We start from the raw sequence: 71,838 nt of genomic DNA on the forward strand, positions 1-71,838 counted from the left end.
ACCTAGAAGTTTTGACAACCAAACTAATAATCCCCTTAATATATCTCGAACCTATACAGTTATCGCGTAAACCTGTATTCTAGTCGGATCTATATTATAAAAGAGAAGTTGTCGGTCTGTACGTCTGTACGTAACAATCGCAAAGTGTCATCCACATCTGGGTGTCTTGCGCCGGAACGGCGCCATGTAGGGGCGTGAAATTTGGCAGTCGACAAGCGTGGTCAAATCGAACGATCGTATTAAAATCTGGGCGCGATCCGACCAGGGGTGCGTCTCTGGCAGGGTCGCGAGCACGAGGCACGCTCGCCATTGGTTTAACACGGGGCGCGAAAAACGGCGCCGTCGGCCGAAATCGGTCCGACGCGTGCTCCTTTCCGGGCCTATATCTTGACGACCAGTTGTCACAGCGACACGCGGTTGCCACCGATCGATAGAGGAAAGATGGACCTAGCGTATTGATATGGTTTCATAGCGTAGCACGCGTCACGTGCAAATCAGGACTAATTGTTGTGAAAAAATGACCGATTTCGTGCCTCGTGAAGGAAAAATCGGTGCCGTTTGAAAACGGTTTGGCCGAATGAAATCGGTGTGGTAACATATTTTAGGTAATTGCACGTGTGATGCAATGAATGAAAAGAAAAAGTGATTACTGCTACCACTTTCTTAATAATGCAAAATTTATTTGAAAATTTGATGCGCGCAGAGTGCGCTGTCCTTTACAACACGATAACGTATCGAAAACGTTGAAAATTGTCCATGAAACACACATATTCGGATAGTGCATTCTTTTGTGACCAACATCCACCCAAAATATTATCAAAAAGTCAATAAACTTCCGTGAAAATGACTCAGGCATACCTTCGTGTTTTGTTAACGTTAGACATATTTTCCGATGAAATCCGATCGATGGCTTATAGCCGGCATGTCATTAAACATTTGACCATCAATCAGCACGGCATGGCTGCAAGGCACCGCCCGCTTAGGGATATCGCCAAACCCTTGAATATTGTACGTGCATATAACTCAGCCGTTTCTGGGCCAATTGCACTGAAACTTGGACTGTCGGCAGGCAGGGCACTCACCAAGCGATGTAGGGTCATGTGTCACAGGTGGGGTGGACTCATGCACGTGCGCACGTGAGGGGGTCTGCTTCTACATCTGATGAATCCCTGGGTCGATTTCACTCAAATTTTGTACACTTTTGGGGACAATTTAGATAGGTGGCTCACATAACTCATCTGGAGTCTCAGTAAGCGCGTGCGCACGTGCAGGGGTCCATTTATATACCTCAAGAACAGGTAGGACGATAGCACTCAAATTTGGTTACACTCCTCGGTCAAGTATGAGTAGGGCATGAGTATGCCGGGTATAGGTAGGGTACGGTATGGGAAGGGTAGGGTATGGGTAGGGTAGGCTTTGGGTAGGGTAGGGTAGGGTAGGGTAGGATAGGATAGGGTACAGTGGGTCTATTTAAGATCTCCAGAGCCACCACGTGGCGCTACGGTCGGGGTAGGGCGAGTCCAAAACCCGAGGGAAGTGAGGTCACCGGTCATTGTGGGGGAAGGAGGGATGGGGAGTGAGGCGGTATCACGGCGCATGGGGCGTGCGTAGCGCCGGGAGTGGGCCGCCCAGGGCCGCCCGCCACTGCGCCGAGGCTGAGGGGAGGGGATGATGGTTGCGGTCGCGTTCACTCTGGTAGGTATTGTGGTATCCCGTTCATGTGGAACCGGCAAGAACGCGACTGAAGGGAATCATTATCTCAAACAAACGGGCAAGCCAGAGGCAGAGTCAGTTCCAGCCAAAATGTTGAACAATGATAATTGAAATCTAGGACGTATTCATAGCATGCAACTTTTCAGTCGATAGTTGCATGATGCTTTTCATGATGCATGATAAGGCTTTTCTAAACTGTTATTTGAGTTAGATATTTTTCATTTGGCACGTTCGTGTTTTGGTGGGTTTTATCGGGTCGAAAAGAATCAGAAAAGAAAAAAGAGTTGAAATGGCTCCAGACAAATGACAAAAAATATTTTCTTGAAAAAATGAAACTTAGCTAAACGTTTTAAGCGATAATTTTGACTTTTGGCGAGGATATTGGGGAAAGATATTGGGGAAAGATGTCATCGTGCTTAGCTGTGTTGCAGTAGAAGGAAAGATTTTGGTTGTGTCTAGATAAAACCAGAGCCGGGAGTGGGGCTCGAACTCACGACATCGCGTTCAGCTCACAGGTTACCCAACCTCAACGCATACGAGCACCTATCGCCCTGCGCAGCTTGCTCAGTGTTTCGGCTAAAGTTCGGCCAAAGTGTCTGACGTCTGTCAATGTCACGAGGCGAAACCCCAAGGTAAATGTCCGTCCCGGTAGCTCGGTCGGTAGAGCGTTGGACTCCATGTGCCATGTGGTGAAGGCGCACGTCCCGGTTGCAAAAGTCTGGGTTCGAAACACGACGTGTGCTTGACGTTTTTTAGCCTCCTGACGGGTATGGTTGTGGTTGGTGGCAGGCCGCTGCAAGGCGAAGTCGAATATGTGCGCACGTTAAAATTTGGACTCTAAACCATAGACCATTTTGACATAGACTTAACCTCAAAACCATAGTCTGCAATAGACCAGGAATTGCTTGATCGGAGGGTAGATGACAGGGTCAACACTTAACAAGCTAAGCTTAGCGGGGACTCTGTCCTTGTGATTCCTTCCATCCAAAAGGTTCCGGCCAAATTTATATTAAAAAAAGGGGGAGCCGAACCAGGTTGGGCCGAGTTGAACCAGGCCGAACCGGGGTCATACATGCAATCATGGTCAGACACAACAGAAGTTAATTTCGGTTCAAATATTTTTATTAACTGATCTTATTGTTTTTTAGCTTACACGTATAATAACTTTTAGCTTTTTTTAACTCGAGACTTCATGCACAGAAATGTGGCGTTCGTCCACTTTTCCTCATCGTCTCTTAGCGACTTGATTTCATGTGGCGGCTGAACGGGGGGGGGGGGCATCGGGCACCGTGCCCCCGTTTGATTTTGGCATTTTAACATTAGCCCTATGGGCTTTGCATGAAAAGAATGGGACCAAAAGTCGGCAGTGCCCCCACTTCATTAAAGGTGTTCCGCCGCCACTGCTTGATTTGACCCTAAAGGCGTCTTACCAGCAAAAAAAAAAAAAATCACCTGCGTTATACCTAAATATTTGCCCAAGGGCGCTCTACGCAAGAAACGCCAGCCGGTCAAAAAACTGGCGAACGAATACGATCTTTCTAGTGCTTGAATTATATTCAATGAAAATTTCAGGAGACATAAATAATCTTAATCCTTATAGCTAGGCGCTCGGAGCATTCGCTAGCATTCCATTGCCAGCTGCATTATCAACGCCACATTTGCATTACTTTGGGTGCATCATAAGTAACAATAGGTGAACCGGCCACAGCAAAACCATGCCTCATTATCCTTTCCTTCCAAGCTGCCAAGCTAACCGGCCGCCCGGCCCACCACCGCGATATGGAACAACGCTGGAGTGCGCCATTTGCCTACGGCAGTGCCCCACCGCGCCGAGGCTGTTTGACAGGTCACCCGCACCGTGACCTCGCCACCCGCCCCCCCCCCCTCCCCGCCCACCTCCCAATCGGGCCCAGCTCGGTAGTGACCTCTCCTTGAATTTGACATGGACTCGACTAAGGCTCAACGCCATCTAGTTACGTCTGGAGATCCTAATAAGATCCACTGTACGTATGGGTAGGGTAGGGTAGGTTATTGTATGGGTAGTGTATAGGATAGATGTAGTTTTGGGTATGGGTAGGGTTAAGTCGTATGGTAAGGTATAGGGTAGGGGTAGGTTTGCCGTTTGGGTAGGGAAGGGTAAAGTTGGGTATGCTAGGTTAAAGTTGGGTATGGTAGGGTATAAGGTAAACGTAGGGTAGGGTATGGGTAGGGTATGGGTAGGACTAGGGTATGGGTAGGGTATGTATATTGGTAGGGTAGGGTAGGGCCTTTTGCGGCTTTTTCGATTGGCGGCGGTTAGGCGTGCGATGCGGGCGGTTTCCTTTGTTGCGGCGTTTGCGGCGTTTTGCGGTTGGCGGCGGGCAGGCGTGCGATGCGGGCGTTTTTTGCGGCGGTGTTTGCGTTTTTGCGGTGTTTGCGTTTGTCGGCGGGCGGCCGTTTTTTTGCGGCGTTTTGCGGTTGGCGGCGGGCAGGCGTGCGATGCGGGTGGTTTTTTGCGGCGGTGTTTGTGTTTGGCGGCGGGCGGGCGGGCGATGCGGGCGGTTTTGATTTGTTTGCGGCGTTTTTGCGTTTTTTTTGCGGTTTGCGACGGGGGGCGATTTTTTATTTGTTTTAATTTATTGCGACGTTTGCGTTGGCGTTTCGGGCGTGCGTTTTGTGTTTTGGGTCGGGCGGGCGCTATTTTGTTTCTTTTTACGGTGTTTGCGTTTGAGGCGAGCGGGCGCTTTTTTGCGGTGTTTGTGTTTGGTGGCGGGCGGGCGATTTTTAGGCGTTTTCGGTTGGCCGTTAGCGTGCGTGCGATGCGGACGGTTTTTAGGCGTTTTTGCGGTTTTTTTTGCGTTGGGCGGGCGATTGTTTATTTTTTGCGACGTTTGCGTCGGCATTTCGGGCGTGCCTTTGGCGCATTTTGCGGTTTTAGTGTTTGGCGGCGAGCGGCCGTTTTTTTCGAGACGTTTGCGGTTGGCGGCGGGCGGGCGTGCGATGCGAGCGGTTTTCATTTTTGCGGCGTTTGCGGTTGGCGGCGGGCGGCGCGCGATGCGGGCGGTTTTTATTTTTTTGCGGCGTTTGCGGTTGGAGGTGGTCGTTTTTTATTTTTGCGGACTTCGCGGTTGGCGGCGGGCGGGCGTGTTCTTTTTTAAATAATTCAAAGTCCAAACTTTTGGATCCGTAGTGCTCCTCGAAAAGCCATGCCTACCTACTATACATTTAAATAAAGTAACTATCAAACTCAACCCTACTTATATAAACATACAAACCAAACTAATGGCCCCATCAACAATATCTATCCAAACGTACAGTTATCGCGTAAACCTGTATTCTAGTATAATATAATATAAAAGTACACAGTGGCCGTTTTCACGACGGAATAGCAGGCATCTATTTGATACCAATATAATCCTTTGGTTCCTCAGGAATTTTAGTAGTTCTTTTTAGTAGGTTTACCAGCTTTCGAATGAATGGCGCGTTAGTTTGCTATTTTTCTATTAAATATCACATCGATTTACTTTATCTAAGGATTTATCACTAACATCAACATAAAGCGTAAGCACAATTACAAAATTATGAAATTAGTAAATACTAGTACAATAGTTAACCCTCGCACGACCAGGCCATTTCTCATAACACGAACGACCAGGGGGGGGGGGGTTGTTACGACCCCCCCCTGGCGTTTCAAAACGGAAGGTCGTAGAGCTTAGCGGAAAAAACCAACGGATTGCTCTCAACGAGATCTCGCGATTGGTGGTATATTTTTTGGTCCTAGGTCAACATTTGACCTACTTATGACCGGTCAAAGGTCAAATTTTCCGAAAAAATCAAACTTTTTCAACTTTCCGCGGTGATTGCGGCAAAACGGTGGGAGATATCGACTTGAAACCTTCTTTATCGTGTTCCTTGATCAATTCTCTATCGTTTGGTATGTATTTCGTTTCCCTAGCTCTAAAAATGGCGCGTTGGGAGCGCCGGAAGTCGGCAAGGTCACAGTCGGCGGCAGAAATTCGAAAAATCAAAATTTAAATTTTTGAAATCTGATTGTATTTTTGGATTTGGGAGGTCCATTTGCTCCCTATAGAAGCTAATATTGCTGCATATTCCCATTGAGGTGACAAGAATTAGCAAAATACGGGTTCGGCCGCTTTTCAAAAATAGTACCGGACGCTGTTCCTCTTGTGACGTCATAGCTCCGTGACCTGACCTGACCCGGTCAATTTTCTTGCACCACACGATAGCCAATGCTTGCCCCAACATGCATGGGAAGTTTCATCATGATCCATCAAACAATGTGGGTATCACCGTCAGAAAACCTAGGGATTCGGCGCACACGTTTGGTAACTGTCGGCCGGAGGCTGTACCTCTTATGACGTCATAACTCCGTGACCTGACATGACCCGATCAATTTTTTTTCGGCAAAAGATGCGCAAAGGTTGCCCCAGAGGGTATTGAAAATTTCAGCCCGCTACGACAAGCCGTTTAGCGTGCACTTCGAAAAAACCTCAGGGGGGGGGGGTTGATACAACCCCCCCCCTAGGCGTTCTAGGGTTAAAAAAAGATACTGAGTTGCCACACTACAAAAGATATATTCATTTATGGCGCACGACAGACATTTAGAAATCAGCGCCCTGTTTTATTGCACGCTGCTAGCCGCTTCCATTGGGTTTTGCAGGCCGACGTTATTGGTTGTTACACGTATGATGTCACGCGACTTGTGGCCTATCACGGCTCTTTAATGATCTCCACTAAATGAATGTAACAATGGCCTTTTAAGTTGATATCTGTGGCCATCTGTCTATGGAGCGACCAATATGAAAGTTAGATGAATTTACCGGGGTTACATGACTATGAGCAAGCAAATGTGTATCAGGAATGGATTCAGGTGGAGAATTGCGCTGGACCATGAGTGCTCGAGCGCTCCCAATTCCACGCCGGTTTGGCTTTGGAGCCGAGACAGACGATGCGGGTCAAGGTCACCGCTGGGGTAACGCTGGATTGGCTGCGCCCGAGCACCCGTAACGCGGCACAATTCTCCATCTATGGATTTTCCTATTCGCTCAGCATTGTGATAGGCGTTCGTAATAGCATTTACTCTGCTCATGTACCTATCCCAGGTTATTTAAAAGAAGTTTTTGTGGGGGAATATCACGGCTTTAGGTACTCGGTGGCCCTATTCACGACTTTCAAAGAATGCTCCGATAACTAAACACCGTACAGACCTACTGCATTAGTGAATCTGACAGAAGGTCTTTGGAATTACATCCCCCCTCACCACACCCCTAAAAACTCATCCAGTGTCCAAAACCACTTTTATCGACTCGCCAAAAAACAAAAAACAACAAAAAAACACACACATACACACACAAAGCATGGGGCATGTCAGCTCTCAGTTCATTTATCATTGTCTTTACCATGGTTCAATTGCATTGCGCGATTTAAAGCACGTGAGTGCCTATATAGTATATATGTAGAAAATAATATCTACAGCAAAACATCCAAAATTACAAAGGCTACAATGCTTAAAAAATAGGTTCATCAAGGAAGCCCATTTTTACTTGCGTTGTGTTGCCAACCATGCGATTCCAACGCGGGCTATTCGCAACGTCTGTTAAGGCACGTTAACAACTGACAAGCCGCCACCGCTGCCACTTATTCATAGATGGTTGATATCGCAGCTTGGGCGTCAGCAGCGCGGCCCACAACGCGTCGGCGCCAGCGCACGCAGCTGTTGGCACTCGGCAGCCGGTGTTGCGACTTAACGGCCGGCCGGCTCCATGAAGGAGAAGCTCTTGGTGAAGCTTTGTGATCGCCTCATAGCCGCCTTGGATGTCATCTTTCTTGGCAGATCCATCCGTTCAGATGGTACGGTGCAGTCTGGATAAAGGACGAAGTCCAACGCCGCTAACCCCGCGACCGCCACCCCACAACGTGGCCGCAGACCGAACGGGCGTGAGGGCCGTAAGGGCCACCCGCCATCCGGTAGGTGGCTGAGCAGCCGGGCGCAGCGGCGCCTGGGCGGCGGCCGCGCTGAGATGAAGTCCCAAACCGCCATGTCGCCATCACCGCCATCACCATTGCTGCAGCTGTTCCCAACCGCCTCAATCGCCGCCGTTTTGCCAGCAGTCGCGCCGCGGAATGGCAGAAGCTCCAGAGTAGCCTCCAGCGCCCCTCTCCGCACGTGTGCAGGTGCACTGCGGCCGCCGGGTCCGACGTCCAGGCAGAACATGATATTTCCATGCTGCTCCGACGGTGGGCTGGTCTTGTTTGGGCGTTCCTCCACTGTGACGTCGGTCACGCCTGCCCCGGCCAGGGCGCAGAGGCCGACGTGTCACCATCCGGTTGCGGTCCTCAGTCGGGTCGCAACGTGTACCTCTTCCGCAGCGTGGAGCGCGCTCCCGCTGGGCAGCGATACAGCCAAAAGTAGCATGCGGGCGGCCAGCGCTGCGCCGGACAGCGGACCCATGCCGGGGGTATGCCGGTCTTGGCCATTAGCGGGGTCGTCGGGGCCGAGGCTGTACATACAGCTGGTGACCGCGTGAGCCGCCAATCGAAGCTCACGGCTTATAAGCTCGACGCGGGCATCACACGCCGTCCCGATGGGAGCTCCACGACGCCGCCGCGAACTCCAGCGCGGCTCGCAGCGCGAAGACCAGTACGGACGGCCGGGGCAAACGGCGTGCGGGAGTCGCAGGCGACGTTCTGCGGACAGAAAGGGTTGGGCATAAACTGGTCGGCAGGACACTCTTGAGCCGAGCCTTTGATGTAATTACAGATGATCCAGAAGCATGCACAAAAATTCATGACACACTATTCTCATTTATGTATTTGCTACATATGATATGATATACCAGCTCATGATCAGTGACGCATTCTGGGCAATATGTTCTAAAGTGAAGTAACTGAAGTTACAGCTTAAAAGCTTAAAAAAACAGCTTAAAAAAACACACACACATTCGATAGCTTATGAGAATAACATGCCTTGTGTGCTTAATGCAGGAAAATATTTTTCACTTTTTTAGAAACAGCAAAAGAGTTGTCAACAAGCCATGTCAACTATCTAAACAATTTTTATGGAAACTGCTCTAGCTAGCTTAAAGTTCCACAACGTTTCCGGAGCACCGTACCCAAACTCAGTTCATGTTACAAGAAAAACAGTAATAATGCCTCCTAATTTTGAATGAAATATAGGTATGAGCAATTTGATTTGGAAAGCAACAAATTTCCGCACATCATTTTAGCAAAATTAATATTTTCTTCAGCCATCAGGTTACACAAAACTATAGTAAACTTTATGATCTAGTTTACACAAAACCAAAGCCCCGATTTTAACAAATGTAGATTAAATTTAAACAATTTTAAAAAATGTATCGAGGAGAAAATGAAAAGTGTAGATTTGTAAAGCCGGGATATTTCACGGATTAGGCACTTAAAGAAATATCTTCACCTTTCTTTGAACCACCAGCCTTCACCCAAGTTTTACACGAATGTAGTGAAGCAGACAATGTGGCAACTCAAAATTGTGATGGTTTGAGATAATTATGACGGTAAAAGAAAAAGCAACACAAGGTTCCTTACCCTCGTTTTTTCACATGGGTTCAGATGAGGCTTCAACTGTTGCCGACCTGAGGAGCTATAGGGACTTGAGCTTTCCAAAACTCAATTTCTAAGGGCACTGAGCAGTGTTTGGCTTTCACACGAATGCGATAGTAAGTTATATGAAGTTGACAAAGCAAGCAAAGCAAAGCATGATGCCCCGCGCGTCCGCCCGCGACCACGCCCCGCGTCCGACTCCCGACCGCCGCGTGACCCGAGGCGCCCGGCGGTCACGTGACCTACCGGCCGGGACTGCAAACGGCCTTCACCACCATTCTTGTATGACGTCATATCCTACTGAGGTGCTGATTGGTCGGAATTAGATACCTGAAGGTAATTATCTGCCGTAGTTATTTTTGTTTCATTGTTTTGCGTGTTTTCTTATATGAAATGTAATTAAAAAATTTGCCATATTTTAATCACCATTAAAACATAACTGAATAGGTATGAAAGAGAACTCGATATATACTTTCCTTGTTTTTAAGAATTCCGGAATTAGATACCCGAGGGAGCAAAGAGGGAGCAAGTTGCCACGCTGATTTGATACCTCATAGTCGAAAGGTGGGCTACTAAAACCGAAAATTGTTGTGTTTGTAAATAAATAAGTGATTTGAGGGCAAAGAATGCCCGGATTTAAACTTCTAAAATTATTTTGAACATAAAATATTTCAGTTTGAGGGATGTTAAGGCCTCAAAGAGTAGGTACTTTTTAGGTATCAAATAAGTTCCTCTGCGAAAGTTCCGTCGTGAAAACGGCTAGTAAAAATAAAATTAAATTAAAAGAAAAAACAATAAGAATAGAAAAAGTACAAATAAACTTTAAAATATCTAAGACAAGGATCTAAAAGGTATGTTCCTGCAGTGGACCACGACGAATGATTTAAAAGAGATAAAGGTATCCGACATGAAATCCACCTGAGGATTCCTGGCGATAAAATCATTTGCCTGGGCCGCCAGCCTTGTAAAAGTTCCTGTCTTTACCGTCGAGACTCGTTCTACGTTCTACGTTCTTCTTCTACGCGTCTGGGGCCTCCTCATAACTGAAATTTGTGGTCTTTTGTCAGCAAACAGTATACCTCGTCATTGCTTTACACATGAAGGGATGCGGTCTGTGGGGTATCTGCATCCAGACTCCAGCAGAGCCTTTCGATGGGAGGGGCGCAGAGGGTCGGATGGGTCCCCTTTGCAGACAGACTCTTTTGCAAACTGGTCTCTCGGCTGGTTGTCTCTGTAACGGCCTTAGAACTTTTTTTTACAAATTTAGTATGAATGTTTGAATGGGCGGATTTGGAAATCAGAGCCCGCAAATTTAAGCATAGCTTGTTACGCTGACCCTGACTCTACTACCCGAAATGATAAAAGTGTAAAACTGGTGATTACAGATATGATGTTTTAGCCTAATGAGTGATCACAAATGCAATGCATAGTATTTTATGAGTTAGCGAAGCAGGCCAGGAGTTTCATTTGTTGCACAACGGATTGCATTAACCCTCGCCGGACCTATTGGTTTTCTACATACGCGCCGGCCGAGGGGGGGGGGCGGGTACGACCCCCCCCCCCTCGCCGTTTCGCCCCTGGTGGAGCTAGCGCGTCGCGGAAAAAAACGAGCGTGTGCGCCGTTACGAGACGCAGAGACTGGTACCCGATTTTAAGGTCCTAGGTCAACCGGTGACCTCTGAGGTCAGGTCAAGTGCCCCAGGGTACGGTTCAGTTTTTGGTGAATAACTTCGTAAAAAACGGCCGCAGAGCCGCGATTTTGGCAGCATCGTGTTCGCCTCGCTCAGGCGCGTCGAATGATATACTTTTTGTTTGGGTCAGGTCAACTTGGGGTGTTGACCTCAGGTCAAGGTCAGGTCAGCACCCCCAGGTCACGAAGTTGGGCGAAAGAGGTCATGTCGCATATCATTCGATTCGGCAGGTCTTCCTGAGTCCATTGGTGGCTTTCTCGACTCGCTAGCTCAATTTGATCGGGAGTTATTGACGAAAAACTAATATGACCTTGATGACGTCATAAATGACGTCACGGAAGGTCAACATTGCAAAAGTGACGCATCTAACCTTGCAAGGAGTGCATCAAATCACGATTCTGTGTGCTTGAGATAGTTGGAGATCGTTCCCGGCGCCAGAATAGCAGTTTTCATTTTCCCCCATTGACTTATAATGGTGAGGTCACGAAAATGACCTGACCTCATATGACCTTTAGGAAAAATCCTAGATATACAAGTTGTGAGACTCATAATGGATACTAGATCCTGCAAGTTTCATTTCCCTGTGACATCTACTCTGGCAGTGAGGGCGTTGCGAAGTTGCGACATCTGAAGACCGTGCAGAGGTTCACTTATGACGTCATGGGTCAGTGACCTGACCTGACCCAAAAATGCGGTTGGTGTCAAAAGATGCGGCTTGGATCAAAGGTCAGGTATGCCAAGTTTCAGCTCTCTATCGCCAGCGTGTTCGGAGCTATCGCGAAAAAACCCTATGGGGGGGCGGCACCCGCCCCCCCCCCCCCTCGGCCGGCGAGGGTTAATCCTCGCCCTGGCAAGGGGGGGGGTCGATGCGACCCCCTAAGGTTTTTCAAAGATAGCGTAAAAACGGCAGCGCGCAGCGTCGCTAAATTTGGCACTGTCTATGGGGCAGCCTTTTTACATATAATCTAAAAATTTCAGGTCCGGGTTACCTAGGGTAAGGTCAACAGTTCAGAAAAACTGGTACAAGGTCATGGTCAAATTTCATCTTTCTTTATGTACCTGTCCAACTCACAGTTTTGGACTGATTTCCTTCAAACTTTCAGAGTGTGCTAAGTTCACTAAGTTGAATAACATATAGTTCAGTTTTTTTATGTCACTGACCTGAGGTCAGTTAGTGGTCATTACGTCGTAAATGTAATGTTAGCCGATGGGAAAATATTCAATTCGGAAAATAATGGACATATCCGCTTCGTTCTATCACTTTTGTGCTTTGAAACCTCAGTACTTAACATTATGTCACTTGATGCTTCTTTGTTTGGTGTGCCTATCCATGGATCAGGTCAAATGAGGTTAATTGAGGTCAAATGACGTTTGCGCCAATAATTTGTCACATGATAAAGATACAGCTTTCAAAATGGTATAACTCTGTTCCTCTTGAAGAGCCGAGTCGAATGATATGCAGCATTAAGCATTTCGACCATTCTTAAGATTTAACCCGCGCACCGACGGGGGTCTGCGCCAACTTCGCACCGACGGGGAGGGGGCGGATGACCGCCCCTCCCCTGAGATCTCGAGAACAAAGCAAGATAGCGACAAGCGGTAAACGGCATCGGATACGCACGGACAAGGTCTACAATTTTTACAAAGGTCATTTTCAGGTCAGGTCAGAGATGACGTCACAGGGGTCGAAAAGTCAAAATGGCGGCGCTAGATATGGAGAGAGTTTTTCTCGAATAACTTTCGAAGTAGTCAAGATAGGAACAAACTAAGGGCATCATCGTGATCCTCTCGTCAATCCGCATCGAATGATATATATGTTGACCTCAAAAGGTCAAGGTCAAAGGTTGACCTCAGGTCACGTGACCTCGAGGTAATCATGTATATCATTCGATGCGTCTTGACGATCTGAACACAATGAGACCATCCGCGCGGCTGTATCTTGTTCCTGTACGGAGTTATTGGCAAAAAACCTTTGGTGACCTTTGATGACGTCACATGACCTTACAGCTGCCGAACAGCAAAACAGACCTCAAGGTAGTGAAGGTTGATCGTATATGAAGTCATGTATGGTATATGGGGCCATTCCGACCCGTTTTAGTGGTAAAAACAGGGAGTTGATTTTTCCCCCATTGACTTATAATGGGGAGGTCGCGAAATTGACCTGACCTTAGGTCACCGGCATCAAAATTCCGAGATAAACAAATTGTAGCTACTAATGATCTAATAACATCCTGCGACTTTCAAAGACCTCCGACATCTACTGTAGCTCTGGCTCGGTGACAAATTTGCAAAAAAGTAACTTGAGGTTGGGTCATTCAAAGTGACTTGGTGACCTGACCTTAAAAGTTAGGAGGTTCAAACTTGCACACCATGTGTAAAACTGATAAGAGAATAGTCGTACTAAATTTCGCGGCGCTACGCGCCGCGGTTTTCCCGCTATCCGCGAAAAACCTCAGGGGGGGCGGATATCCGCTCCCCCCCCCGTCGGTGCGCGTGTTAAGTTGTACGTAAGATGTGATTAACTTTTAAGTACACTTAAGCAAGCAAAAAGAATATCATTCGACGCGCCTTGACGTGCTGAGTTCAGTGGTGCTTTTCTTTTTGCGCTATCTTAATTAGATCAAAAGTTATAAGCGAAAAACTTTTGACCTGTTTTTAGCGAAATTTTTCTATTCATACCCAAAAAAGCCCTAAATATTGACCTAGAGCAACCCAATTCGCACAGGGGTGAGAACTCCAGGGGATTCACCTACCTACCAAATTTGGTGTTTCAAGGTGCCATAGGATCCAATCGCGAGGGGGGCTCGCATTGACCCCCCCCCTTCCCCCTCCCCCCGCCAGGCCGTGTTATGGAAAGTGCCCTGCCAGGGCGAGGGTTAACCCTCGCCCCGCTGGGGGCCAATTTGGCCCCCCTGTGGTTTTTCCTAAATAGCAAGAAAACGGCTGTGCGCAGCCCCGCCAAATTTTCAGTACCTTACCGGGCATCAATTGGGCACCTCCACACAAAATTCTAAGTCTTAGGTCACCTTAGGTCAGGAGGTATTGAGGTCAAACTGAGGTCATGTTCAAGCAAAAATGAGCAAAAAACATGAAATCTTGAAACGCTCACCAAAGCTACAGTTACTAAGCAATTTCAAAGTTCCTTATATGGTCATATAGAGAAAAGAAGTCGCTACAAAACTGTTATCTCGGATTTTCAAAACTTTTGGATTTTGACCCCTCAAAAATTCAAAAATTGATTTTTTTTTAAAGAAAAAAAAAACAAAAATCTCAAAAGTTTTTTGAATAAAAAAAAACGGAATATGTGTGATAGTCCCTGCGCTCTTTTATCGACATACCATTTTTAGATCGAGATGCCTATTTTTGGCCAAGTTATAGCGAAAAAAAACTGTTCAAAATCGATGTCAAATTTTTGAACTCATTTTTTTGCAATTCTAGAGCACTTAGCGCAAAACAAGGACCACCATTGAACTCCCCGTGACGAGCTGCATCGAATTGATACCCATTTTATGCAAAAATATTAACTTTGAAATTTGACCTAATTTGACCTGACCTTGACCTGAACTTGACCTGACCTTCACCGAATAAAATCTAAACTGACCCCAAAGGCTGCCTGACCCACATAATTGCATTTGACATTTGAAATGGACCATAAAACATTTATCACATGATATTTTCATATTGTGACCCTCAGTGACCTGACCTCTGTGACCTGACCTGGTATCAGTGACCTCAAATAGGAAAATATGTGTTTGAACAACAATACTCCATCGATGATTTTCAATGAAATGCATTTTACTCGATTTTACAACGCATTTCTTGAAATGCCTGTAAACGGTGAAAATTCGATATTTGACCTGACCTGTGACGTCATCGGTTTGACCTAGGTCTATGAATTCGGGTCACAAGGTATTTCCCTGTTAGAGCTATTCAACGCCGTTTGCTGCTTGTCGCTATGTTGCGTGGTTCTTGAGATCTTAGGGGGGGGGCGAATTGCCCCCTCCCCCCCCCCCAGCAGGGCGCGTTGCTCGGTAGACCCCAACGGGGCGCGGGTTAACACTACTGACCCGCAAGTCTTGTTTGTTGATTTTTAGAAAATCACACTGTGTATGCCATAATACCGAGCAAAAGCAAATACACATTGCGTAAAAAATGTTTGTTTAAACGCAGATAGATTAGTAATAAAGGTGCACTTTATATTGGTCGCAGGCTTCATTGCACAATAAACGCTACACATTAGAACATAAACATCGAGCACAATGTACATAGATTACAACACGGTACACTTAAATAACATTTAAACCATCTGGATGGTAAGGTTTCTGTGTGATAAGTATCGCGACAAAGAAAAAGCGACATGATCAATGTTGATCAGGTTATCAGTCGTCGTGCATGACAGGGATGTTTAATGTCTGGGGGGTGAGACGGATCATCAGGTACTAGCTAGATAGACCCCATCCCCGTCTAGAAGTAGCTGCCACCACTGTGGAACCGGTTGAAGGAACCGCCAAAGCCAGAGCCGTGCAGACGACCTCCGCCGTAGCCGGAGTTGAAGCCAGACTTGAAGCCAGAGTTGAACTTGTTGAAGCCGCTGTTGAACCGCTGTCCGCCGCCGATGAACCTGTTGCCGCCCTTGCCGTAGGCGCTGCCGAAACCGCTGTTGATGCGTCCGAAGTTGTTGAAGCGTCCGCCCTTGTTGAACTGTCCGCCACTGAACTGGCTGCCCCTGAAGCCGCCGTCAGCCGAGGCGATGGCCACGAGGGCGGCGACGAGGACAACCTGAAGCAGAGGGTCACATGGTGAGACTGGTGGGAGTGGTGAGTATTTTCAGATGAATTTTCACACAAATCTGTTTCAAAAAATACCTGTAGCCGCAATGGAACATTGTAGCCAAGTATCAGTGACATTTATTTGATTTTTTATGACCATAGCAAAATTTTTTTTTTGCTTCGTTATGAATATGGCACTTACCACGAAGCTGAAGTTCATGTTGACTTGCTAGTTGCTCCTTCAGACGGGTATGACTGCTGACTGGATGCTGACTGTAAATCACTCCGTGTCTTTATACGCAACAGCACAGTAGGACTGAGGGGAAGTTTGAAGCTATACTAGCGATGTTGAAACTTGTAACTGACCCTGAGCTACATTGTGCTTTGATGGCTGTATGCAAGTGTAGTCCACACTGACCTACGGTGGCGGACAATGGCAATATCATACGGCCCTTTCCGGTGTATGCACATTGGTTATACAACAGTTCACGTAGATCTCTGATACAATACAACTTAACCTTCCAGGCGGTGGAGCCATTTTTGCCCCCCCCCCCCCCCATTTAGTTTTTTATATCTCCAGAACCGCGGGGCCGATCGTCACCAAACCTTCAGTGGGGTAGTGTGGGGTAATTTGAGCATATTTTTACGTCTTCTCCGTTGTACCAAATTCCAGTTCAACCCTGGATGAAGAAAAACTGCTTCAGTAGCGCAAGTGTCACTTGCTTTCACCATGCAAGCCTCATTTTTGGACGAGCCGAGCATACCTTGAATAGCATAGCCTCACTTCTCCACCAAGTCACGGTGTGTTCAAATTGCCCCACCGTGGGGTAATTTGAACATACTGCCTTTAACCGGTCATAAAAACGATAGTCTCGCCAGTACCGATGTTGTTTGACCCATAAACAAATAGGCAGAACAATTCTAAACATACCTTCACTTGAAAAATCAACACAACAGCAAAAATAACAGTTGCAGAGTATCAATATCTGCACGCTGCACACCGGTCAGTTGACATAATTCGCCCCTCTTCAATTAACAGAACGTCTATCATTTTTGTTCGATAAAAACTCTCCCAACCGTACTACATCTGTTAAAGTGGTGCCAATCGAAACCTGGACATTTGGAGTTCTGATTTTGTCCAATGTCCAATTCGGAATTGGTTGGACAAAGGTAGAAGACTGGACAACATTGGACGATGGCTTGCTACACTTCAGCGCTTTTTATAAAGTAATCGTGCATAGCATTGATTGGCGAATGGAAAGTTTGTTAAGCTCTCAATATAATGAACTCTTTTCGGCTGGAAAAATTACATGATAAGCAATATAAATGACGGTTTTGAGTGTTGATAGCTGCATAATTTTCGGACATATTTGGACAAATAGTTGACTTTAACATTTTTGGACGGAAAATCATCAACAATGCCGGACATAAGACTGATATTAGACGTAAATTTTCTAAAACTGGCATCACTTATCTGCTACTGCCTTGGGTCGAAAATATTGGCAAAAAAAAACTGGGAGCGTTGTTTTTTTCGAAGCTATCCCTGTCTTCATTCAAATTCTCACACTATGTTCAAATTACCCCACGCTAAAAGTTATTTTGCCATTTTAAAAAACAGGGTTCAAAGCAAATTTCTTGGATTGAAGGCACTGATTAGGTCATTATACAACAAAAGCCGTTGCGTATTAGGCGCTAGCAATGCAAGATTTTGCGCTGCAATGAAGTTGCAATGACGTGTTGTTAGGCGTTTTTCCTTGCGAAATTGATTTTTTACACTGTGCGTCAACATCTTCAATCCCTGAAACTTTAAAACCCGTTCATATGATAGCCCTTTTAGTTACGATAATTTCTCTCATTGGTCTTATTGTCATGCCACTTATGGATTTTCCGTAATTTTCTGTTATTCACACTATGTTCAAATTGCCCCACATGTTCAAATTACCCAACCCTACCCTACTCTCCCGGGCATCGAGTTTACATTTTGTTACCAAACATTTTTCCAAAGGCTAGGATAGGTTGGCCGCAAATAACGCCAGAGTGGCCTCATGTTCTGCTATTTTCGAGCTAAAAAAGTTTCGAGGGAAGAGCTGTCAGGCCTATAGCTTTGATGATACTAAGCAATATTCAAGATATAAAAGGTGTAGAATTATCAGGGCTACGAAACTGCGATCTCAACATTTTGACATTTTTTGAATTTGACTACTAAAATAAAAATATATATATATATATATATATATATATATATATATATATATATATATATATATATATATATATATATATATATATATTTATATATATATATATATATATACATATATATATAATAGAAAAAAAAATCCCACCTTTTTTCGATTTTCGAAAAAAACGGAATATATGTATTAGCTCCTATCGACTTTTATTCATATACCAAATATTAGATCGATACCTCTTTTTGCCAGGCTGTAGCAAAAAAAAAACTGTTCAAAATTGATAAGGTACGTCAAATTTTCAAACACATGTTTTAGCCATCCTAAACAACGTAACGCAAAACAAAGACCACAATTAGACTCGCCGTGACGAGTCGCATCGAATACCCATTTAGGTACCCATTTAATGCAAAAATACCAACTTTGAAATTTGACCTTTTTTGACCTCATAATGACCTGACCTCCACAAAGAAGTGACCAAAACCGTACCTGATTGTCTTATAACCAACACCAATGAGTTGAAAATGAAAATTGGCCATAAAACATGCAGCGCGCTGCGCTAATAAAGCTGGGTTCATGCATGCTGACCCTTGGTGACCTGATCTGTAACCTGACCTGGCATTATCAGTAACCTCTGATAACAACATATGTAACAGCTAACTGACGCCCTATCGCTGATTTTCTATAAAGTACGTTTTATCGATATTATAGCGCATTCCCTAGAAGACCCGTCAATGTTGAAACATTTTTGCTTTCACCTGACCTGTGACGTCACTGGTAACCCGAGCACATTGCTCCAACAGACGGTAAATAACTTTTGAATATACTTATCTCCAATTTTAGTGTTTTCTGAACCAAAATTTTGCGAGGAATCCGATGGTGTGGTCCCTGAAATCTGAAAAATTTCCATTTTGGAGATAGCACCTATTTTTTGAAAAGTAAATATTCGTCATGCACAAAAGTCAAATAAATTGAAAATATAATGAGTGAATATTTATACTAACACTAGAATGCATCGAACATAAATTAGTGATATATTTTAGCTGAGATGATACTATATCAGCTCATACATGTACATGAATTAGTACATTAACCCTCGTCGGCCGAAAAGGGGTGGGGCGGATGCCGCCTCATAGGGGTTTTTCGCGATAGCTCAAAACACGCTAAGGGAAAACAGCTGAAACTTGGCATACCTAATATTTTATTCAAGCTGGATCTTTTGACACCAACTGCGTTTTCAGGTCAGGTCAGGTCACTGACCTATGACGTCATAAATGAACCTCTGCACGGTCCTCAGAAGTTGCAACTTTGCAACGCCCTCAGTGCCAGAGGAACTTTCACAGAAAGATGAAACTTACAGGACGTAGTATCCTTTAGAGGTCTCACAAATTGTATATCTCAGATTTTTCCCAAATGTCACATGAGGTCAGTTCGGTCACGTGACCTCACCATAATAAGTCAATGGAGGGAAATATGAAAACTGTTATTTTGACGCCGGAAATTGTCTAAAAACTGTCCCAAGCACATAAAATCGTGGTTTCATGCACTCTTTGTAAGGTCCGATCATGAAACCACGATTTCATGTGCTTGGGATAGTTTTAGATCATTTCCGGCGCCAAAATAACAGTTTCAATATTTCCCCCATTGACTTATAATGGTGAGGTCACGTGACCGACCTGACCTCATGTGACATTTAGGTTAAATCCGAGATAAACAAGTTGTGAGACCTCAGAAGGATACTACGTCCTGTAACTTTCATCTTCCTGTGAAAGTTCCTCTGGCACTGAGGGCGTTGCAAAGTTGCAACATCTGAGGACTTCGCAGAGGTTTATTTATGACGTCATAGGTCAGTGACCTGACCTGACCTGAAAACGCAGTTGAGGTCAAAAGATCCAGTTTGAATAAAAGATTAGGTATACCAAGTTTCAGCTGTCTACCCTAAGCGAGTTTTAAGCTATCGCGAAATGCCCTATGAGGCGGCACCCGCCCCACCCCTTCTCGGCCGACGAGGGTTAATGTACTAGTTCATGTACATGTATGCGCAGATATAGTATCATCCCAGCTGAAATATATCTCTAATTCATGTTCGACACATTCTAGTGTTGTTACAAAAATTAACTCATTATATTTTCAATTTATTTGACTATTATGCCTGACGAATATTTATTTTTCAAAAAATAGGTGCTATCTCCAAAATGGAAATTTTTCGGATCTCGGGGACCACACCATCGGATTCCTTGCAAAATTTTGGTCCAGAAAACACTAAAATTGGAGATAGGTATTTTCAAAAGTTATTTACCGTCTTTTGGGGCAATGTGCGAGGTGAATGAAATTGGAGTTTGCACAGCGAATTTGACAGGGCTATCCAACACCGTTTGAATTTTACGGATCCGTCCAGTAGTTTCGTCCAGTAGTTGCACATATTTTATTCAATAGTTCGCCTTTGATGCCCTGACCTGGCCTTGACCTTGACCTCTTCATGGTAATGTATGCATCGCATCTTGTCTTGGAAGACTAGAATACGCCTTGGGTGCTCAATCTCAGTCCATTTTTTTCCAGTAGGGCTCCACAGTCAGTATATATTGTAGAAATCTGCACTCAAAAGGCCTGTTTTGCTTGCTGGGATACTTCAATTCAACTGTTTTCCCCGTCTTTCTACGACCATCCGTTCAAAAGTTAGACCGTGGGGGGCAGAATCTGCCCCCAGCATATGGCAGACAGCCCAGCGGGGAGCGGTTTCAATATTTACACACATATGGATATTAGATATTACCAAGATCATGCTGGTTTTGCATTTTCCAGCCATGAGGCTGTTATTCATTGTCAAAAACAAGCCCTAGGTTTCATGAACTTTGGACGCTGCGAGAGGGGCAACCCCAAATGTCCCTCCCCTCCCCTCCGTCGGATCCGCCAGTGGACCCGGGGCAATAACGCCTCACCCCTCTTATTTCCTCTCCGTCTCGACTTCGAGATGTATCGCAAATTGTGAATATCATCCAGACACCTGGATTTTCAGCGGATTCCATTAGGGAAAAAATGCAGTAAAATGCAAAATATTCAAGCGTTTGAAGGCATCTTTTTGACCTCTGGTGGTAGATCACTGCAGACACCAGAAAAGGCCAAATGATATTTCCATTGTCCATTACCAGCCGTCAGTATGATCTACACTTCCATTTTCCACGCACTTGTATGAGTCGGGGTCAGTTACGACACTGTGAATTGGCCTGCAAACCTACCTATTGCAGCTAGGCCTTGGAGTATAAAGGCACACATCGGGTGACAGTAGTCAGTCAGTCGACATTCCAGCTTGGTTGAAGGAGCAACTACATCAACTCAACATGAACGTTAAGCTTGTGGTAAGTGCTGCTATAAAGAAACAGTTAAAGATATATAAACTTATCTATAGACATTTAGATAAAGACATATCATAAACTGGTTACAATTGGCCATAAAAATAATTATACCGATGGGGATGCTCGTTAAAATTCATTGGGAAGTATTCACCCTTCCCACCTGTCTCACCATGTAACTTTCTGCTTCAGGTTGTCCTCGTCGCCGCCATCGTGGCCATCGCCTCGGCTGACGGCGGGTTCAGGGGCAGCCAATTCAGTGGCCGACAGTTCAACAAGGGCGGACGCTTCAACAACTTCGGACGCTTCAACAGCGGCTTCGGCAGCGGCTACGGCAAGGGCGGCAGCAGGTTCATCGGCGGTGGACAGCGGTTCAACAGCGGCTTCAATAGGTTCAACTCTGGCTTCAAGTCTGGCTTCAACTCTGGCAGCTACGGCGGAGGTCGTCTGCACGGCTCCGCCATTGGCGGCGGCTCCTTCAACCGGTTCCGCAGTGGCGGCAGCTACTTCTAGACGGGGACGAGGTTTAGCACTTGGTGACGATATCTGAGACGAGTACATGCTTCATACGTCTCGCCGTGTCACGCACGAGCTAGATGACCTGATGTCGCCGTTACCATAATATCTTTGTCGCGAGACTTATCACACAGAGACCTTAACATCCTGACGTTTGTAGTGGTTTTAAAGTGTGCTGTGTTGTATTCTGTATGCATTGTGCTCGATGTAAATGTTCCAATGCACAATGTGCAACGAAGCTGATCATCAATAAACAGTAATATTACTGATCTGTCTGCCTTCACTGGTGGATCCAAAAAGGCGATATTTGACACTGCGGTTGGCATACCCCCCAAAAAAGGTATCTGTAAATTTAAAAAAAAAATCATCGGCTTTTGATTCTTTGCGCAGTGCTGTGCAGTATAAAAGAAACTTTATTACTAATACAATTTGTCTAGTTATCGTTTTATTGTTGAACACATCACATTTTCGTCCCTTTCGGGCACTGGAGTGTGAGTGGCCCGAAATGCCCATGATTGGTCGGAAATGCCCCCCCCCCCCCCGAGATCCGCCAGTATGTTCATTATGTCAGCTTATGACACACAACATTTTTACTCGTTACTCATTTGCTTTTACTCGTATTGTGGCTCATAGTGCGATTTTCAAAAAAAAATCGACAAACAATGCATGCGGGACAGGTCTAGGAATGTAGTAAAGAGCCAGTAGCCTACAAATATATTCAAAAAACAGTTACAAATAAATAAGCGGACCGGTTTCGTCTCTCAAAGACTTCTTCAGTGCTTTTTTCAAAAACGTATAACAAGAAAACTAGCACAGTGAAAATCGTTTGAAATGAAATTGGTGTTCCGCCGGTACTGCGAAGGAGTAAAATCTTCACGGGCTCATGAAATCAAATGAGTTCATGAAAAATGGGTTCATGGCTTCAAACTTTTCATGTACTCGCCGGACCTACTGGTTTTTCTACATGTGAGTACGTCCTGGCCGAGGGGGACGGGGGCGGGTAACTAACCCCCGTGCTGTTTTGCCCCCAAGTGAGCTAGAGGCCCCGCGTAAGAAGTGAGCGTGCGGGCAGTTACGAGACACAGTGACTGGTATCCAATTTTAACCCGCGAGCTGCTGGTGGGGGTGGGGGGGGGGCGTTAGACATCCCCACTTTTTTCGTCGCGCTATAGCTAAAAATGGCGCGTGTAGGTGCGCCAATTTTCGGATACTGTATGTGTTATTGGGCACAGGATCCGCGCTCATACCGGGACCGAACCGGGGCAGGCCTGATGTGTCAGAGAGTGTACCGATTAATGTGATACGGAACAGTATCCCATCTAGTCGGCTGCTGTCGGTCTTTAGTCTGCTGCATCTAGTCGGTCTAACGTGACATTGAGAAAATAATAGATAATTCACCTTGAGGTAAGGTAACCAAATTTTCAGGGTTGATATGAAATTGAAATCGGTTCATTGTTGAGAATGTCCTGAGAATTGGTGCTGAAACTCACTTGAGTTATTTGCAAAAAACATGAGTCGGAAGGGGGTAAATAACGGTGTGGTCCCACTCTGGTGACATTAAACGAGATCCAAAAAAGTTACTCGCCATTTTTATCAATCATATCTTGAAGTAAATTGTTTTGACAAGTCAAATCAATTAGACATGCTGCTTTAATCGACATATGATTATTTTCTGCTGGCCCGATTAGTCACCTAACCCTCGCCGGCCGAGGGGGGGGGGGGCGGGGCGGGTGCCGCCCCCCCCCCCCCATAGGGTTTTTCGCGATAGCTCCGAACCCGCTGGCGATAGAGAGCTGAAACTTGGCATACCTGACCTTTGATTCAAGCCAGATCTTTTGACACTAACTGCATTTTTGGGTCAGGTCAGGTCACTGACCTATGACGTCATAAGTGAACCTCTGCACGGTCTTCAGATGTCGCAACTTCGCAACGCCCTCACTGCCAGAGGAGATGTCACAGGGAAATGAAACTTGCAGGATCAATTATCCATTATGAGTCTCATAACTTGTATATCTCGGATTTTTCCTAAATGTCATATGAGGTCAGGTCATTTCGTGACCTCACCATTATAAGTCAATGGGGGAAAATGAAAACTGTTATTCTGGCGCCGGGAATGATCTCCAACTATCTCAAGCACACAGAATCGTGATTTGATGCACTCCTTGCAAGGTTAGATGCGTCACTTTTGCAATGTTGACCTTGCGTGACGTCATTTATGACGTCATCAAGGTCATATTAGTTTTTCGTCAATAACTCTTGATCAAATTAAGCTAGCGAGTCGCGGAAGCCACCAATGGACTCAAGAAGACCTGTCGAATTGAATGATATGCGACATGACCTCTTTCGACCAACTTCGTGACCTGGGGGTGCTGACCTGACCTTGACCTGAGGTCAACACCCCAAGTTGACCTGACCCGAACAAACAGTATATCATTCGACGCGCCTGAGCGAGGCGAACACGATGCTGCCAAAATCGCGGCTCTGCGGCCGTTTTTTGCGAAGTTATTCACCAAAAACTGAACCGTACCCTGGGGCACTTGACCTGACCTCAGAGGTCACCGGTTGACCTAGGACCTTTAAATCGGGTACCAATCTCTGCGTCTCGTAACGGCGCACACGCTCGTTTTTTCCGCGACGCGCTAGCTCCACCAGGGGCGAAACGGCGAGGGGGGGTTGTACCCCCCCCCCCTCGGCCGGCGCGTATGTAGAAAACCAATAGGTCCGGCGAGGGTTAATACTACGCGCTCGTCTTGATATAGAAATACAGAGACAACAGCAACAAATAATAAAATAAGAATACGAGCCTCAACCATACGCCAGTCTTTCTCTTCCGTCGTCTTTCGTTTTCTTCCACATTTGTCATAACGCGCTTCCAAACCCCTTTCCCCTTCCTGCACACAACGGTGTATCCACCGTCTGGCAGTTGTCAGAGCATCACCGAGAATCTCTGCCGCCTGCTTGACAGTGACCTCGATCAAAAAGCAAGACGAGCCTTCCCTTGTCAAAATCACTGAGGTGTGCCATCGCGCTCATGTCTAGCCGCACACACTCCACGCGGGCTGCGGCCGCATACTGAATTGCTCCCCTTCCCCGGCTTTCCTCCCCACTAGGAACAGAAACAACCAGGTCATGTCATCGCGTGACCCTCAAATGATACTGTTCCGCATCACACTAATCGGTACACTCTCTGACACACCAGGCCTGCCCTGCCTCGGTCCCGGTATGAACGCGGATTCTGCGCCCAATAGTACATAAAATAGAATAGTTATACAAGCAATCTTATGGTCAAAGAACTACGAAAATCGGCCGGTAAAATTTTGAGTTATGAGGTTGCAAACAAAAAATTGTGACGGAAACACTTCTCGCGTCGGCCGATCAGCGCCTCAGCCGGTGAGATCTTTCAGAGGCGGATCCAGCTCAGAGTTTTTTTTTGTGGGGGGGGGGGGGCAAACCATAAAAATTTATCGATTCTTTCCATGCATCGTCCATAGGCGTAATGTTAAAATTATGCCGTTTGGGGGGACAAATGCCAATTTTGCCCCCCCCCCTTGATCCGCCACTGACATCTTTACTCTTGTCAGGCTTTAACCCGCGCCCCGTAGGGGGGGGCCGAAACGCCCCCCCCCCCCCCCCCTTGTCCTTTTCCGTCGATATCTCCTAAACGGCTGCAGATATCGCCACCAAACTTTCAGGACCCCTCCGGGCATCAATTTTACACATTGTGACAAAAAAAAATCCAGAGGCTATGATGGTTGGCCACAAATGACGTCAGAATGACGTCATGTTCTGCCATTTTCGACCGAAAAAAGACCTTCGCGAGAAGAGCTGTCAGGCCTACGGCTTTGAAGATACAGAAAAATGATCATGACATAAAAGGTGTAAAATTGACAGGGCTACAAAACTACTATCTCGGATTTTTGAAATTTTTGAGTTTTGACCCCCAAAAATCAAAAATGCAATTTTTTGGATATATTAGCCGAAAATCCAAACAGTTTTTTAAGTTTCGAAAAAACGGTAATATGTGATAGTATCTACCGTCTTCTATCTACATACCAAATTTCAGATCGATATCTCCTTTTTTAACGAAGTTATAGCGAAAAAAACGTTCAAAAATGATGACGTCAAATTTTCAAACTCAATTTTTGGCAATTCTAGACCACGTGGGGCAAACCAAAGACCACCATTGGACTCCCCGTGACGAGCGGCATCGAATGGATACCCATTTTATGCAAAAATATCAACTTTGAAATTTGACCTAATTTGACTTGACTTGACCTGACCTTGACCTGACCTTCACCGGAACATAATCTAAACTGACCCCAAAGGCTGCCTGACCCACATAATCGCATTTGTCATGTAAAATGGACCATAAAACATGTATCACACGACACTTTCATATTGTGACCCCCAGTGACCTGACCTCTGTGACCTGACCTGGTATCAGTGACCTCAGATAGCGAAGTATGTGTTTGACGAACAATGTACCATCGATGGTTTTCAATAACTTACCAATTTACTCGATTTCACAACACATTTCTTGAAATGCCTGTGAACGGTGAAAATCTGACCTTTGACCTGACCTGTGACGTCATCGGTTTGACCTAGGTCAATGAAATTTGGTCACAAGGTAGTTCCCCGGTGGGGCTATCGAACGCCGTTTGAATTTTGAAAATCGGCCGGTAAATTTCCGAGATCTTAGGGGGGGCCGAAACGCCCCCCCCCCCCCCACGGGTGGTAGGGTCCGCCGGTAGCCCTACGGGGCGCGGGTTAACCCTCGCCGGCCTAGGGGGGGGGCGGGTGCCGCCCCCCTCCATAGGGTTTTTTCGCGATAGCTCCGAACACGCTGGCGATAGAGAGCTGAAACTTGGCATACCTGACCTTTGATTCAATCCAGATCTTTTGACACCAACCGAATTTTCAGGTCAGGTCAGGTCACTGACCTATGACGTCATAAGTGAACCTCTGCACGGTCTTCAGATGTCGCAACTTCGCAACGCCCTCACTGCCAGAGGAGCTTTCACAGGGAAGCGAAACTTTCAGGATCTAGTTAGTATCTATTACGAGTCTCACAACTTGTATATCTCGGATTTTTCCTAAATGTCATATGAGGTGAGGTCACTTTCGTGACCTCACCGTTAATGGGAAAAAATGAAAACTGCTATTCTGGCGCCGGGAACGATCTCCAACTATCTCAACCACACAGAATCGTGATTTGATGCACTCCTTGCAAGGTTAGATGCGTCACTTTTGCAATGTTGACCTTGCGTGATGTCATTTATGACGTCATCAAGGTCATATTAGTTTTTCGTCAATAACTCCCGATCAAATTGAGCTAGTGAGTCGCGAAAGCCACCAATGGACTCAGGAAGACCTGCCAAATCGAATGATATGCGACATGATCTCTTTCGACCATCTTCGTGACCTGGGGGCGCTGACCTGACCTTGACCTGAGGTCAAAACCCTAAGTTGACCTGACCCAAACAAAAAGCATATCATTCGACGCGCCTGAGCGAGGCGAAGATGATGCTGCCAAAATCGGCGCTCTGCAGCCGTTTTTGCGAAGTTTTTCACCACAAAATGAACCGTACCTTGGGGCATTTGACCTGACCTCAGAGGTCACCGGTTGACCTAGGACCTTACAATCGGGTACCAATCTCTGCGTCTCGTAACGGCGCACACGCTCGTTTTTTCCGCGGCACGCTAGCTCAACCAGGGGCGAAACGGCGAGGGGGGTCCTACCCCCCCCCCCCCTCGGCCGGCGCGTATGTAGAAAACCAATAGGTCCGGCGAGGATTAATTGTCATATCTATATGGTTGGATTTGTTATGTTGCCGCTGTCACACTCACAAGTATTTCTTCATTGGACCAACTGTATTGGTCCAATGAATTGGTCACGACTGTATAGGTCACGGCCGGTCAGAAAGTGACGGTCAGTGGTGGTCCGTCCCGACCGCTCAGCTCCCCGACCTTCGACCCCGCCCCGCGGGCAGTCGGTCGGTCAGCTGCGCTGAGCGGCGGCCCAGCCTCGCGGGACGGACGGTCACACAAACGGCAACACAAACAGACACCGCCTATATCTCGCTTATATCAGGGTTAGCTAGAGATTCTCCATTTATACTCAAAATTGTATGTACTGTCGTGCAGTGAAAGAATTAACCCGCGCCCTGGTGGGGTCTGTTTATAACGCGACCTGGTGGGGGGGGGGGGGGGGGCTATTTTTTGCCCCCCCCCCCTCGTATCTCCGAAACTACTGGACGGATCCGCAAAATTCAAACGGCGTTCGAAAGGCCTGTCAAATTTTTCGAAGGAAACCAAATTTCATTGACCTCGGGGTCACCGATGACGTCACAGGTCAGGTCAAAGATGAAATGTTTCACCGTTCACGGGTCTTCTAGGGAATGCGCTATAACACCGAGGAAAACGCATTTTGTCGAGAATCAGCGATAGGGCGTCAGTTGCCTAGTAGATATGTTGCTATTAGAGGTCACTGACAATACCAGGTCAGGTCACAGGTCAGGTCACCAAGGGTCACAGGTCAGGTCAAATGAGCCCAACTTTACTAAGGTTGTGTGATGCATGTTTTATGGCCAATTTTTCATTTCCAACTCAATGGTGTTGGTTATAAGACTATCAGGTACGGCTTAGGTCACTTTCTGGTAAAGTTCAGGTCAAGGTCAGGTCAAGGTCAGGCCAAAAAAGGTCAAATTTTAAAGTTGATAGTTTTGCATAAAATGGGTATTGATTCGATGCAGCTTGTCACGGGGAGTCTAATGGTGGTCTTTGTTTTGCGCTACGGGGTCTAGAATTGCTCAAAATTGAGTTTGAAAATTTGACGTCATCAATTTTAAACAGTTTTTTCGCTATAACGTCGCCAAAAAAAGAGGTATCAATCTCAAATTTGGTATGTGGATGGAAGGTGGTAAGGACTATCACATATATTCCGGTTTTTGCGAAATTCAAAAAACTTTTTGGATTTTTCGATTATTATATCCAAAAAATTTATTTTTTGATTTTTGGGGGTCAAACTCCAAAAATTTCAAAAATCCGAGATAGCAGTTTTGTAGCCCTGTTGATTCGACAGCTTTTATGTCTTCATCATTTTCCTGTATTTGCAAAGCTATTGGCCTGACAGCTCTTCCCGCGAAACCCTTTTTTGGGTCGAAAACGGCAGAACATGACGTCACTCTGACGTCATTTCCGGCCAACCTATCATAGCCTTTGGAAAATTTTTTGGTCACAATGTGTAAAATTGATGTCCGGGAGGGTACTGAAAGTTTGGTGACGATCGGCGCAGCGGTTCTGGAGATATATCGAAAAGGCTGGAGGGGGGCAAAAAATAGCCCCCCCCCCACCAGGTCGCGGGTTAAGAAAATCGGCCGGTAACTTTTTAAGTCATTGGGGTGTGAGCACAAAATAGCTCCACCAGGATATGGCAAATTTGACCACGTGTGACCTCATTTGATCTTGAAAACATTGACCAAGGGTCATAAAAATAACACGCTAGATTTCTTTATCACCTTCGATTACCCTCCAAACTTCGTCTTTCTAGCTTCTATAGGAGCTGAGATCTTAGGAAGGTGGCGAGGCGACATTCGCCCCCCCCCCCTTCCACTGGGCGTAGTTCTCGGACCTCTTCTACTTCGCGTGCTAGTGAACGTCACGCAAGGTGAACAATGCAAAAGCTTGACATAAGACCTTGCAAGAGGTGTATGATATCACACTAACTTTTGCCTGAGATAGTCACCTCATTTCGAACGCCAAACTGCCAGTTTTCATATCTCTCGATCGGCTTATAATGGCGGGGTAACATGACTGACCTAACCTTAGGTGACCTTTAGGAATAAAATGGCTTCAAAATATGACCTCACTTGACCTGACCTTGACCTAATGTCGACCTGAACTTCCTCCAAATGTGGTCTGTATCACTAATCAATGGCAATAAGCAGTGGCAATAAAGACCACAAAACTGTCCGATAAAGCCGAGTTATTTTCAACTAATCAATGGTATACAATTGAGTTATATGAGTAAAATGGCCCATAATAGAGGCGTCGTGCATATCCTATTTAAAATTTCGCTTTTTGGTGACCTGACCTGACCTTAAACTTGACCTTTGCATGACATCCTATATAATGCATCTCATCTCGTAAGTGTAATAACGAGTTCTGAGTGATCAATCTGAATCCATTCTTCGCCAGCTGCAGGGCTTTATAGCTCAAAATGTAGAAACCTTAATTTCTACCCTTGACCTGATATTGGCATTACCTGTGACTTGCTAGAGCAATGCATGTTTTTTCTACATATATTCGTCTTGTTGAGAGCTTGCGATCGTCGCTTTCCACGTTTTTTCTACGACCATCCATTCGGAAGTTAGACTGGGAGCAGAATCTCCCCCTCTCCATGCGGGCGCCCGGAGCGAGGGCTTTAGGTCGGAGCATGTATTTGACATACAAGGCACAGTACAGTACACATCAAAACACGTAAAGCCGTTTAGTAGGGCTCTGCGTGATATTTCTCCCGCAAAGATAAAAGGGATATGCTCAGATCATTGAGCGTGGTGTGTGGCACGGCTATTTTGTGTCTATTTAGGCGAGACAGATCAAGCACTGAGTTGGGTCATTGCTTTCCAAAGCCTCCATGCCCGTCTAGAAGTAGCCGCCACCACTGCGGAATCGGTTGAAGAAGCCGCCGCCAATGGCGGAGCCGTGCAGACGACCTCCGCCGTAGCCGGAGTTGAAGCCAGAGTTGAAGCCAGAGTTGAACTTGTTGAAGCCGCTGTTGAACCGCTGTCCACCGCCGATGAACCTGTTGCCGCCCTTGCCATAGCCGCTGTTGAAGCCGCTGTTGAAGCGTCCGAAGTTGTTGAAGCGTCCGCCCTTGTTGAGCTGTCCGCCACTGAATTGGCTGCCCCTGAACCCGCCGTCAGCCGAGGCGATGACCACGATGGCGGCGACGAGGACAACCTGAAGCAGGGGGTCACATGGTGAGACTGGTGGGAGTGGCGAGTATTTTCGGATGACTTTTAACACACATTTGTTTCGGTTAATACCTGTAGTCACCATTGAATATTGCAGCCAAGTATCAATGACTTTCTCTCCGTTCCTATGAACATAGTTTACACATTCCCCTTTGCTTCGTTAATATGACGCTTACCACAAACTTGAAGTTCATGTTGAATTGTTAGTTGCTCTTTCAGACGAGTATGACTGCTGACTGGATGCTGACCGTAAATCACTCCGTCTTTATACTAAACTTCACGCTATGACTGCGTAGGGAGACTTGCAGTTGTATTGGCGGTGTTGTAACTTGTAACTGACCCTGGGCGATACTGCGCTCCGATGACTGCGTGTAAGTGCGAGCCACACTGACCTACAGTGGCGGACAATGATAGTATCGTACGACCCTTCCCGGTATGTGCACATGTGATTATCTAAGAATTATCGTAGATGCTGATATTATACAACATTCTGCAAAAGGTACTTACATGCCATTGCCATATCACTAATATAGAGTGTGCCCATTGAGTTCTATGATTGAAATGACACCTAAAACATTTCTCGCACATTTATAAAATATTTCGCCTTTGGTGCCCTGAACTGTCCCTGACCTGGACGTCTGCGAGGTGTGTATGCATTGCATCTTGTCTTGGCAGCCTCAGAACGCGCCTTGAGTGCTCAATCTCAGTCCATTCTTCTCCAATTGGGCTCCAAAGCCAGTAGGTATCTATTGAAGAAATCTGCAGTTTTTATTCTTGACCTGATCTTGACCTAGACTGTAACGTGCTTAGGCAATTGCTTTCTCTCAAAAGGCCTGTTTTGCTTGCTGAGAGACTTCGATTGCTGTTTTCCCCGTCTTTCTACAACCATCCATTCAAAAGCTAAACAAAGGGGGGGGGGCAGAATCTGTCCCGCAGCGGGGCGCATACGACAGAATACTCGTAGCCCAGCATGGCGCGGGTTCAATATATGCACACATATGGATTTTTGATATTACCATGGCCATGCTGGCTTTTCATTGTCGAGCCATGAGGGCCGAGGCTGTCCTTCATTGCCAAAAAACAGCCCATAAGTTTTATCAACTTCGGACGCTGTGAGAGGGGACATGCTACAGACGTCCCTCCCCTCACTCGGATATACGTCAGTGGGTCCGAGAGCAGAGTTTGCGGAGAGGCACGCAATAACGCCTCCCCTCTTATTTCCTCTCCGTCTCGAGATGTATCGCAAATTGTGAATATCATCCAGCCACCTGGATTGTCATCGCATTCCATTAGGGAAAAATGCAGTAAAATGCAAAAATTGCAAACGTTTGAAAGGCATCTTTGTGACCTCTGGTGTCAGCTCAACCGTATACACTGAGAAAAGGCCAAATAATATTGCCATTGTCCGTTACCAGCGTGCAGTATGATCTACACTTCCCATTTCCACGCACTTGTATCAGTCGGGGTCAGTTAGTAGTTACGACACTGTGAATTGGCCTGCAAACCTCCCTATTGCAGCTGGGCCTTGGAGTATAAAGGCACGGATCGGGTGACAGAAGTCAATCAGTCGACATTCCAGCCTAGTTGAAGGAGCAAGTACCTCAGCTCAACATGAACTTCAAGCTTGTGGTAAGTGCTGCATCAGAGGAGGGCTGAATGGTTTTAACTCACTGATAGACATTTAGGTAGACGACATATCTTTGTGCGCTGACACTTAGCTATAATAGGTATTCATTAATGCTCGGCAAATTTCAATGCTCGGCAAATTTCATTGGGAAGCATTCATCCTTCCCACCAGTCTCACCATGTAACTTTCTCCTTCAGTTGTTAATAAAGCGTACGAAAGGCCATATTTACTTTAATGCGAAATATTACATTAAACTAAATGAAATAAAAGATAAGCTACCCGACGTTTCGCATATATTTGCTTAGTCATGGGCGATCTAACACATTTCACAAATCATACATTTTTTGAATGCATTCGAAAAATATTACAAAGTATTAAACAGTTTATCAAAAACATCTCCCCGAAGGGAAATTCGGCGATCGATCGATAGAGTTTCTTCATGTCGTTTTCTTTTTGACTCGTTCTGCTATGCTCGTATGTAACTTGAAAAACCCTTGTGATACGTTCGTGACTTCTTCAGTTCGGATGTATGATAAGGCGTATTATGGTGAAACAGGGAGGGGCCTTAAAACTAGAATTCGGGAACATAGGAACGATTTACGCAACCACAGGGAGACGAAGGCTATCGTGATGCACGCTGATAAAGAGGGACATTTACCGAACTGGAATGGTGCCGAAGCCCTACACAGCGACCTAAAGAAAACCGAGAGGTGGCTGATTGAGGCGGCATACATCCGAACTGAAGAAGTCACGAACGTATCACAAGGGTTTTTCAAGTTACATACGAGCATAGCAGAACGAGTCAAAAAGAAAACGACATGAAGAAACTCTATCGATCGATCGCCGAATTTCCCTTCGGGGAGATGTTTTTGATAAACTGTTTAATACTTTGTAATATTTTTCGAATGCATTCAAAAAATGTATGATTTGTGAAATGTGTTAGATCGCCCATGACTAAGCAAATATATGCGAAACGTCGGGTAGCTTATCTTTAATTTCATTTAGTTTAATGTAATATTTCGCATTAAAGTAAATATGGCCTTTCGTACGCTTTATTAACAATTGTCTCAAATAAAATTTTCTCCTTCAGATTGTCCTCGTCGCCGCCCTCGTGGCCATCGCCTCAGCTGACGGCGGGTTCAGGGGCAGCCAGTTCAGTGGCGGACAGTTCAACAAGGGCGGACGCTTCAACAACTTCGGACGCTTCAACAGCGGCTTCGGCAGCGGCTACGGCAAGGGCGGCAACAGGTTCATCGGCGGCGGACAGCGGTTCAACAGCGGCTTCAACAAGTTCAACTCTGGCTTCAACTCTGGCTTCAACTCCGGCTACGGCGGAGGTCGTCTGCACGGCTCCGCCATTGGCGGCGGCTCCTTCAACCGGTTCCGCAGTGGCGGCGGCCACTTCTAGACGGGGATGAAGGATTTGGGAAAGCAATGACCCAACTCAGTGCTTGATCTGTCTCGCTTAAATAGACACAAAATAGCCGTGCCACACACGACGCTCGATGATCTGAGCATATCCCCTTTATCTTTGCGGGAGAAATATCACACAGAGCCTTACTATCGTGACGGCTTTACGTGTTTTGATATGTACTGTGTTGTGCCTGGTATGTCAAATACATGCTCCGACCCTGGACCCAAAGCCTTCACCCCTCTGGGGTATTCAGCCGAACGCGCTCCGCAGAGGGGGGGAGGGGGTTCTGTTCCCAGTCTAACTTTCGAATGGATGGTCGTAGAAAGACGCAGAAAAAGGTTATTGAAAGCGCTCAACAAGACGAATCTTTAGAGAAGGACATGTATTGCCCTAAAGTCACAGATAGCGTCGAACTCAGGTCAATGGTAAAAACTACAGGTTTCTTTATTTTGAGCTGTAAAGCCCAGCTGGCGAAAAATGGATTCAGATTGAACACTCAAAACGCGTCATTAGACTAACAAGACGAGATTCACTACATAAGATGTTATGCAAAGGTCAAGTTTAAGGTCAGGTCAGGTCACCAAAAAAGCGAAAATTGAAATAGGATATGCCCGACGCACGCTGCATGGGTCATTTTACTCATAGAACTCAATGGATTTACTTGATTATGTACAGATCATATTTGGTGGAACTTCAGATCGATATAAGGTCAAGGCCAGATCAAGTGGGTCAAATTTTGAACCTCTTTTATTCAGGTCACCTAAGGCTGGGTCGGTCATGTGACCTCACTATTATAAGCTGATGAATGGGGGAAATATGAAAACTGGTAGTCTGGCGCCCGAATGATGTTTGTGTTACTATGACTACCTCAGGCAAAAGATATCGTGATATCATACATTCCTTGCAAGGTCTGATGTCAAACTTTTGCATTATTGACCCTGCTTAACGTTCACTAACACGCGCAGTGGAAGGGTTCCGAGAACATACGCCCAATGGAAGGGGGAGGCAAAGGTCGCCCCCTAACCCGCGAGTTGCTGGGGGGGGACGTTTAACACTCCCACTTTTTTCGCCGGGCCATAGCATAAGAACTGCGCGCCGCAGGCGCGCCAAATTTTGGGTACCTGTAGGGAGTAGATTGAAGTTCATTGTGGCAAAGTTTCAAAAAAAAATCAGTCTAAATTTTTTGAGATATCAAGGTTTTAGTGACGTCATGATTTCTGAGTTTTCGACTAAAAACGGCATATGTTCAAAAAAATCATATAAAATCACAGAATAGACATACAGACATGCCGTAAACGCCATTAGACTGCCAATACCATGAACATTCACATGACTATCTTCGATTATTGATTATCGTTCCGCATTTTCCAAAATCTTGAACTGAATCTTGGCAATTTCTCGTGACTACTTCAAGACCATGATACATGCATTTCTTAAATTGAACTTTTTGAGCCAAACACGTACACATATGATAAAATGAATGTCAACATCGTGTTCTACGCCCCAAATTACCCATTAAACATGTGTCACAGGCTGCGAATATCAGTTTTGATTTTCGGGGATATATGCCTACCCGGTTGACCTGACCTTGACCCTGACCTATGCTTGACTGACCCCTACAAAGAGCTGATACTCTTGTAGGCCTTATATGATGGATTGTGCACCGTTTTGACAGAGTTTATGACGAGAGGTGGCCATTGCGAAGTCCTGAAGTCCATGCTACTGAAAGCCCGATTTCAGGTGTTTGACCTGACCTTGACCCGACCTGTGACCTCAAAATTCAACTTTAAAGTACTCATCTGAATCGTCTCGTCGCGTTCTTTCGTTTGCCGCCTCGTGCGTTTCGCTGCGCCTATTGGTTCTCGAGTTATCGGCTGGGGGCGTTTAACGCCCCCCCCCCCCCCCCAGCAAACGGTGGGTGGCGAAATACCCCAGCAACTGCCGGGTTAAGATTCCAGTTCTTATATAGAAGCTAGAAAGACTGGCCGATTTTCTTATTTCTTTCACTATACGACAGTACATACCTTTCTCTGACCATAACATTGCCTGTACAGTACCCAAAATTTGGCGCCGTTTTTAGCTAAAGCGCGTCGAAAAGTGGGGCGTTTAACGTCCCCCCCCCCCCAAGCAATTTGCAGGTTCAAACCGGGTAAGTACCAGTCACTGCGCCTCGTAACTGCCCACACGCTCACTTCTTACGCGAGTCTTTAACTCACTTGGGGGCGAAACAGCACGGGGGTTAGTACCCCCCCCCCCCATCCCCCTCGGCCGGGACGTACTCACATGTAGAAAACCAATAGGCTCGGCGAGTGTGACATACCCAAGATGTTACTGCTCCGGCCTTTGTAAATATCTATTATCATCATAACCCATCAACGATAGCAACGTTTTATTACTAGGTCCTTATGTATTATCTATTGGGAACCACCGAGAAATGCATACTCTACTGTATGCCCCCGCACGCCTTGTTTGTCGATTTTTTTATCGCATTGTGTACCGTTATGCCGAGTAAAAGCAACAGATAGCGAGTAAAAATGTTTGGTGCTATAAAGCTGACATATCGAGCATACTGGTGAATCCAAGGGGATGGGCATTTGGGGCAAACACCCCCGCCCACAGCGCCCGAAAGCGACGAAAATTTGCGACTGTTCGAGAATAAAATAATCAAACAAATTTTATCAGAAAAACTATGTTTTAAACTGCACAGCAGTGTGCATAGAATCGAAATCCCATGGGTTTTTGAAAATTTGGAGAAACCGTTATGTGCTATGCCCTCCCCCGCAGCGTCGAAGACTGCCTTTTTTGGATCCACCAGTGACCGATAGACACATCAGTAATTAACTAGTGTGCACTGTGTATTGGTGGTAAGCTTCATTGCACGTTGTTCATTGGGACATTTACGTCGAGCACAATGTGTATAGACTACAACATAGCACACAGCACTCAACCGGCAGGATGTTAAGGTCTCTGTGTGATAAATCTCGTGGCCAAGATAAAGGCGACATGACCAGGCCATCGGGGTCGTGCGTGGTACAGCTGTCTGGGGTCACGGCGAAACGGATCAAGTACTTACTCGATTCAGATATCTTCACCAAGTGCTAAACCTCGCCCCCGTCTAGAAGTAGCCGCCGCCACTGCGGAACCGGTTGAAGGAGCCGCCAATGCTAGAGCCGTGCAGACGACCTCCGCCGTAGCCGGAGTTGAAGCCAGAGTTGAAGCCAGAGTTGAACTTGTTGAAGCCGCTGTTGAACCGCTGTCCGCCGCCGATGAACCTGTTGCCGCCCTTGCCGTAGCCGCTGCCGAAGCCACTGTTGAAGCGGCCGAAGTTGTTGAAGCGTCCGCCCTTGTTGAACTGTCGGCCTCTGAACTGGCTGCCCCTGAGCCCGCCGTGCGCGTCAGCCGAGGCGACGGCCACGAGGGCGGCGACGAGGACAACCTGAAGCAGAGAGTCACAAAGTGATTGAAGGGGGTGAAGATCTTTTAGTGAAATTCGACGAACATCCCCATCAGTATAACATATATCATGGCCAAGTGTCAACGCTTAAAGATGTTGCTCTCATCCAAATGTCTATAAGTGAGTTTATACATTTTCAATTTCTTATTTGTTGGAGCACTTACCACAAGCTTGAAGTTCATGTTGATGTGAGGTACTTGCTCCTTCAACCAAGCTGAAATGTTGACTGACTGACTGCTGTCGGCCAATGTGTGCCTTTATACACCAAGGCCCAGCTGCAAATAGAGAGTTTTGCAGGCAAATTCACGGTGTCGTAACTCGTAACTGACCTCCACTGAGACAAGTGTGTAGAGGTGTAGGTCGTACCGGTCGCTGGTAACAGACAATGGAAATAGCATTTGACCTTCTCTGGTGTTTGCAGGTGCGGTAACACCAGAGGTCACAAATATGCTTTCAACATGCAAACCGTATTGCATTTTGTCGACCAAAATGTAAATGACATTCCAAGTGCACATGAATGATATTCAGACTTCACGATGCATCTCAAGACTGAGAAGAATGAAGAGGGGAGGCGTCATTGCGTGCCTCTCCGCAAACCCTGCTCCCGGGCCCACTGACGTATTCGAGAGTGGAGAGCTGGATGTCTGGAGCATGTCCCCTCTCGCAGCGTCCGACGTTGACGAAACTTATGGCTTGTTTTTGGCAATGAAGGGCAGCCTGATGACTCGACAACGCAAAATTACCATGACCCAGGCAATATCCAATATTCAGATCTCTGTGAATATACCCCCCCCCCCGAATAACCCCCTTGGGTTATTCGGCCGAACGCGTCCCGCTGGGAGTGGGACAGATTCTTCCCCTCCCTTTGTCTATTTTTTGGACGGATGGTCGTAGAAAGGTGGAAAAAAACAATCGAAGACTTTCAGCAAGACAGGCCTTTCGAGAACAAAATGTGTGCCTAAGTAGGTTACAGGCTAGGACAAGGTCGGGTCAAGGATAAAAATTACAGGTTTCTATAATAGGTACTGCTTTGGAGCCCACATGGCGAAGAATGGACTGAGGATGGATGGATGCATGCGCTGCCATGCGAAGTTTAACCCGGCACCGCCTGGGCTATTTCCGTACCCACGACAGCCTGGGGGGTCGGATCCGACCCCCCCCCCCTGTTATCTCGAGAACCAATGGTCGTATCGAGCCCCGCGAGGCAGCGTTCGAAAGGTCTCTATGAGACCTTCCCAAAGCATTCTTAAGATTTTAAGATTGAGGTCAACTTTCGGGTCAAGATCAGGTCAAACGTCAAATTCTGGGGTTTTGCATGATTAGGCTTACGGACAGCGGAATCGATAGCTGCTGCTCGAAACTCACTAACAATGACCTCAAAGACCTAGTGAAGGTACCATGTGCGTATAGGGGTCATACTAAGTACGGGTCAAGGTCAGGTCAGGTCACGAAAGGTCACGGTTTTCACTTTCTGCTACATGGGCGTGCGACACATGTTTTATGGCTTATTTTTCACACCGAATCCGATGGTAATGGTTACATGTTACCCCAAGTCACTGTGCTGGTGATACGTGTGCATTGAAAGCATAAAAAATCGTTTATACCATACATAACTAAACGAGGGCTAAGAAAAAGTCAATTTTTCAACTTTTTATTTTTGACATAAAAATGCACTTTTCTAGACGAGCTTTGTCCCAGAAATCTAGTGGTTCCATCTGTTTTCACATGCGATGTTCAGAAGTGCCTCTAATTCAGGAAAATGCTGGTGACGTCACCATGCCCTATGCATGTTGGAGCTATTTTTTACAATTTGGGGGTCAAAAATCAAGATAGAAAGTTGAAATTTGGGACATCTAGTGTTCTAATAGAGCTCTATAATATATATTCCGGTTTTTGTAAATTCTCAAAATTTTGGATTTTCTAGCTGTTTTTCAAAAAAAAATATAGTTTTTTTTTATTTTTAGGGGTAAAAACGCATTTTATGGAAAATCCGAGATAGCCATTTTAAAGAATTCGTTGAGCTGCGTCTATTCATGTTGTTAATTTGCAATTTGCTTTAAACCTTGATTTTTGGCGATATTTTAAACATTTACCACTTTTTGACTGAAAACGCCATGTAGTTACATCACTAAAATCGATATATCTCAAAAAGTCTTAAAAATTACACAGGAGACGTCCAATTGGTGGGGGAGAAGGTATACCAAGTTTTAAGTTGATAGCGTAAGCGGTTCATGAGTTATTCGAGAAAAATGGAGGGGGGGTCGGATCCGACCCCCCACCCCCCAGGCGGTCGCGGGTTAAGGTCAAAGTTCATGCAGGTCACCAAAGACGGAATATTGAGAAGGATATGTGTGACAGATTTGTTATAGGTCTTCTTAGTTTAAAAAAAAATAGGTACTTAATAGTGGTATTGACCATATTTGGATAGAGTTTAGGGGTCAGGTCAAGGTCAGGTTAAGCGAGGTCAAATTTAGAAGTAGTGATTTAAAACAAAATTCGTGTCTTTCCAATGTAGTTTTTCAATACGAATCGCATGAGAAGATCTACAACAACTAATAAATAATAGTTTTGTGTGTGGTGACGTACTTAGATTGGAATACCTCCCACATTTTTCAATTGATTTTTCTAAAAGCTACTTCTAGTATTATGTCAATTGGATGGCCTCATCTTTCTAATGAAATTCTGATAAAGTAGTTTGTCAAGATAAGAAAAAGTTTGCATATAAATTATTTGTGCTAAGCCTACCACTAAATTACACTAAGTGACTGATGAAAATGCATTGCAACTTTGAATGTTTTATCCATCACATCTTCCAAATGACATGACGCCCGGAATAGCCGTTCTCGAATGGATGGGTTTGTCGCGACGTGAAATGAAAAAAAAAATGAAGCTCTTTTAGATCCGGTTGCTGCTTAGTACGATGTGGCCCAGTAGCCGAGTTAGAGTTGATAGAAGAGAAACATTGTCCCTCCTTAATCCTCGTTCCTTTCCCTCACAGTGTGTGAGCATTTTCCAGGCACACTACCTGTCACTGCATAGAATTATGTTCAGTGCTGGACAGTGTTAACTATATACATAGATCTATATCAATGGTTGAAAGAACCTTTCGCATTTTTTTATTGTAGCAGAGATCTACGTGAACTGTTGTATAACCAATGTGCATACACCGGAAAGGGTCGTATGATATTGCCATTGTCCGTCGCCGTAGGGCAGTGTAGCCCGCACTTGCATGCAGCCATCGATGCACAATGTAGCTCAGATTCAGTTACCAGTTTCAACATCGCTAGTACAGCTTCAGATCTCCACTTAAGTCGTAGTATAAAAACACGTAGTGATTTACAGTTAGCAGTCAGTCAGCATTCAAACTCGTCTGAAGGAACAACTAACAATTCAATATGAACTTCAGCTTTGTGGTAAGTGCCATATTAACGAAGCAAAGGAAAACTCTGGTACTCTGGTCGTAGTAATATCACTAAACAGGTATTAGCCGTTTTCACGACGGGCTATCTGGCAAGTGCACCTAATTTGACCAAATCTGCACCTAATCTTTATTACTGCAAATATCTTTAATTTATGAATTTATTTCAGTGTTTTAATCGATGATACTCTCTGATAATATGACAAAGCAGGCATTATAGTGCAACCCTAGCTGATAGCTACTAAGAGATACACTGAACCTAATTTGTCCAAATCTGCACCTAATCTGCACCAAATGTGCACCAAGTGTGTACCAGATGGCTTTCGTGAAAACGGCTATTATGACACTTGGCTGCAATATTCCATTGCGGCTACAGCTATTAACTGAAACAGATGTGTGTGAAAAGTCATCCGAAAAGACCGCCACTCCCGCCAGTCTCACCATGTGACTTTCTCCTTCAGATTGTCCCCGTCGCCGCCCTCGTGGCCATCGCCTCAGCTGACGGCGGGTTCAGGGGCAGCCAATTCAGTGGCGGACAGTTCAACAAGGGTGGACGCTTCAACAACTTCGGACGCTTCAATAGCGGCTTCGGCAGCAGCTACGGCAAGGGCGGCAACAGGTTCATCGGCGGCGGACAGCGGTTCAACAGCGGCTTCAACAAGTTCAACTCTGGCTTCAACTCTGGCTTCAACTCCGGCTATGGCGGAGGTCGTCTGCACGGCTCTGCCATTGGCGGCGGCTCCTTCAACCGGTTCCACAGTGGCGGCAGCTACTTCTAGACGGGGACGGAGGCTGTTGAGACACTGATCCATCTGGGGCGCGGCTCGAAACCCCGCCTCGCACATTGCGATCCGATTGCGATAATACTCGTATCCTTTCTGATTTGTTCCCAAAACTATATATTTTGATCATAACCGTTGTGAGTTTCATTGGTTTCTTGCTTTTCAAACCGTTTATAGATGGGCTTCAGCTGCCTCTTACCTACGTTACCAAGATTGCCTTTAGTAGGAGGCACAGAAGATTTTAATTTTATTTTTCGGTTTACCCGACAACCAAACAAGTGATCATTACGACGGGAACTCTGACAGAGACACAGATAAACACAGAGCTGCGCACCGTCCGCACATTTCATACAACATGGTTAACATTAACCCTCGACCTCGCAGGGCATTTTTCATAACACGGCCTGGCAGAGGGGAGGTTGATGTGACCCCCTCGCGATTGGCTCCTATGGCACCTAGAAAAACCAAATTTGGTAGGTAGGTGCTTCCCCCTCCCCCCCGAGCCCTCGCCCCTGTGCAAATTTGGTTGCTCTATGTCAATATTTAGGGGGTTTGGGGGGGGGGTAAAAATGTAAAAATTTCGCTGAAACATGTCAAAGGTTTTTCGCTTATAACTATTGATCTAATTAAGATAGAGCAACAACAAAAGCACCAGTGAACTCAGCACATCAAGGCGCGTCGAATGCTATACTTTTTTGCTTGCTTAATCCGCGCCTTGTTGGGGGCCATTTTGGCCCCCTGTGATTTTTATTGAATAGCGAAAAACGGCGGCGCACAGCACCGCCAAATTTTTGGTACATTTTCAGACATCAATTTGACACTTTCGTACAAAATTTTCAGCCATAGGTCATCTTATGTCAGGAGTTATTGAGGTCAAACGGAGGTCATGTTCGATCAAAAATATGCAAAAAAAAATGAAATCTTAGAAACGCTGACAAAAGCTACAGTCAAAGAGCAATTTCAAAGTTGCTTATATGGTCTTGTAGAGAAAAGACGGTGCTACAAAACTCTTACCTCGGATTTTCAAAATTTTGTTATTTTTACCCCCAAAATCATTTTTTTATAAATAGCAAAAAGTCCCAACAGCTTTTCGAATTCCGAAAAACGGAACATAATATGATAGTTCCTACTCTCTTCTATCTACTTTCCAAATTTTAGATGGATGCCTGCTTTTTTGACCAAGTTATAGCGAAACAAAATATGTTCAAAATTGATGACGTCAAATTTTTGAACTCAATTGTTAGCAATTCTAGACGTTATAGCGCAAAACAAAGACCACCATTGGACTCCCCGTGACGAGCTGCATCGAATTAATACCCATTTTATGCAAAAATATCAGGTTTGAAATTTGACCTCATTTGACCTGACCTTGACCTGAACTTCACCAGAGCATAACCTAAACTGGCCCCAAAGGTTGCCTGACCCACATAATCGCATTTGTCATGTAAAAATGGACCATAAAACATGCATCTCATGATGTTTTCGTATTTTGACTCTCAGTGACCTGACCTCTGTGACCTGACCTGGTAAAGTGGCCTCAAATAGCAAAATATGTGTTTTATAAGCAATTCCCCATCATTGATTTTTGATAAGATGCATTTGATTCGATTTTACAACGCATTTCTTAAAATGCCAGAAAACGGTGAAAATTCGACATTATATGTGACATTACCTGTGACGTCATCAGTTAGACCGAGGTCAATGAAATTGGGTCACAAGGCTATCCAACGCCGTTTGCCGCTAGTCGCTATATTGCGTGGTTCTCGAGATCTTAGGGGGGGGGCAAAATGCCCCCCCCCACCATCAGGCCGCGCTGCTCGGTAGATTTCATCACGGCGCGGGTTAAGTGTACTTCAAAAGTTAAGCACAACTTAAGGAAAACTTAAGTCTTAAGAATGTTCTAAATGCTTAATGTTGCATATCATTCGACTCGGCTGTTCAAGAGGAACAGAATTATACCATTTTGAAAGTTATCTTTATTATGTGACAAGTTATTGGCACAAACGTCAGTTGACCTCAGTTGACCTCATTTGACCTGACCCATGGATGAGTACATCAAACAAAGAAGCACCAAGTGCCATAATGTTAAAGGTAGTGTGCCAGCTTTTCTGGACCATATGGAGTTAATGACCCGGATAAGGAGAACCGGATTTTTAGAACTTATCCATACCTTCAAAACTCATGGAAACGTCTTAAATTCGTCAAATTTTGAGTACCTCAGTGCGAAATTCGCCCCGACGGGTTGTCGGTCGTACCCTAACCACATTTCACACCACTATGAACAATAGGAATGCACACACTAAAATCGCTATTACCGATAGGCTCATCCAATCAAGTTTCGATAAACCCGTTCATCATCATCTCCTGCGGTCTCGAACACGCCTGTTAGGTGGCACTGGCTTCTGATCATACTTTGTGTTGCGGTGGTGGTGCGTCGGGCCGCGAGCTCTGACTTCGGCCAAGAAAAATGCGTCAGCTGATCATTGTCATTTCTGCCACTTTTGTGTGGTGAGATGGGGTTATAACTTAAGAGACGGCTGTTTCATATCAATTATTTTACATAAAATCATATTTCAAACCATAAATTAATGTTCGACAGCCAAATTAAAGAAACAATACCAATACAGGCTTACAGTTTAAGTTCGACATTGTGTTGTCTACGATTAGACAGCTGATAACTCATTCCCGTACGTCGTAACTCTATAATGACCTTTGCTTATTGTCACATGTGCGCCGCATTCACGATTGTTGCCGACGCCTGTTTGCAAGTCAGCCCATTACAGTTGTTATACATATCGAAAAAACCGATAAACTTTTAGGCGAAAGAAGCACTATTCCAGGCCCATTTTTTTATTTTTTTGCGATATTAGGTAAAAACAGAAGCTTCGTATGCTAGAAAAAAATAAAATGGAAATCATTAAAAAGGTGGCACACTCCCTGCCACCGTGCTGTGGTTTGAAGCACAAAAGTGATAGAACGAAGCGGATATCTCCAGTATTTCCCTATTTGGATATTTTCCCATAGGCTTAAAATTGCGACGTGATGACCTCTAACTGACCTCAGGTCAGTGACATAAAAAAAACGAACTATATGTTATAGGGTAGACCGGGGCAAGTCGCCCCGCCGAGGTAAAACGCCTCACCGATGTTTCTCGGAACTGGCAGAGTTCTGGGGAAACATCCTCTCTTCTATAAAACGTGCACTATATGATCATTATATGAGCAGACTGGAAAGAAATTGTGATGACTCTTTCGGGAGATATAGCCAAAAATGTGTTTTTTGAGTGATTTTTTTTTTTGTCAGATTATGCATCATGGCGTTCTTTTATGGTCCACATCAGGTTAACGACTTTTATGTATTTTGAACAACTATATTCTAACGCTTATCATGCCGGGTTGGTTCGTGTTAAATTATGTCTTGCTGGAGTGCAAAGCGTTGTTCTCTGACCGAACTACGTGATGGGGTAAAACGCCCCAGTAGGTCGCGGGGCAAAAAGCCCCACGGGGCGTTTTACCTCATGTGTTGTTCGGGCTACCCACTTTCTAATGTTCGGTAGCTGGCGAACAGTAAGTTTCTATGCCTTTATGTGTATTTTTCTCAGCAACTGGATGGCAAAGGAAGCATTCTGTAAACATTTGCATTGCAATAATTTATTATTTGGTCTTATGAGGCAGGTGAAAAACCTGCTCATACAATAGTGTCATAGCTGAACACCTGACAGGATGGAATGTGCTAACTTCAGAGCCGTACCTCCAGAGGTCTAACGGACCTCTCACATAAGATTAAGCCAACTACCATGTTAAATCTGTAATCTAAAGTATGGGGCTCTTTGCCCCAGGCCGTGGGGCGTTTTGCCCTGGGGTTGGGGCAAAATGCCCCATTTGCAGTTGCTTCACAAATCACTTCCTAGCTTGGAGTCCGATCATAAGTGAATGAATTTGAGGGGTGCAATTTAAAGTAAAATGTCCAAAGAACGCATTGAGCACAAATTTGGCCTTCCAGGTGATGTGGGGCAAAATTTATGCAGCAAAATAAATTATCTGGGGCGTCTTGCCCCAGGCTACCCTACAACTTTGTGAACTTAACACATCCTGCAACTTTAAAGGAAATCAGTCCAAAGCTGTGAGTTGGACAGACCTGCATAAAGAAAATTGAAATTTGACCATGACCTTGTACCGGTTTTTCTGACCTGGTGACCTGACCCAAGGTCACCCGGACCTGAAATTTTCAGTTCATATGTAAATAGGCTGCCCTATAGGCTGTGTCAAATTTGGCGGCGCTGCACCGCCGTTTTTACGCTATCTTCGAAAAACCTTAGGGGAGGTTGCATCAACACCATCCTTCCAGGGCGAAGGGCATATGGTACATGATGTTTTCAGCCTCAAACCTGCCCTTGATCCTATGAAGCACCAGATGGATATCTTCGGTTTGTGCTGCTCCCTGATGTGACTCGCGAGGTCGGCTGCTGAGTGCTGGTGTTACAGGCCAGCCCATGCTGCCCTCGGGTGGGCACACCGTTTGGTAGGCAACAGCCCTGTACTGCCCCCTGCAGGACCTTTGCTGAAAAGGCTTGATGTTCAGCCCTCTGGCGGGCTCTTGCTGAACTTAGCTGTTCTGTGCTGCACCCTAGCGGATACCTGACCGGACTAGAGAGGCGCTCCGTTGTCCTACTCTCTACGGCCTACGTCTTCGAGGTTATCACTAGTCAGCCTAAAACGAACGTCAATCAGCGATTATAGATGAGTTTGTCTGCTGAGAGCGTCAGCTTAACCCCTTTCGCTTGCCAATCTGTTCATTTAGGAGCATTGATTTTAACGGCTTTCCCGTTACCACGCTGAACAGTCTGCTCCTGCTCCAAATAACTCAGTCCCACTCACTGCTCGAAACATCTGCACACTTCTCCAACCAGCTCGTCACAAATCCAGCCAGCCCTGTTACAACTCCAACCAGCCCTGTTACAACTCCAACCAGCCCTGTTACAACTCCAACCAGCCCTGTTACACTCCAACCAGCCCTGTTACAACTCCAACCAGCCCTGTTACAACTCCAACCAGCCCTGTTACACTCCAACCAGCCCTGTTACAACTCCAACCAGCCCTGTTACAACTCCAACCAGCCCTGTTACAACTCCAACCAGCCCTGTTACACTCCAACCAGCCCTGTTACAACTCCAACCAGCCCTGTTACAACTCCAACCAGCCCGTCACCGCTCCAGCCAGCTCATGACCGCTCCGACCAGCAATTTTACCGCTCCAACAAGCTCAAGCTGTATGTCATCCCCGTCATCGCTGTATGAACCGCTCCCGACCGCCACCGTTCCAAACAGCCCCTGACATTGGACAGCCCCGTGTATTTCGCGCCGGGTTCACATCGTCAGCCCGCACAGCCGCCCGGTCACACCATATGATCGGCGCGGCGGCCTCAGCCCCAGAGTCGGATCCCAGCTCCTCGGGACGCTCGCGCTCGCCAGGGCCGCCCGCCCCGCCGCCTCTTTCTCGCCGACCCTGGCAGGGCCTCGCTCACCCGACCATATCCGGTACAGCCTTGTATTTTCAATGAAAATATATAATGTACAACGTACGCATTTAAATTACAACACAGTGGCACACCAACAGATCACAGACATGGAACAAATATAGGAAACGACATGACCGGCAGTCGGTACCCCTGGCGCAGTTTGGGCGACAGCCGCTAGATGTCTCTGTCTGTGGCTCGGTAGATGGCGCTCGTACAGACGGCGGGACGCACACATCGGGAGGGCCATTCAAACAGCAGGCAGGGTGAGAGCGAGTTGGCACGGGCTCGTGCACAGTGACGAGCATGACAGCGAACAGCGAGCGGGGTCGGCGGCTCGAGGCCGCGGGGGGGGGGGGGGGGGTCGGACCCGGCCGGCGGTGGACTCCGCTCCGACCTCGGCCACACAGAAACCAGCGCGGCGGGGTCGGCCGCACAGCGGATTAGGCCGTTCATGCACACAGGGGAGGGGGACGCAAACCGAACAGGGGGACAACAGAGACGGGACGGGACGGCCGGCGGAAGGGGTGGCGCCGCCCGACCGGTCGCCGCAGGTCGTGCCGCGGCTGATCGCTTTGTTGACACGTAGCCACCGATGCCGTTGCGCAATGAGTTCACAGAACGCAGTGGGATCCCCACGCCCAGCTGGTCGGTCCGGCGAAGGTGGGGCCCGCTGGCGGAGCCACGGTCGGCGAGTGCCGTGGGCCCGGCTGAGTGACGTGGTTAGGACAGGGCAGGGACGGGACGCGGGGCCGGGAGGCGCCGGGCCACCCAGCGCCCCCGGCGCCCGCCCGGGGGACTCTGGAGGTCGGGTGGTCGGTGAGGGGTGACCCCGTCCTCTGGCTCTCGGGGCGGCCGCCGTCCGCCCCTGAACACATGGTATCACACGGAGGGCGCGCAGCGCCGCCGCCGGCGCCCACTACGAGTTGCAGTAGGACTGCAGCACCGATATGGAGCAGGCGTTGAAGCAGCACTCGTACACGATGCCCTGCCGTTTGACGCGGAAGCGGTCCGGGCCGCCCGGGTGGATGGAGCGCGACTCCCTCTGCAGTGGGTCCATGTGCTCCAGCAGCCGCGCCCGGCTGCCGAACGGCGGTACCTCCAGCGCGCGCGCCAACGCGCCCAGCCCGTTAGCGCGCCGCTCTTCAGCGTAGTCTGGCGTGTTCCCTGTGGACAGAGGAGGGGCGGTCAGAGTGGCTCCGCTGGACCCATTGACAGGCGGTGGTATGTAGTTGAATGTATGTAAAGCATGTGATTGGTATGTTAGGCGTGTGGATTGAACTGTGTCGCATAGGGGACTCGGTGCAGCCGCGATACGCAGTTCGGTGGGTGCTGACGAGGATGGCTGTCTTTGCTCATCCGATGACCAGGCAGTAAAAGGACAGGGATTAGAACAGTAGCTGCCATGTGTCAGTTGCCAGTCACATGTTATCACCTAAAGCAAACAGTGGTTATGCGATAGTTGATAGTTTTCTGAGCAAAAACTACGTGCGTCATAGAAAATGGATAAATATTTGCTAAAAATCCCAGCACGCCCGCTAAAACATAGTTGACGACAGAAAAAAGAGGCCGTAAACAGCTTATTATTTCGTTTCAAATCATGAATTCTGGCACATATCAGTGCCAGTTGACCGAGACGTCAACATTCCAGCTCATAAACAGGCGTTCATGCGTGTCGTTTTCCAGCTAGAAAACAGATCACTGCAGCAGTGATCTGTATCATACCTCGCGGCTTGTTGCCCACAGCCTACGGGCGAGTGCGCGCGTATCGCTCAATGTAAACACAGGGCCACGCCTGCTGAACGCCTGCAGTTACCTAAATCGGGGCCACCTAGCCATGCAGCCGCTGGCGTTACCGTTATGCCGCGGCGCACTGACCTGGCATTACGGCGCACTGATCTCATCACGGCGCACTGACCCGATAATGACGCTCTGCAGCGCAGTTTCGACTCCAACTCCGGGAAACTCGATCCCGCCCATATTTGAGGCCGCCGCGACTGGTAGCCGGGCCCGACGAGCGGGCTGTCGCCGCCAATGGTTTATCGCATTCGCCGCCGCTTGACAACAGCGGACTTGGATAATTGAGAGCGCTGGTTTCAGCATTAGTACACTGCTCGGTGGTCCGGAAGGCGACCATCATCCTGTTGGGGTGGCGGCAGCGAGCGCGGCGAGCCGCCAAATCGCGGGGCGACTCTCCCTGCGCGCGAGGAGGGTGGGGCTCTCCCCGCCACGCCGGGAGTAGGAGTGGGACTGCCGGCGACGCTCGCGCTGGAGAGGTTATGAGTTGATTCTATACCGATTTATCTTTATAAACCAATGTGGGGTGAGGGTGTGTTAGGGCACCCGGACTGCGGTGGTCATCGGCGATAAATCGATGTGATGATAGACCACTGAGGAGAGACTACCATGTACCGACACTCGACAGTCACCCGGCGAATTGCCCGATGCCGCAGCTATCACGGGTAGCCGTCAACACTCAAGCATGTCCTTGCCCAGTCACCGGAGAACTGAACGCCTTTAACTCGGGACAATATCCGACGGTCCCTGGTGACCTCTTATCACCTGCTGAGCGAAACTGAGTCTACATATTAGCATTGGTCTAACACTACAAACGACGTTTCTCGTCACGTGCCAGCTCAAGTCCCGTCCCGTCCCGTCCCGTCCCGTCCCGTCCCGTCCCGTCCCGTCCCGTCCCGTCCCGTCCCGTCTCGTCTCGTCCCGTCCCGTCCCGTCCCGTCTCGTCTCGTCCCATCCCGTTCCGTCCCGCTCCGTCCGCCTACCAACCTGGATGGTTGGCCCGCTTGCCGACGCTGCTGACGCCACAGACCAGCTCTAGCATACTGGCCAGTTGGCTGCCACAGTAGTGGCTGGACGAGCTGCGCCGCAGTCGGGTCAGCAGGGGTCGCGCTGACCTGGAGGGCGCCGGCTGACTGACGCAGCAGCCCGCAGCCAGGAGCAGCAGCGCGGCGGCACGCAGACGAGGGGACGCCATCTGAGGGTGACATGGCGGTCAGGGGGTCACTCAGGGTCAGCAGGTCACACACGGTCACACACGGGGACAACAGGTCACACCAGGAGACGACGGGTCACACCAGGAGACGACGGGTCACACCAGATGTCAATGGATTACATAGAGACCAACGGGTCACACAGGAAACCAACAAGTCACATAAGAGGCTAACACATCACGCTGTGGGCTAACAAGTCGTGCTAGGAACTTCCCGGTCACAAAAAAGTCAAACGCTTAAACGGGGTCTCAGCATATCGCCAGCAACTCAAATAGAAATCTAACAGGTCAGACAAAGAGACGATTGGCGACGCAGGGGCCACCGATAACCGATCCATATACGGCGAAATCGACAAGTCAGCTGGGTGCTGGCTGGTCACATCTGAGGAAAGAGGCGGTAGAATATTACATAGAACGTTATTATGAAAATAATAATTCCGGAGGTTTGTACGACGGATCTGGATCCGCCTTGTACGACGGATGAAGTTCTTGTAATTTTGCTCGTTTTTTTCTCCTCAAGCCGTGACATGCCATGACTTTCGAATAAATATTAGCAGCTTCTGAGCCCTCGAACGATTAGGTAAACGTTCTCTTCTCCGAACAGGCTTTGTTAGGCTCCATCGATGAACCACTGGTGTGAGCGACCTTCGGCCAGAGTTGGGTGTTTGTCCCTTTTCTCGAAATTGGGAGCAGCCGTGCGCCGCCGCCCCGTTCCGTCGAGGTCGCCCGTTCGTTAGTACCCGTATAGCTACAGAGGTGGTCGGTGGCGGCCTGCTGAGAAAAGACGCCGTTCTGCGGCGCTACACTGCTATGGTCTGGTGCAGTCGCCGCCCCGTCTCAGAACTGGCTGGGTCGGGCCGCACCCGGTCTCGGCAGCTCCGGCTCCATCGGGGCCGGGTCCCAGCCGTCGTCAGGGGTGGGCCGTCCTGCACTGGTCCCGGCGGTCGGTGCTCACTGCTCAGTCCATCTCAGCTGCGTCTGCAGAGACTGAGCGGAGCTCTGCCTGGCCTGCAGCGGCTGGCCTACTTTCTTTGTTGTCTGGGTGGCCGTTACCGGGCACCGGTGACCGCCGGGCCGGCCCGAGCACCGATTAATTCGGCCGATCACTCACAGACGCGCGCCGGAGAGCCAGCCGGCGCGATTGCATCGTCCGTCCCAGGACCCGGCCTTGGCCCGTCCGGAGCACGGCGAGAGGTGCGGACGTCCGCCCCCGCCCCCGCCCCCGCCCGCCGGTCCGGGGCGGGGGCGGGGCGGAGATGTCCGACGGAAGCAGACGACTGACCGGCACCGCGACTCCTCCGTGATCTATGGACCGCAGACGGAGCGTGGAGGGCCGACAGAGCGTCAGTCGCGAGCCGCAGACGAATGATGCCAGAAAGGGCGCCGAGCTATTTTGGAAGTCAATAGGTACTCGCGGGAGAGAAACTATCCTCCCTATTTGGTAAAAAAAAAGTTCTAACTTTAGAGATGAACTTCTTTGAGCGAGCGGCGTTAGCTGGATTAAATGAAACGTTCCTACTTAGGTAAATTCAGCTCCGCGAAGTACCCAGATTGTCTTGAAATGCTGTGAGCGAGATTTCAGAGCAGTGAGTGACGATTGACGAATACGTTTGCTTTTAGATAAACGGTCTTTAAATGAGAGACTAAGCTATCAAGCAGAGTGGATGTTGAATCATCAGTAACCAACTTTAGGAAGTACGCGTAGATAGCTAAAGCACAACTGTAGTTGCCACCGGGTGTTTGATTCTTAATTTATTTACAAGTAATTATTGCTTTCCATATTTCGTTTTTAGTGTCGTTTAAACGAGATTGAATTGCTGCTATTGCCGCCATTACAAGCGTGCACTCCGTGCAGCAACCATGCATTATATAATTGGACTACACATGTGAGCTCAATTAAAATAAAATGAAAGGAATCATTTCATCATTTGGCCTAGAAAACTTGATCGTTTTAATTGCGGTCAACGAGCAACGCATGGTTGAGTTACGTTTGTTTGCGTACTTACAAAGGCCTATGAGCTGGTTTCGCAACTTTCCAATAAAGTAATTTGCATTGAATAAGGAAATTTGTATGGATGAACTTGCAATTGTCCAATGCATTTACTCTATGGATTTCAATCCTCTGGTTCCGGAGGCAATGTCACAACCTCAGGTCAAAGTATGAGTACCTACTTACTTATCAGTAGTGCACCTTCTCATTTTTGTGGAATGTGATACCAGGGTGCTCGAATTTCATCGACTTCATCACATCGTCCAGGTCCAAATAAATAAATAAATCGATTCAATCTTAAGCCTGCAAAAATCACATGCCATTACCGGCTTTAGCGTTTAAAAGTAAGGATTAAGTTCAAAATGAATCACTTTATCGATGAATCAACGAATCACTTTGCCGGTCCCGTAGCTCAGTTGGTAAGAGCGTTGGACTCCGCGTGGTGAGAGCACGCGTTCCCGGTTACAACAGTCCGGGTTCACCGTTCCGTGCTTCTATCCTCAGGATACTGAAATCCTTCTCCTCCACGCCGCAACCCCCTTCCGGGCTGGACAGGCAACTTTATCTCATGCGGGCTGCTCCCTTGGAGCGGCACCGCTGCTCCCGAGGGAGCGCACCCCGTAGCCGGGTGCAGTGAGTGCCTTGGGGCTGGGTGGCCTGTCCTCTGGACGGGCTCAGCCCCGGCGACTCACTAGGGTGCCTGCCCAGACCAATGTCTCCCCCTATATCCTATCATCCTCCCGGCTCTGAAATGGTCTAATCGGACCGAAAGGGCCTAACCTAACAAAACAAAACAAAAAGTCCGGGTTCGAAGCGCGACGGGCGCTTGACATTTATGGGCCTCCTGACAGGCATGGTTGCGGTTGGTGGCAGGCCGTAGCCAGGCGAAGTCAGTGAGGGGACCGGCCGTGCGCGGCTATGTGCGTACGTTAAAATTTGGACTCTAAATTCTGCCATAGAACTGGAATTGCGCGGTCGGAGGGTAGATGGCAGGGTCACTGCAACAAGCTTCGCTTAGCGGTGGCTCTGTCCTTGTGAATCCTTCCTATCAAAAGGTTTGGACTTAATTTACATAAAAAAATCGACATTTCTGGACTTCAAGAACCGCGGACTTCAGCTCAGGACGGGCCGGTGTGTACCTCCCCTGTCCCCAATCGCTCTGGGTGCGATATGTGAATTGGGCTCAGCAGACTCAGTTCGTCGATCAGTGGCCAGCTCAACAGTGGGACGTCTGACCTGGCTGTTTTCACCATCAGTAGGGGGCGGTCAGAGAAAGGCTGCTCAGTTGATCGGAAGGAAGGCTGACAATAATACCGTCGTGTGACCACGCTGCACTTGGTTACCGTCACAGGAAGGTAGCGTGTTAACAGCAGTCATCGCATCTGACCCCTTCATCTATAAACTGCAGTTAGAGCTTTTCACAACGCCGATAAACTACTTCGCTAACTTACGGTGCCATAAAAATGATAACAGCGATGAATAACCAATAATTGTGTCGAGAATGCAATTGTAATAGCATGTTGGTAAAAAATCGGAACGCGTCAGCGTTCGTTCAGAACTGAACATTCTTTGCCAAACAGCATAACCGTCTTATGCCTATCTATGCTTCTCGGCTTACATTGTACATACAGCAAAGCGGCATTGGTAATTTCAACAACGTTGATGCGTTCTCGGTGTTCTGTTGGTTTTATCTATTTTGGTAGATCATTTACACTTATATGCTTAGGCATGCATTAGAAGTTTCATAAAAGTTGTAGATGAAATGTCGTTGATGCTATGTAAATGCGAACGAACAACTTTTCTCAGTGATGTAGCAATGTTAGCTATCTAAGATCTAGAAATATATTCCTAGCAATCGTTAGTACCCGAATCCTCCACAGCCTAATTAGTATCAAACCTCTTCACACCCTTTCGACTGTCTGTCGAGCTGGCAAACAGGCTTGTTGAGAGTGGCTGCCGGCCCAGATTGGCGTTCCATTGAGTGGCGCGGTCCCACAGGGGCGTCTCAAAGCGTACCCGGACGCCGAGGTGCGGGCCTTGAGCGGCAATGACGCCCACCGTCTCCGCACGCCTCATACAGCAACTCTGCGGCGCAGCCGCTACATTCACCGGCAAATAGATTGGATGCAAATCTTGAGTACAAAGCTCTCAAACTTCATTGTGGCTATTGTGCCGGCTAAGGCGCAAACCAAACTACGCAGGCGGCTGCAGCCGGTGACGTGGCCTATCTAAGAGAGGCGGTCCCGTGAGACGAGAGCCGCGGCGACAGCCTCATGATACTAGAAAATACTCTCCTGGATCTTATGATGCATGGAACCCTACTTAGCATGGTAATCACGGTAATTGGGATATTATTTGATCAACCGTGATTGTAGCTGATCGCTGCAATAGGCGGAAACACAAGAATCTTCTTATGTTGGATGTTCTCACGGTGCCTGACCGATCACGTTAGCAGCATTTATTTGTTTGATCTGGTATCGTTCATTGCGCAGAATATCATATAACTGAGGGAGTATTAGACTCTGATAATATCATAATGCTCAACCGTTATGTAGTGTCCTGCGCAGCTTAGCATAGCTTATGTTTTACGATGAGATGTAAATACTGGTTGTGAGGATATTAGGCCTCCGCAAAAGAATATACTATGTACATACAATGAGTACTGAGTAGGTACTTAATGCTTCCGTGCCACAAGGCACAACATTTCGCATGGGAGTTTGAACGCTTGGAGTTTGAGCGCTTGGAGTTTGAGCGCTTGGAGTTTGGAGCGGTTGGGGCTTTGAGCTGGTCAAAGTCTTCGATCGGCAAATGCCAGTCAATGGGCTATAGGGTTAGATGCTGGGTAACTGCAGCGACCCAGGAACGGTGGTGATTCCATTCAGAGTTGACGGGACCAAAAAAGGCACCCCAACCCAAGAGCCAATGCAAATAAAATGACCGTTTGTATACTGGACGACCTATAAATGGCAATTCGGGAACCAAACAGTTTTATGGCTGGTTGGGAATTGACGTAGCTATGAATGGTAATTCGAGAGTTGAACAATCGCCTGAAAGTTGCCGTAGCTAGAATGACCGCTTAAAATTTAACCAGAAACGTATGACGGCCTAGAATTTTGCGGAGCTATGAATGGCCATTCGGGAGCAGAATGGACAAAGAGTGGCTATTTGTGAGCAGGACAAACTAAGGATGACCGTTTGGGTACTAAAAAACAATAAATAGCATCAGGTTTGTTGCGCAATAAGACTTAATTGAACGCCTAATCATCAATTTAGAGCCCAGAACTACTTTGGAGACAGATATGGTGGAGTCCTAGCAGGGAAGGCCAGTCGAAATAGAATTGTCAAGTTGAATAACGTATCGTGTTTGGGGAAGCCGATTAAAAAATGAAAAAATATGCCGAGTCTTCCCTGCGGTGTCTCCTATAGTGACCATTGCTGATGGATCTTGAGTCAACAAAGCCGTACAGAGTGAGCACGTGTTGTCTGTCGGCGGTGTCCAGTCATTGTTACAGCTCAAAGGCCTCTTCAATGGAAGTGTAGACTAGACCTCGTGCTACATTGAACGGACTGAAGCTGTCCTTGGTGGGACTTCTTGGACAAGATGGTCAGTAGATATGTGAGCGATTACAAAAGTCGAAATTAATTCGAGGAAACCAAGCCTTCTCAATAAATGCGCAAGGGACAAAATGGGATTAAACGGAACTCCATAACCTGAAATAAGCAGACCGTCGCAAAATATTGTTTTATGAAACAAACTTCATGACTGTATTGCCATACATCTGATCAGGGATCAATGCCATTGATACATACTCCAGAAAGACGAGAGCTCGCCATTTCCGCGTAACCTGAGACACACAAAAATAATCAAGTTCGAGTTAAAGCATAAATTTCCAAACATCGTTATATATTTAGGGATCCATTGACGTCTCATATCCGCAATCTGGCGCGCTTTATAACGACCATATGAAAGGTCATGACCTTAACGACTGAAGTTCTTGAGTAAAGCGCTTTATAAAGGAGTCGACCGGTACATGTCTGATAAGAGCACTGGGCAAAATTAACAACAACTTCAATGACGCTGCAGGTAAGTCGCATTTATTGGAATCCTCAAAGCGGATGGATCAAAACGATAATCAATGGCCGCATTTACTTTAGGGGCTGTCGTGCTCAATGGCATGGAACTTGAGATGGCACGAAGTGACCTCGGCAGTCCGTGTACCCTTTAAGCATCCAATCTATCATCCTAGAAGGAGGTGAGCTTCTGAGCCACATGTAATGTCATGGGATTGGCCATCGGGTGAGTGAAAAGCATTGCCATGGGACGATTCTCACTTACAAATACCCTGGCACGGTGAGGGACGAATCCTTGGAACATACATATTGCATATTGGATTTTATGAGATTCCTCCAAGGCTCCGGCGCAATGGAACGATATCTTCTCTGGGCCCGGTGTAACGCCATGAGACGAGTCTTTGGGCTCCCTTCTATTGCCATTGGTGGAGCCCATCGTGCATGAACATTAGGAAGAGACCAGGGCCGTTGCATTATGTGAACTGCCAGTAAACTGAACGGAACAGAAACTCTCACCTGCAGAATATTACAAAAAAGAAATTAGTCCCTGGACATTAGCCGTTTTCACGACGGCCATCTGGTACACATTTGGTGCACATCTGGTACAGATTAGGTGCAGATTTGGTCAAATCAGGTTCAGTGTGTCTCTTAGCAGCTATCAGCTAGGATTGCACTAATTGCTTATATGCCTGCTTTGTCATATTTTCAGAGAGCATCATCGATTAAAACACTGAAATAAATTCATAAAATGAAGATATTTGCTGTAAAAGAAATTAGGTTCAGATTTGGTCAAATCAGGTGCATTCGCCGGATAGCCCGTCGTGAAAATGGCTATTAGCACATTGCTATGGGACTGGGACAATCCCCGGACCCCTGACGCGGTATATTTTCCAGGCGTAAGTCCCTGGGCCCAGTGCATTACCATGGCACCCGTTCACGATGCGTTACTCGGCGGAAGCTGCCAGCATCCGTCCGTGGCAGCTATGACGTTCGGGCGGGTCGGGGCGTGCTCAGAGCACGGTGCGGGACGTGCTCAGAGCACGGTGCGAGCCGTACCTGGCTACGGCTCGCCGTTCTGGCAGCCCTCAGCTCGCCGGTAATGGATAACAAACAGCTCACTGCCCACGGAGGGTGTCCAGTGGCCAGGATAGTCTGTGGGGGTGGCGCCGGAGGGCAGACGGAGGATTAGGGCCTCCATGGGAGGAGTGTCCGCTGATCTGAGTGCCCACGGTGGACACCGGGCGGACAGGAGCCCTCTGACCGTCGGCGGAGCACGAACTTACGTCTGAGGAGGAGGGCGGGCCTGCCGCGAAGACGGAGAGACGGCGCTGCGGCGCGGCGGGCCGGGGGCTGTGCGAGCACGGACGGACGGCGAGCCGACTGCCAGCGACGCGCGGCCATGCGACGGCGGCCGCGGCGAACGGCCGACCGAGGGCGAACTGGCCACCCGGGCGCGCCAGGCCGACTCCTGCCCGCGCGGCCCAGCGCCGCCGACCAATGGACGACGCCGCCGCGCTCGTCGCTCGCTGCTCGCCGACAGTATTTATTCACACTTGGCACCCTGTCACGTGGCGGTCACGTGGCAGGCAGCGACCCGCCGGTTCGGGCCGTCCCAAGCCCCACCTGACGGTCACGTGACGCGTGCCGTTTTTGTTTTGTTCGCGTGACCCCTGTTGCTGGGTGTGTTGGGTTGGGGGGACGGCTGGCCGATGTCGGGAAACGTTGGATCACCACCACTGACCAGACCCGTGTCAGTTAAGTTTTCCTTCACCAACTCCTGCTGCCGGACCCGACCACGGTCACCAGACCTGACGCCGATCAGCAGGACTATCAGCGATCACCAGACCCGACAGCAATAACCAGACCCGACAGCGATCACCAGACACCGATAACCAGACCAGACACCGATCACCAGACCCTACACCAATCACCAGACCAGACAGCAATCACCAGACCAGACAGCAGTCGCCAGACTCGACACCGATCACCAGACACGACAGCGATCACTAGATCAGACAGCTATACCTAACCAGATTCGACAGCAATAACCAGACCCGACAGCGAGCACCAGATCAGACAGCAATAACCAGACCAGATATCGATCACCGGACCAGATAGCGATCACCAGACCAGACAGCGATGACCAGACATTACCGAAGTTGTGAAAGTCCTTCATTCAAGACAAAGCTCGCTGGTCCGACAGGCTATTCCAATTTTCAGTTTCGAAATGATTTCAACCTTGTCTCAAATATACAAACAAGTGCAAGGATTTGTTTTTGTGCAATGACATCTGTTTTTGGCAGATGTTCGCGATGCTTATATTACTTGCAAGATGATGTGCTTGAACCATAATTTGTAGCATGAGATCTACAACTTTTTTCTCAAACTCATGCTATAAGCAAGGACAGTTTGGAACAACACCCAAAGTTCGTCACGGTGAAAGCTGAAGCTTATTGGATTGACAGGTCTCGTGGTCTGGTCAAGTCAACAGGGTAGGGGCTCAACAAATCCCCTGGCTATGCTTTGACCGTTGCCTGTTTCTCTTATACATACAGTGCCGCTGCGGCAACTGTCTCCAGCCAGGATGCGTACACGACGTCTTGTGTTTACTGTATGCAGTTTTTGGGTATATCCCAAAAAGGCAATCGCACAAAACACCGTTCCACTTCTGTACCGAGTGAACTCTGAAACATGCGCAATGCAGACTGCGGAGATACATGCGTCGCTGGTTTACTGGGTACCATATGACCCCAGACAGAGCTTCATACCGGTCTTTGCAGGCCCGAAAAGGTCATGTACATACACCACTCTCGTGTACTTCTCTAACAGATTTTCACATTACACTTTTACATGAAAGTAAGAGTGAAAGCTTAGTTTTGACCTCATTATAAGACCACCAGCAAATCGCATCACTTTTCTAAATGCCTAGCTTGCAGAAATGCACAGTTAACCTTTTGTCTGAGAGTGGTCTCAATAAAGACGCTGAGCTTCTACAAAAAGCATATACTAGCGTCAGAGCCCAGAGGTGCTGGTCCGATCGAAACACATCAGGCACGGATGGTGCATTATTGCAAGAGTCCCTCCTTTCTAACTCAGTTCATTGACCACGCAGCGACATGTGCTAAAGCGACGGTTGAAAGGGCGTGAAAAATGAACAAGTGTTTCGCCCATTTTTAGATCAGTGGCCTGTTTCACTAACAAATAAAGTGTGTAATTACAAAGAAAAAACTTGAGTTTAAAAGAAATAATTACCAACATTTGAAATTTGGATTTCACGAAACCTTCGGGCATGAATTTTGAGTTTCAAATTTACCAACTTTTTTACAAGAAAAAAGTTTGTAAGAAACATCGAAATCGCAAACTTTCTGTTTCACGAAGACCAAAAACTTGAAAGAAAACGTTGTACTTACAAACTCGAAATTCCAGTGGCCCCTGCGTTGGGAATTTTATTACTTTTTGTGCAATGTTGCAAAGCAATCAATTATTTGAAACAAATATGATATGCTGAGTCATTATATGCTCTTTTTTACTTAGCACAATCCCTACGAACCAGCTACGAGCAATAAATAAATATCGTCATGTTTTGTCATTCGCGCGCCATAATTGCATTCAACAGTCTTCTGCTGTCAAATGCTTTGCGTGCTATTTTCCCTATTTTCTTTCAATAATAAGATATTGTGAACTATCATTTGTACCATTCAGAAACAGCATCATTATTTTTAATTTATTCATGCAATTTCTGACATGAATACTAGACATAGTTTGATAAAAAGAAGCAATATCTGTAACATGTTATAGTTCTTGAATAAAAACAATTTTACTGTTTACAAGTTTATTTACTAACTCTTTTTATCGGAGGTGCCGCTGGTGATGAAGTTTAGTGAAATCCGATTTTACATAGTTTGCAAAAATACTTATGAATTGTAAAGCTCAAACACTTGCAATTGCAAGTTTTTAGTGAAACAGGCCTCTGGTTATCGGTCAGGTCACCAAGATTCAAAGAATTTCGCCAGTAAAATTGTGGAGGTGTATTGGTCGTTTCACCTTCTTCCTCCTTTCCCGAGTCGCTGCTTCTAAATTCTGTAGATGAGGCAAAGGTTATGGACGAGGCTCTTCACTATAAAAAAGCAAAGAATTTGAGAGTCGCTACGGAGTCACTAAAGACGCTTTGCCTTGTACTACACTATACTCTTGCAATCCAACTAAAAATAGAGCTGACAGAAAACAGCGACGTTAGCTGGAAGTTCCAACAGAAACAATGAGTAATGCATGGGGCCCAATGACGCAGCGGCTCCATATGCCGTCGCTTCATCCTGTCGGGCCCCCGAGTGCCGTAGTATCGTGTGTGTGTACTCGGCGTGGGCCCGACGGCGTCACCGGCCCGGCCACTCCGCGGTGTTTACGTGCGGGCGCGGGGCTCGACAGACCCAGTGACGGGCCGGGGTCCCAGGGCGGCAGGGGTGACCCGTGCCGCGGCCGAGACGCGCACCTGTCACCGATCTCGGCCGACAAACAGGCCCGGCGCCGAGCCAGCACGTGGCGCCGCTGACACATGATCCCACATTCCAGCCGCGTACCCGACCCGCCTGCCGCCCCCTGACCTCACCCCCCCCCCCCCTCACCGCCCTCCTCTGCCGCCCGTCCCATCAGCTGACTCAATTGGTGACAGTTCAGCGGGCGCCTCCCGAGCTGTGGAATTGCTGAGTCACTTCCAAATGGAACGGCAGGCATGTCACTACTCATGAGCGTGACAAAAGATTATCCTGTGTGTCAGCAATTATGTCAATTTTGTTTGTTGGCAGCACAGAGCCCAGGGTACGCTGTGGTCAGTTGGTTCGCTCCAATCTGTAAGACCCTAAATTGACGTCCAAATACGACCTAGCAGCTATCTCAGTTATGCCTGTGCAATGCAGACAATCTTTGACTTTACTCAAGGAAGGTCATAAATGAGGATAGAACGAATGTTATTCACTTCAAACCCTATAGACATTAAGTTGATGAACTGATGGTTTGAATGCAAAGAGTGATCACAACACCAAAGCGTCTGATGCTCACTTATTAGACTTCAGTGAACATTCGCATACCTGTGATACGTTATGCCGTTAGAAGAGCAAACAACTATATACAGGGTGGACCAAAAAGGATGGAAACATTTTGAACTCGCATAAAATATGTGTTATTGCATGCAGGTGACTGAAAATGATACCAAACGAGCGAACATTTCGTGGAAATTCATAATGACATCTCTCTCATCTGCTTTCTCTCGTTTTCAGTCTCTCACAGCAAATGTTCGAAGAGGCCACCTTTGCGAGACAGGCAAAGAGCGGCCCGCCTGCCGGCTGACGTGATAGCCCGATGACACATGTCCTCTGGTATGACTCGCACAGCCTTGGTGATCGCTCTCTTCAGATAACAGAGGCCTTGTTGAAGCGCGGAACAGAAAATAGTAAGCTATGGACTCTGTAGGAGCGTGGCATAGAAGATCAACCAGCACGAGCGCTGGTCATTCGAAATAAATTGAAAATTGGATCACGAAGAGTTTTTGGGAGATTTTGAATCAAGTTGGAATTTAGTTTGAATTTTGTTTTATTGAGAAGAAACATAAGGAATTTTGATTATTTGATCGAATTGATCGAATTTACTTGCTTATTATCTCCTGAGATCAAGTCTATTTTGTTTTCTTCCTGCCGGCTGCTTCTGTTACTGTTAAAACCGGTAGGGGAGAGAGGTCATATTGCGCCATGTTCTTAAATGCGCCACACCTTCCTCCTGCCCAAAATTCGATTCGAACGAATACTCGAATGTGTGCATTTACTTCACCACCAATAACTCGCTCTTATTCCGGTCCACGGGGGCAGGTGAGGTGTCTCAGCTTTCTCGCAGACCATTTTTTGTGATTTCCTCTATTTTCTTACGCGAAACAGTCTATTTCGACCTTTGCTAGTGTCATGGTTTATCTTAGAGATAGTGATTCAACTAATAATCATTGTTATTGCTCGTTTAATGGTAGTTTTGAAAGTTTATCACCACCGTGGCTTCGCTGTCGTCGCCATATTTGAAGCTCATGAAAAATGTGTTCCATTCGTAATTGCGCCCACCCTATTTGCGCCCTATTCTTCAACCCAGAGAAACAGCATCTGGTGGTTGGGACACATTTCATTGAACACTTTGATTATTAGAGCGCTCACCTTACCATTACCTTAGCCTTCACAGCATGAATGGCTAATGGGCTGACACTTTCAAATAGGCTACTTAGTTAGGTGGCAAACCGTTGTTTTAATAGGGCGCTTTTACATGAGAGGCATGGGCGCTTTTTGATGGGGTAGTCCGTAAATGCGCCCTTTGCAGGTGTGTCGGAAAACTTTTCTCTTGTTAATTTTTCTGGGTGTGATACAAATTAGGAGTTGTTATTTGATGCCAAAATAACTGAGGTACAATTTGAGATATCATCAAGCATGACAGCTGGTCATCTTTAGCCGCAATAGGCCGATATCCTTAAGGTGGCGCAATATGACATCTCTCCCCTAAATTATCATCAATATATTGTGTTTTATCATTCAGTTGCTTCTTTTGGAACCGGCGGTCGAAACAGTTTTAACAGCTAACAATTATAAGTAAGTACAGTCAATCGTAATAACGTAAATGTTCTAAATTACTTTCTAACGTAACGTTGACCTGTGAGACTACCATGGAAAATCTGAGCAATGAAGAACGAGCAAGATTAGAAGACACCATTTTGAATGCAATCACCAAGTTCCTAGAACAACCCAAATCCAGTGTCGAAGACGTTCTCGCATGCGATGACGAGTTGCAGTCATCAGATGGTAGCTATGATTCGGTCATATCAAACAGACAGCTTTCTCCTTCGATACTTCAGGAAGCTCGAACAGCAGCACTGACAGCAAAATTAGCAGCTGTGAAAAAGAGAAACACATTGCTTACCCAAATCAGTGAACAAAAAAGCAAATTATCTGAGCTTAACTTGGAAATGGAAATTGAACAGTCCAAGGCTCAAGAAGCCGTCTTTATGAAATATGCGGAATCGAAACCATCGACATCGAAAGCTGATTATTATCGTCCCGAATCAAATCCTTCGACATCGAAAACTAACTACAATGTTGCAGCGAATACGAACACGAAACACGATCAAAACAAGAACGACACGAACGACAGCGATACTGAACGAAACGAGCCTGAGTCAAAGCACACACAAAATTCGATGGGCCTGTTAAAGCGTATTCACCTGCCAAAAATGACGATGGAAACATTCAGCGGCGATATAATGAGATATTCAAGTTTTCTTCGACAGTTTCAAAATAACATTGCATCTAGAACGGATGACGAGGAAGAAAAATTGTATTATTTAGATCAGATGACTTCTGGCAAACCTAATGACATCGTGAAGACATGCTTACATTTACCACCAGGAGAAGGTTATCGAGAAGCGCGCAGTCTCCTTGACAAGCGATATGGAGATAAATCGAAAGTTGCTACAGCTTTAGTCTCTAAAATTATTTCTTGGCCCCCCATTCATTCGAACGACGTATCCGGACTGGACGAATTTGCTATCTTTTTGAGAGGATGTCTTAATTCGTTAAAAAATATTCCATCAGGTTTGGCAGAAGTTGACGCCAGGGCCATTCGACATATGCTGTGCCGTTTACCTCCGTATGCTACAGAAAAGTGGCGAGATGAAGCAGACCTCATTGATCAAAATCAAAGTAGATGCCCCAACTTCGAAGATTTTGTTGTGTTTATCGAAAGATTGGCAAGAGTGAACGGAAATCACTGGTACGGGAAACAGCTGTTTCCAGACACAAGTTATTACGATTTGAAGGCAACAAAGGTGAAGACGATGGCTGGAAGCAATGCTTCCTCAATTACAACGTGTGCGTTTTGCAACGAAATTCATGATGCAGCAGAATGTAAAAAGCTGTCGGATTTACCAAGCGAAGAAAAGCAACGGTTTGTAATGGAAAATGGCCTTTGTTTTGGTTGTTTGGTGAAGGGGCACACGTCGGCAAAATGTATTCAAAGAAAGAAATGCAAAATTTGCGAAGGTAGACATCCCACTTCACTACATAGACAGAGAATGACAAACAACGGAGATGTTGTCTCTTTGCATGTTCGTTCAACGCATCTCCCTGTTAGTGGATGTAAACTACACGTCGTGCCGGTGTTAATAACATGGGGAACAAAAACAGTGATTACTGTATGCCTGGCCTATTCAAATACATTAGCCGGAGGGGTGTGGTAATAACTGGTGTAAGCAAATTGACCACGGTCAAAAATGTATTACCAGAATGCACTTAAGCCAACATTTTGGGATGGTCTCGTTCCTAAGTCTGCTAAGAGCTTCGGTCCAGAAAATAAATTTATCGTTGGCATACAGTAAAATACATACCAAACTCGGCCGGTGATAAATTTTCAAGACCTCAGTCCTTACTGATTTTTGAACTCGGCCTTCGGCCTCGTTCAAAAATCCAGTAAGGACCTCGGTCTTGAAAATTTATTTACACCGGCCTCGTTCAGTATTATATAAAACCAACGCTTTCATGGATTCTGGATCGACGCATTCTTTCTGCTCTCATTCACTATTACGCCAGCTTGACTACAGTTTAGAAGAAACGGCAACAATAAATTTAACTACCATACAAACCCAAACACGTTTGCCAAGTTACGTTGCTAGAGGAATGAAGATCAAGGACCTGGCAGAAAATACATGCCTTCCTCTACCACCCTTACTAACTTTGGACGATATTCCAGTCCATCAAAATGATATTCAGTCAAGAGTCGATGAATTCCAATACCTTCAAGATCAAGGTGTGCACATACAGCAAATTGAAGGGGAAGTGGGCCTCCTGTTGGGGAATAACGCAGCTCTGGCAATGGAGCCGTTGGAGGTTGTGAACAGTGAAAATGGCGGCCCGTTTGCCGTACGAACAAGATTTGGCTGGCTTCTTAGTGGGGTAGGTGAACTACCCAGCTCCAATGTTAACAGTATTTTAGCAACCACGGACTGGGAGAAAATTAACGAAATAAATGGAACACTGGCTACAGAAGAAAGGGGGCCATCGGTTGAAGATCGTGAATGGCGCGCCCAAGTAGACGCATCCTGCTCAAGAACGGAAGATGGCCACTTCCAAATTGATTTGCCAGTACGACAAAAGAAACTGATTCTTCCTAATAACCGTCCAATGGCGCTAAGAAGATTGGCGTCTATAACGAAAAAATGCATCAAAAATTCCAATTTTGGTCGGGATTATGCTGCTCAAATGAACGAACTCATTGCACAAGGGTTTGCAGAAAAGGTCCCGAATGACGAAAGACAATCAAATGAAAGAGTTTGGTATTTACCTCACCACGGAGTGTATCATCCCCGGAAACCGAACAAGATACGCATTGTGTTCGATTGTGCGGCACGGTATCAAGGTAGTAGTCTGAATGATGAACTTCTGCAAGGCCCAGACCTAACAAATTCTCTGGTCGACGTGCTGCTTCGGTTTCGCGAAGAAAGGGTGGCAGTAATGGCAGACATTGAGTCAATGTTTATGATGGTAAAGGTTCCTCGAAATGATCGCAACCTTTTTCGGTTCCTGTGGTGGCCTAATGGAGATATGAATTCGAATGCTGATCCTGAAGAATATAGGATGACACGACACATTTTTGGAGCTACATCATCTCCTAGTTGTGCAAATTACGCCCTTCGAAGAACCGCTGTAGACTTCGGGAAATATTTCAATTCAGATGTTCCGGAAATCATATTTGATAATTTCTACGTGGATGACTGCCTAAAATCTGTTGCAACAGAAGAAAAGGCGATTCAGATGCTGAAAGACTTACAAAAGCTTTGTGCGATGGGTGGATTCCGCCTATCAAAGGTTATCAGTAACAGCAGAACGGTTTTGTGCGCTATACCCATGGCAGATCGTTCAAAACAAATCAAGACATTGGACATAAAACAGGAAACGCTGCCCCCAGAGCGAGCTCTAGGAATTTTCTGGCATGTAGAAGAAGACTTCTTTGGCTTCGACGTAGACATTACACGTCTGGTAGAGACGCCTCCGACTCGGAGAGGCATTTTGTCGGCGGTGGCTTCAATTTATGACCCTTTGGGTCTGGCTTCTCCCTTGATTATGACCGCCAAAATCTTACTACAAGAACTAAATCGATTACACATCGGATGGGATCAGGAAATTCCACTCAGTAACCGCAGAGCGTGGGATAGTTGGCTACGGCATCTTCCATTGCTATCTACCTTCCGAGTACGAAGATGCTTCAAATCCCCTGCCTTGGGAGCGGTCGAAGTTGTAGAACTTCACCATTTTGCTGACGCAAGCGAGAAGGGCTACGGTACCGCATCGTATATCAGACTAGTTGACAGCAATGGGCGAGTTGAATGCCTGCTGCTCGGAAGCAAATCCAGGTTGGCACCAATGAAAAGCATCTCCATCCCAAGACTCGAGCTGTCAGCAGCTGCTCTCGCTGTAAAGGTGAATCACTCCATGACGCGAGCCCTACGCATTTCTGTTGATCGAATTTTCTTTTGGACGGACAGCACTGCGGTATTACGGTATATCCGTAATGTCTCTTCGAGATTTCACGTCTTTGTTGCAAATCGCCTTGCTGTTATCCACGATGGATCACAACCAAGTCAGTGGGGCCACGTGAGCTCAGCGGATAACCCTGCAGATCATGTTTCTCGTGGACTGGATGGCCCCCAATTTATCAGAAACAAGCAATGGCTCGACGGACCTCACTTCCTATGGGATACAAAGGACATACAAGTTACAGACGGCAGCGATGATACTGTGCCAGATAATGACCCAGAGGTAAAACAGGTTAAAGCAACCACGTGTTCGGTGGCGCTGACGGACGCCGCTGCGGAACCGCACCCCATCCGAAAATTGATAAACCATTACTCATCTTGGTGGAGGCTGACCCATGCTGTGGCATGGCTCCTTCGTTTGAAATCCCGTCTCAGAGGCAAACAGGATAGTAGCGGCAATATACAGATGAAGGAGCTTTTGGAGGCGGAGAAGATCATTCTGACTCACGAACAAGACAGTTCGTTCCAACGAGAGAAAGTTGATTTAAAAACGGGGCTGTTACGGCGAAACAGCGACATCTACCGCCTAGATCCTGAGATACATGATGGGCTGCTACGAGTTGGTGGGCGTCTAGAAAATTCCTCCTTTACTTACACTGTGAAGCACCCCATTATCCTGCCTGCAAAGGGAAGAGTTACAGATATGTTGATACAGAAAGTACATGCAGAGCTGGGACATGGAGGAAGGGAGCATGTCCTATCGGAATTGAGGAAGACGTTTTGGATTGTAAAGGGAAATAGCGCAGTCCGAAGGGTTCTATCCGATTGTCTGCAATGCAAGAGAATCAGGCGGCCGCCTGAAAAACAGAAGATGGCCGATCTACCCCAAGATCGAGTGAGTGCCCTCGAACCGCCGTTCACCTACACAGGCACAGACCTGTTCGGTCCGTTCTTTGTCATGAGAGGCCGAAGCCAAATCAAGAGATATGGCGTCATATTCTCCTGCCTGAGCACAAGAGCTGTTCATTTAGAAGTCGCCAGTAGTTTATCAACGGACTCCTTCATTTGCGCGTTCAGAAGATTCCTAGCGAGAAGAGGCGCAGTGAAAGTGGTAAGGTCAGATCAGGGCTCAAACATTGTGGGAGCAAAGCGTGAGCTTGCCAGGGAACTGGCTCATTTGGCTGAGAAAGGCTCTGAAATACAGACAGAAATGTTGAAGCGGAACGTACAATGGATATGCAACCCTCCCCCATGCATCAAACTTTGGGGTAGCATGGGAGCGCATGATTAAGAGCACAAGAAAAATTTTGGACTTCATCTTACACCTGCAAAAGTTAACCGACGAGACTCTGCAAACGTTTCTTTGCGAAGTGGAGTTCATTTTGAACAGTCGTCCTTTGACGCCAGTGTCAGCTGACCCAAGAGACCAGCGTCCCCTGACCCCGAACGATATCCTGATATTGAGAAATACAGAAATCCCAATTGGTCTTTTTCAGAAAGACGATTTGCTCAGCAAAAAGCATTGGAGACAAGCACAGTATCTAGCTGAGCAGTTCTGGGCGCGATGGAAAAAGTCTTATCTTCCTCTGCTACAAGAGAGACCTATGGACCAACGTTCAATGCGGAACCTGATGGTGGGTGATGTGGTCGTCCTCGTCGACAAATCCGTTCCACGAGGAAGTTGGCCCTTTGGATTGATAAAGGCGCTGAAAATCAGCAGTGATGGATTGGTGCGCTCAGCAACTGTATCCACCGGTGGAAGGACATTGAAGCGCCCTGTGAACAAGATGGTCCTCGTGGTGCCTGCCACCCGTCAGTAGAAGATTAAAACCAGTGAAGTGGTTTTAAAGGCGGGACTGTTGAAGCGCGGAACAGAAAATAGTAAGCTATGGACTCTGTAGGAGCGTGGCATAGAAGATCAACCAGCACGAGCGCTGGTCATTCGAAATAAATTGAAAATTGGATCACGAAGAGTTTTTGGGAGATTTTGAATCAAGTTGGAATTTAGTTTGAATTTTGTTTTATTGAGAAGAAACATAAGGAATTTTGATTATTTGATCGAATTGATCGAATTTACTTGCTTATTATCTCCTGAGATCAAGTCTATTTTGTTTTCTTCCTGCCGGCTGCTTCTGTTACTGTTAAAACCGGTAAATTATCATCAATATATTGTGTTTTATCATTCAGTTGCTTCTTTTGGAACCGGCGGTCGAAACAGGCCTACATAACCTTCCTTGTAGACCTGGCCTTGAGATGACTCCACAGGAAAGGAATCCATAGGTCAGATGAGCAGACAGACAGGCCAGTTCCACTTCGGCTCGAGGATGGGAGCGACAACACCGTGGCTGACGACCAAAAGCGCTACCAAGCGACGCTAAAGAAGTTGTTGAAGTGAGCCCAAACGAAGTATGGCAGTCTCATGGACCTCATGTGATTCCAGCCAGACGGTGCGCCTCCTCACATCGCGAAACAACGCTCAATTGGAGCGAGAACCACTTTGGTGACCGGCTGATATCCCGCAGTGCCTGTCGGCGGAACTGGCCTGTCTGATCACCTGACCTGACCCCGATGGATTTTTCCTGTGGGGTCATCTCAAGGCCAGGTCTACAAGGAAGGTTCTAAAGGCATCTGTTACCTGAAGAGAGTGATTACCAAGGCTGTGCGAGCCAAACCAGCGGACATGTGTCATCGGGCTATCGCGTCAGCAGCCAGGCGAGCCGCTCTTTGCCTGTCTCGCAAAAGTGGCCTCTTCGAACATTTGCTGTGGGAGACTGAAAACGAGAGAAAGCAGATGAGAGAGATGTCATTATGAATTTCCACTAAATGTTCTCTCGTTTGGTATCATTTTCAGTCACCTGCATGCAATAACACATATTTTATGTGAGTTCAAAATGTTTCCATCCTTTTTGGTCCACCCTGTAGGAGTGACGTTGGAATTAGAGCGGGTAACCAGGCCGTACCGTTATTTCATTTATGTATGTTTATTGTTCCCTGTCTAGCATGCAAATTGCAACGTCAAGCACTGTTATCGGAAAACTACTTGTAAGCATCTAAGTGAATGCTGGCACGCCAAGGTTGAGATGATTTAGTGTGCCACCGAAACGGTTAAGGCGGCAATTGATAATGTTCTCGATGGTTCTGGCATCCTCAAAGCTGCATGACCTTAGTCACTTCGTAAATCGATGGCGCCTGACGGGCGTGACCTACTAGTGTCGAGTAAATACCGCCAATGTATGTAATTTAAAAACTTGAAAATTAATTATCGTTTCTCACCACAGTCGATCATCCGGCAATAGAATTTGTTGACTTTTTACACCTTCTTGTTTCACGTGTCGTGGCTTTACATATGACGAAATGAATTTGCTTAACACATATTTTACGCATATACTGGGCCTTACATTTGCACTCAATTAGTGCTTGTTGAAATGAATAAAGAACTGTTCTTTTAAGCTAGCTGAAGATGGTTTTAAGCTGAAAATGAAAATAATAGGTTAGAAGTATGTGGGATATTTACACCAGCCTATTGGAATTCGGTAGTTCGAAAGTCACCACCTTGACTATCATATCTAACCCTGCTGTTCTGCATTTTTTCACTCTCCGCTGACTAAGATAAACTGAATAAGCGGTTCACTGCATGTACCACCGACCCACGAGACATCTGAGCATGGCAGCAGCAGCAGAGCTGCCACTGCATGTCAAATCACACATGTTTGCGCCATAAATGACCTTGTAAACTGACCACGCGCCTTCCACTCCCTCGTGTAACAGCTGCATTCCTGTAAGCGATAAAATGTCATATGGCCATAGAGTCCATGGAAAAACATAGACCCTCGTTCCAGTTTATGGAATACATATACCGCTCTCTAACGGGTTATGCAGAGGCTTTTTTAAATTGCGGGCTATTTCTTAGAAAGGATGCTGCCATAAGTAGGGTACAATAGTCGTTTTCACGACGGGTTATCTGGCAAATGCGCCAAACTTAATCAAATCTGCACCAAATCTCTCTTACAGCAATTATCTTTATATCATGAACTTATTTCAGTGTTTTAATGGAAAATAATGTCTGATAATGTCAAAATCAGGTATATGGGCAACTGTGCAACCCAAACTGATAACTTCTAAGAAACTTAATGAACCTAATTTGACCAAATCTGCACCAAGCACCTATGACCTATAAACCGTTTTCATGACGGCCATCTGGGACACATTTGATGCAGCTTAGGTGCAGATTAGGTGCAGATTTGACGCAGATTTGGTCAAATTAGGTTTACTGTGTTTTGTAAAAGTTGTCAGTTTTGGTTGCATATGCATTTAGATGCTCACATGCCTCATTTTTTTAAATAATCCGACATTGTTTTCGATTAAAACACTGAAATAAATTCGTGAAAACGGCTAATATGCATCAAATGTATACCAGATAGCCGCCGTGAAAACGGCTAATGATACATCTCACAACGATAACAGTTGGTATGTTTATAATATACATGCGCGTTAATTCAAACTTTAAAGCAGTTCTGATCAACAATGCAGGTAACGCCTGATCGAACACCACAACTACCGCAAACTGGGTTCAAACAAGTAGTATTTACCCTCGCCCGTATTGGTGTTTTGCCAGCCACTAACGTAAATACAGGATGGGGGGTCCGTTGGACCAGTCATCAAGCCGTTTGGCTCCTGATCGAGCCAGGACTTCGTGAAAGGGCGAGCGTGCTGCCGGTGACGAGATAAAACTGATGACACTTAATTTTGATATCCTAAGAGGTAATTGGTTGACCTTCCAGGTCAGTTCAGTGATCCAAAGTCCGGTAACGTGGTACCTTCCAGAACTTCTTTTTTCACTTTTTATATAATTTGTAGTGTGGCTGTGCTTATAAAGCAATGAAACGAGCTTCTGTCGTTATAAAAGGAAAGACAATATTGCATTTCTGTGGAATGGCGCGCTAAGCGATACACCAACTCGCGTTAATTTTGTGCGCTATTGCCTTCCGATGTTCACGAAAATATCCCGAGTTCGGCAGTGCTAGCGGCAAACTGTGAACATGGCATCCAATTAGGGTCGGCGATAGTCGCCAGTTTGTAGCAGATTCTGTGTCCGAGCCGCCGCCGGCCTGTGCTGTGGCGCTGAATGGGGAGCTGACCGGTCGGCCGCGTCCCCCCCCCCCACCGGCGGCTACCCCCAGGCATGTCCGGCAGCGTGAGCCGGGGCCATCGTCGGCCGGTAGACCAGGTCT

At 46.8% G+C, this 71,838-nt stretch overlaps 7 protein-coding genes across 7 annotated transcripts; 3 read left to right on the forward strand and 4 right to left on the reverse strand.

The window, feature by feature from the left end:
• Positions 1-15,446: 15,446 nt before the first annotated feature.
• On the reverse strand, positions 15,447-15,971 carry LOC122392900 (glycine-rich protein 3-like). Its single transcript, XM_043388253.1, has 2 exons — positions 15,954-15,971; positions 15,447-15,761 (listed from the first exon to the last, which is right to left on the reverse strand). The coding sequence occupies exons 1-2, from the start codon at positions 15,969-15,971 to the stop codon at positions 15,447-15,449; spliced, it is 333 nt and encodes a 110-aa protein (XP_043244188.1).
• A 5,307-nt stretch (positions 15,972-21,278) lies between these two features.
• LOC122392904 (keratin, type II cytoskeletal 2 epidermal-like) lies at positions 21,279-21,803 on the forward strand. Its single transcript, XM_043388266.1, has 2 exons — positions 21,279-21,296; positions 21,483-21,803. Exons 1-2 carry the CDS (start codon positions 21,279-21,281, stop codon positions 21,801-21,803), a joined length of 339 nt encoding a protein of 112 aa, XP_043244201.1.
• An 8,646-nt stretch (positions 21,804-30,449) lies between these two features.
• On the reverse strand, positions 30,450-30,975 carry LOC122392906 (keratin, type II cytoskeletal 68 kDa, component IB-like). The gene is made up of 2 exons (XM_043388267.1): positions 30,958-30,975; positions 30,450-30,767 (listed from the first exon to the last, which is right to left on the reverse strand). Exons 1-2 carry the CDS (start codon positions 30,973-30,975, stop codon positions 30,450-30,452), a joined length of 336 nt encoding a protein of 111 aa, XP_043244202.1.
• Positions 30,976-32,392: 1,417 nt separating this feature from the next.
• LOC122392907 (keratin, type I cytoskeletal 10-like) lies at positions 32,393-33,816 on the forward strand. Its single transcript, XM_043388268.1, has 2 exons — positions 32,393-32,410; positions 33,499-33,816. The coding sequence occupies exons 1-2, from the start codon at positions 32,393-32,395 to the stop codon at positions 33,814-33,816; spliced, it is 336 nt and encodes a 111-aa protein (XP_043244203.1).
• Positions 33,817-36,937: 3,121 nt separating this feature from the next.
• On the reverse strand, positions 36,938-37,458 carry LOC122392908 (glycine-rich protein 3-like). Its single transcript, XM_043388269.1, has 2 exons — positions 37,441-37,458; positions 36,938-37,258 (listed from the first exon to the last, which is right to left on the reverse strand). The coding sequence occupies exons 1-2, from the start codon at positions 37,456-37,458 to the stop codon at positions 36,938-36,940; spliced, it is 339 nt and encodes a 112-aa protein (XP_043244204.1).
• Positions 37,459-40,671: 3,213 nt separating this feature from the next.
• LOC122392909 (keratin, type I cytoskeletal 10-like) lies at positions 40,672-41,473 on the forward strand. The gene is made up of 2 exons (XM_043388272.1): positions 40,672-40,689; positions 41,156-41,473. Exons 1-2 carry the CDS (start codon positions 40,672-40,674, stop codon positions 41,471-41,473), a joined length of 336 nt encoding a protein of 111 aa, XP_043244207.1.
• A 5,333-nt stretch (positions 41,474-46,806) lies between these two features.
• On the reverse strand, positions 46,807-57,593 carry LOC122392919 (insulin-like). The gene is made up of 3 exons (XM_043388281.1): positions 57,342-57,593; positions 49,775-49,982; positions 46,807-48,157 (listed from the first exon to the last, which is right to left on the reverse strand). The coding sequence occupies exons 2-3, from the start codon at positions 49,980-49,982 to the stop codon at positions 47,910-47,912; spliced, it is 456 nt and encodes a 151-aa protein (XP_043244216.1). The 5' UTR covers positions 57,342-57,593; the 3' UTR covers positions 46,807-47,909.
• Positions 57,594-71,838: the final 14,245 nt, after the last annotated feature.

This window comes from Amphibalanus amphitrite, unplaced genomic scaffold (genome assembly GCF_019059575.1).
Source record: "Amphibalanus amphitrite isolate SeventyFive unplaced genomic scaffold, NRLGWU_Aamphi_draft 000506F_arrow, whole genome shotgun sequence".
Lineage (NCBI taxonomy): Eukaryota > Metazoa > Arthropoda > Thecostraca > Balanomorpha > Balanidae > Amphibalanus > Amphibalanus amphitrite.

Excerpts from the sequence above, each read along its gene's own strand:
- LOC122392919 (XM_043388281.1), bottom strand. The coding sequence starts at position 49,982 with ATGGCGTCCCCTCGTCTGCGTGCCGCCGCGCTGCTGCTCCTGGCTGCG. Across the intron at positions 48,158-49,774 it reads CAAGCGGGCCAACCATCCAG|GGAACACGCCAGACTACGCT; the intron begins GTTGGTAGGCGG and ends CTCTGTCCACAG.